This window comes from Vigna unguiculata, chromosome 7, assembly GCF_004118075.2.
Source record: "Vigna unguiculata cultivar IT97K-499-35 chromosome 7, ASM411807v1, whole genome shotgun sequence".
Taxonomy (NCBI): Eukaryota; Viridiplantae; Streptophyta; class Magnoliopsida; order Fabales; family Fabaceae; genus Vigna; species Vigna unguiculata.
Window position 1 is genome coordinate 8,318,078 of NC_040285.1, and position 72,089 is coordinate 8,390,166.

Sequence of the window (72,089 nt, forward strand, 5' to 3'; positions counted from 1 at the left end):
CAACATAAATATCACCTTCTAATCAACTCAAATCAATCCTCTCCCTCTCCCTCAAATCATCACCCACAAAAAAACAACCCTAAAACTTAAGAAGAAAAATCTTTTAAGTTATCGATAAATACATTTTCAATAAAAAACTATCATCTGATTTTCTAATATAAGATTGTACATGTAAAGATTTATAAATATCCTTAAAATATTATATGTACAAAATATACTCCATCAACATATTATCCAAACTTAATTTAATGTTAAAATATAAAATAATAGTCAATATTTAAAAAAATTGGTTGATTTGAATAATTAATCCAAACTTGCAAGTTAAAAAAACCAAGACAAATAAGTCACATTTGAAATGGATGAACATTTTTGTTGGTCTTAGCGTTAGTTTCATATGAAATGAATCCACATCAAATTCCAACTCACATCAAATTTTACGTACCATTTTCACAAATTTGAACACAGTTGTTAAAAAGTAGATTCCATTCAATGGTGTGCGTGAAAGAATTTCTTTACAAACACTTTTACGGGAAAAATAGAAAATGTATAAAAGAAGAAATGTGTGGTAGTAGTAGCTCTTTGAAATTCAGCTTTGTTTATTAATTGATTAAGAAGTTATTTTACATAATAATTATTCTTTTTCCAAAGTTTAAGCAATTATTTTCCTAAATTAGATTTTAGAAATCCGTTATACTCACCAACTCTTCTTCTTTCTTCATTCCATCAATAAATATCCAAAAAAATTAATCCCAACTGGATAAAAATAAAACAATAGAATGGCAACCTTATTCTGTTACACACTTTTTAGAAATTATTAATAACTCTCACCCTCTACTATCTTCTTTACCTTTTTTATCTTAAGAAAATGAAAAGTTTTCATTTTCTGATGATGGACACAGGACCTGATGGATAAATCTTAGAACAGCCTTAAATAGATATGGCGAGTCAGAAGATTTACTGAGAAGCCACGTGGAAGAAGATGATTCGCTGAAAGTACAACTACAGCTACAAGGATTTCAGCACCTACTAACCCACAAAGGAACTTTCCCCGTACCCATCACCATCACAAGCAAAAAAACAAAGAAACAAACACAAAACTACCAAATTTTTTCGAAGGAAAGTTTCACAAAACTTTCTTCTCTTTCCTCTTTCTGTATCACACTTGAAAAGGGCATCATCAAACATTAACAATATCAACAACAAAGACAACAACAACGTCAAAGAAAGAACCTTTTGGTGTTAGAGAGGGACAATGAAAATGATCCAAATAAGTGAAAGGTGAAAGCATGCTTTGTCGGCCATTAAAACTTCACCCCCAAAAAAAGGTTGATCCTTCACACTCATTCTTTCATTCCCTTGTGCCAAACCCCACCCAACAGAGAAAAGCCACAAATAGTGCCACCCCTGGAGGATGGATATTCATTCACTGATTCATTGAACCTTGAGTCTTGCTTCTTTCTCAGTCCCTCAAAACAAAAAGGGGTTTGGATTTTTCTCCTCGAAATCTTGGCCTTTTCTCTTTCAGATCGAAGATCCCCACTTTTCATGTCCAAAGGCCACGTGGGTCTATACTATTTTTGGCTAAAGCTTCATTAACTTCTTCATGGTTCTTCGCAATTTTCCTTCACAAGGAGTTGCTGATCCCAAGTGGTGGACCAGCTGCTTTTGTTAACTTCTCTTTTTTATGAGTGATGGCGGTCTTTGGATGAAAGGTGTGTTTTCTTCATGTGCTATTGTTTTGATCATTCTGAATTCTGTGTAATACACATGCGTGTCTTTGTTTTTTTTATTTTTTCCTTTGAACCTGGCAATGGTGATTTGGTATTGTGGAATATGATTTCAAGTTAATTGGACCTGCTCCAAGATTCAATTTTTTGGTCTTGTTAATTATACGAGTTACCACAAATTTTCTGGTTTGTACAAATCCAATGGGAGCAAGAATTTTCCAGAACATTTTGACTATTTCATTTCTGAGCAAAATAGCCTTTTTCAAATAGTGTTCAATTGATTACACCAATCAATAGTAGGGTTTTTTTTATTTTTTATTTTATCGGAGGTTATGACAAAAAAAAATCGTCTATGTTGTGAAAGTGATTGATTGATGGCTTGTTTGTGCAGGTTTTGAATAGTAAGATGGCTGGAGATATTAAGGAGAGAACTTTGGCAATAGGGTATTCTTTTCTTTTACTGCTATTGACTTTACTTCTCTGTAGCACTGAGGGTTTGAACACTGAGGGGCAAATCTTGCTAGAGCTTAAGAATGGATTTCATAATAAATCTAATGTTTTGGAAAGTTGGAAGCCTACTGATGAAACCCCATGCGGATGGAAAGGTGTAAATTGCAGTCATGATAGTGATAACAATCCAGTAGTTATGTCTCTTAATTTGACTTCAATGGATCTTTCTGGAACTCTGAATGCTGCTGGCATTGGGGGTCTGACCCATCTGACTTATCTCAATCTTGCCTACAATGGGTTGACTGGAAATATCCCAAAGGAGATTGGTGATTGCTTGAATTTGGAATATCTTTATTTGAACAATAATCAGTTTGAGGGCACAATTCCTGCTGAATTGGGTAAGCTATCTGTTTTGAGAAGTTTGAATATTTGCAACAACAAACTCTCTGGTGTGATTCCATATGAGTTTGGGAACTTGTCTTCAATGGTTGAGCTAGTGGCCTATAGCAACTTTCTTGAGGGACCCCTACCCAGTTCCATTGGAAATCTTAAGAATCTTGTAAATTTCAGAGCTGGGGCAAATAACATTACTGGTTACTTGCCAAAGGAAATTGGTGGATGTAAGAGCTTAATGCTTCTTGGTCTTGCACAAAACCAGATAGGAGGGGAGATACCAAGGGAGATTGGGATGCTTGCAAGCTTGAAAGAATTGGTTTTGTGGGGAAACCAGCTTTCAGGACCTATTCCTAAAGAGATTGGGAACTGTAGCAGTCTTGAGAAAATTGCTATATATGGGAATTATCTTATTGGACCTTTACCTAAGGAAATTGGGAACCTCAAATCCTTGAGGTGGCTGTATGTTTACAGAAACAAGTTGAATGGAACCATTCCAAGGGAAATTGGAAATCTTACTTTATGTTCAGACATTGATTTCTCAGAGAACTCTTTAGTAGGTAGTATCCCTTCAGAGTTTGGTAAAATAAATGGTCTAAGTCTGCTGTTTCTCTTTGAGAACCATCTAACTGGTGTTATACCAAATGAGCTTAGTGGCTTGAAGAACCTGTCAAAGCTAGACCTGTCAATAAATAACCTCACAGGTCCAATTCCATTTGGCTTCCAATATCTGACTAAAATGAACCAGTTGCAACTTTTTGACAACTCCCTTAGTGGTGTTATTCCCTCAGGGCTTGGATTTCATAGTCCCCTTTGGGTTGTTGACTTTTCTGACAACAACTTGACAGGAAGAATACCTCCTCATCTGTGCAGACATTCCCGTTTGATGTTGTTGAATCTTGCGGATAATCGTCTTTATGGAAATATACCAACAGGTATACTAAACTGTAAATCATTGGCACAGTTGTTGATACTTGGAAACATGCTTACTGGCAGCTTCCCTATAGAATTGTGTAAGCTGGAGAACATGACTGCCATTGATTTGAGTGAAAACAGGTTCAGTGGTACACTCCCTTCTGATATTGGCAACTGCCACAGATTGCAAAGGCTTCATCTTGCCAACAATTACTTCACATTGGAGTTGCCTAAGGAAATAGGCAATCTCTCTCAATTGGTGACCTTCAATGTTTCGTCAAATCTTTTCACTGGAACAATCCCACCTGAGTTTTTTTCTTGTCAAAGACTACAAAGGCTTGACCTCAGCCAGAATAACTTTTCTGGTTCATTGCCTGATGAGATTGGAACACTTCAGCACTTGGAGATTCTCAAGCTTTCAGACAATAGGCTGTCTGGATATATTCCTGCAGCACTAGGCAATCTGTCTCATTTGAACTGGTTGTTGATGGATGGTAACTATTTTTTCGGCGAAATACCTCCCCAGTTAGGATCTCTTTCAAGCTTGCAGATTGCAATGGATCTCAGTTACAATAACCTTTCTGGAAAAATACCAGTTCAGCTTGGCAGTCTCAACATGCTTGAATATCTCTATCTCAATAACAACAATTTGGATGGTGAAATTCCCAGCACATTTGAAGAGCTATCAAGCTTGTTGGGTTGCAATTTCTCATTCAATAACCTCCATGGACCTATTCCTTCCACTAAAATTTTCCAAAGTATGGCTGTAAGCAGCTATATTGGTGGTAAGAATGGCCTCTGTGGTGCACCTCTCGGTGACTGCAGCACCAATTCTGCTTCTCACTCTGATACACCAGGGAAAAGTTTTGATTCTCCTCGCGCTAAAATAGTGATGATCATTGCAGCTTCTGTTGGAGGTATTTCACTCATTTTCATCTTAGTTATTTTATATTTTATGAGACGTCCTAGAGAGTCAATTGATTCCTTTGGAAGCACTGAGGCTCCCTCCCCAGATTCAAATATATATTTCCCTCGAAAGGAAGGTTTGACATTCCATGATCTAGTTGAAGCTACAAAAAGATTTCATGAAAGCTATGTTATTGGTAAGGGAGCATGTGGAACCGTGTACAAGGCAGTGATGAAATCTGGTGAGACCATTGCTGTTAAGAAGTTAGCATCAAACAGGGAAGGGAACAACATTGAGAATAGCTTCAGAGCTGAAATATCAACTCTGGGAAGAATAAGGCATCGGAACATTGTGAAACTGTATGGCTTTTGCTACCACCAGGGTTCCAATCTCCTGCTATATGAGTACATGGAAAGAGGTAGCTTAGGTGAACTATTGCATGGTTCTGCAACTACTTTGGAATGGTCAACTCGGTTCATGATTGCACTTGGAGCTGCTGAGGGTCTTGCCTACTTGCATCATGACTGCAAACCAAAAATTATTCACCGCGATATAAAATCCAACAACATTCTACTGGATGAAAACTTTGAGGCTCATGTTGGTGATTTTGGTTTGGCAAAAGTCATTGACATGCCCCAGTCAAAATCAATGTCTGCTGTTGCTGGATCTTATGGCTATATTGCTCCTGGTAAGCTTCTTCATTTTGTATCTTGTTTTGACAAGGTAGATCATATTATATTACTGTGAGTATAGTGTCTTGTACCTTATTATGTGATTTGTTGTTTAACTCCATGCTCATAAACAATGTATACTTTTGACTAGTTATCAAATACTGTTTGGTGAACCATTTGTATCTGTGTGGCAGAATATGCATATACCATGAAGGTGACAGAAAAGTGTGACATCTACAGTTATGGTGTTGTGCTGTTGGAATTGCTCACTGGAAGAACACCAGTTCAGCCACTAGATCAAGGAGGAGATCTTGTCTCATGGGTGAGAAACCATATCAGAGATCATGACAACTCGCTGAAGCCGGAGATACTTGATACTCATGTTGATCTGGAAGACCAAACCACAGTGAATCACATGCTCACTGTTTTGAAGCTTGCTTTAGTATGCACAAGTGTGTCTCCTACAAAGAGGCCATCAATGAGGGAAGTTGTGAAGATGCTTATTGAGTCCAATGAGAGAGAAGGAAACTTAACACTCACTCAAACATACCTTGATCTTCCTTCCAAAGATGCCTTGTGAACAAAGTATGCAACAACATCTCTTTGACATTTTGTTAACAGAACATGAAATTTTTTTTCTGCTCATTTTTGCATTCCACAGGAGAAAATAGGAGATGATTCTTGTACATTGTTTCACTCCACTATGGCACTAGGCTTAACTGTTTTACCTTATAGCATTCTTTATTATTAATACATCGTCTCTGTATTTTCTTTTTGAATTCAGTGTATATGTTATATTAGTCACTGTATTGTACAGTTTTTAATTGCCATGGAATGTGCATCATCATCATGGAGGTTATATGGTCAAGGCAAGGATAGATAATAAATATTTGAGATGTTCATATAACATGCTGCAAGTTTCATGGAACTGATTGGTGAACGATTAAATTAATTTGCATTTTAACATATTTTAGTTCATCTTCTTTGATTGGATAGGGACCACTTACAGCAGTTTTAGATATTTGTTGAAAGCTATTGTTTTGATATTAATTGTTCTGATAGATCTTTGCATTTGAATTTTAAAACTGTTTGTCAACAAATTGCTATAATATATCATGAATACAAGCTGTTATTCACTATGACAGAAATTCTAATCTTCGAAGATATATTTTACTTAACATGTAGTTGGTAGAAGAGTATTGGATTTGGGTTTTTTAAACAAAGTTTTGAATTTGAGTTTTGTGAACAGAAGAAAACATGTGATTGAGAGAAAAAAAAAATTCTACTGAAGTTATCTAGCAAGTACCATGGTTATATAAAAAAGAGCATATATTTTAATGTAATTAGTGATTTATCCCCTCATAAGATGTGCACACTGATGTATCTTAATTAATGCTGTCTTACATATATAATGAGCTTAGATTTAAACAATTATAATATCAAGTCATAGATCTAATCATATAGTTGGTCAAAGGAATAGTTGCGTGGTCTTATTTATCATTTATTTTATGTCTTACAATATTTTACAATAAAATAAACATGAATATACACATAAATAAGTTAAACTTTTGATAGTTAATTTCAAACTATCCAAAAAGTTTTATTTTACAAAACATATGCATTATGAATGTATCGGTAAGAATAATCAATTAAATACATTTAAATTTTATTCAAATTAATGTTATATGAATTCTATAAATAAAGTCTTGGTCTCTTTCTTTTATATAATAACTAATACTATCGAGAAACATAAATATTTTAGATCATTTGAGTTATTTTAATTTGTTAAGAGTGCTTTCAATTTTTTAGAATAAAAAGATGTTGTGTTTTGAGCATAGAAAAATGTTAGTGTTGTGTTGATTGTACTTCTTTTTCCTTTTCCTTTTTGCTGGAAGTTTTTCGATGTATATCCTTTTATGTAACGAGAACCAATACGCTTTATATCTTCTTGGGATATTTCATGTGTTGAACATATTTTTTTAGTATGTTCAATCGAAAATATTGTTAGTTTCTTGTCTTGAAATTTTAATCTTCATTGTAAGTGTTTTGTACAAACTTTGAAAATAGTGAAATCTAATTATTCTAAGGTTGAATAATTAAGATTGAACATAAAATCATTTGTGATCTAAATTAGTATAAATTTCTTATGCAATCTTTATGTTTTTTATATCATTGTTATCCAATTTTTTTAATCTTGATTCCCAAATTAGTTTTAAAAGAACTTGAAGAAAGAAAAAATCTTATGAAAAAGTTTCAAAAACAAATTCACCGCACTCATAATTGGTTTTTGAAAGTTAATCAAAACAAAGGTCCATAAATTTTTTAAATGACTTTGTTAAATCTATTTTGAAGAGTTTGAAGCCATACCACCTTTGGTGAGTGGAGAAAACTTTTCAATTTGCACGATGATAAGTGAAGATGAAGCCATAAAAGGGTTCAAAAGGTTTTGGAGTGATAGAAAAATCACTCACAATGGGTCAGGGTTTCTTGTGTAAGATGAGTTCTAAATTTCAAAAGTGAAGGGTACAAATAATATCATAAATTAATTTATTTGGACTAATATTGTTGAGTTTAAATTGGAAGGTGAATTTTCTTCTTTAAAGCTTGAAAACTTCAATAAATTTTGTTTATTTGGATTTTTTGAGGAAGCCAACCTAGGTACCACCTTGAGGCACTTCAAAATGGGGGCTGCCCCTGCACCCCCAAACATTCTCATGTACCCCCAATAATTACTCTTTTGACCTTAATCAATCAATGTTTTCTTTTTTCCTGCACCCCCAATAATTTACTGCTTTCTTCTCTCACAAAGCCATCACTCTCACCACCCACCAACCCACCTACTCCTCCTCCATCGACAGAGCCTTCTTCATCTACCCCCTCCGTTTTCTTGACCCCCAAACCAACTCCACCGCCTCCTTCTCCTCCCGCTTCTCCTTCTCCATCCTCTCCTCTCCCTCCTGCCCCTCCGGCGAAGGTCTCGCCTTCCTCATCGCCTCCTCCACCCACTTCCCCGCTCTCTCCATGGGCCTCCCCCAACCCTCCCCCAGCTCAACCTCCTTCTTCGCCGTCGAGTTCGACACTACCTTCGACCCTTCCCTCAGCAACATCAACGACAACCACGTGGCCTTCGACGTCAACAACGCCTCCTCCTTCGTGTTCGTCGACGCCTTCTCCCGCGGCATTGACCTAAAGAGTGGCAAACTCATCAATGCATGGGTGGAGTCATGCAATCAAGATGGTATGTGTCTGCCTCGCTTATTCCTCCACCAGACCTTCCACTCCCATTCTTGTTTCCCAAGTAGACCTCTCTGAGACATTTGAAGACTTCATGCAATTTGGTTTCACGGCCTCCAATGGGGAGGGGTCAAGTGATTACACAGGTAAGCTTCAAAAACGAAATTCGTGATCCGTTTCAGAAAAATATGAAACAGATTCCGAAATCCGTTTCATAAATTTTCATGTTTTTTTATGAAACGGATTTTGGGATCCGTTTCATACTTTTCTGAAACGGATCACGATTCTGTTTCACAAATTTTAATTTTTTTTTCCAGAAACGAAATTTGTGATCCGTTTCAGAAAAGTATGAAACGGATTTCGAAATCTGATGAAGGATTAACTTGTTCCTTTTTAAGATGATTGAATATGGTGTGAGTTAATTAAGAAAGCTAAGCGAAATCCCCACTGGACATTAAGATAGCAAGCTATCTAGATGTGAAGGTTCCTTTTACAAGAGAAGAAGATGCTGGATTGATTCAAAACAAAAAGGAAATGGAAAGCACATAAACCATAGAAAACCAAGAACAATTAAAGGAAAAAGAAAACATAAAATGGAAAGGAAAGAAATGATAAAAATGTGAGAAGCACGCCACTACAAGGCTAGGCTAGAAGCCATGACAACCTTGAAGATGAGTGGATGTGTCCCGCCACTTGCTATGCAAGATAAGGCTTAAAAGTATTCACTCCCTAGGAAGGAAACTCTCACAAATGGTTGAGACACAAGAGTATTTTTACTTCAAAATGTTCAACCCTTTTACATGTCTAGGAGCACCCCTTATATAGAAGAGTTTAGGGGCCTCTAAGCAAATAAAAGATACCTAAGGATGTCTCTACAAAAACTTAACCCTAGCTTCTAGAAACTAGGTCAAATAAGGTTACAAAAATGAGAGACAAAAGAGCTAACTATGTGTGTGCAAGGCTAATTTCGTTCTAGCACAAAAGGAGACAAAGAATGTGTCTCATATGTCTCCAAAAAGTGGCCAAAGTGTGCTAAAAACAAAGGAGACCAAAGGTACATAGGTATACTTGCTTCATGCCTTTTACTTTATGCTTTATGCCTTTGCTTTACTCTCTCCTCCACATCATTTATGCTCCCTAATCACCATGCGCCACCTAGCATTGCTTTCTTACTCCTAATTAACCTACAAAGTAAAGAAACATAGATTAGCATGTTGGCTTAAGTCAAGTCAACTATAGTCAACAAGTCAAACCTAGTCAAAGGTCAATAAGTCAACTAAAGTTGATTCAACTAAGTCAACTTTGGGAATCAAAAATAACAAACACAAATGAAAGGGATGAAGGATTAGTGAACTTCCTTTCTAAACATGCTTAGTCTTCTTAAGCATGTGCCTCCATCCTTGGTTGGGGTCAATCCTTCATCATCCTCCCCTCCTTGGAGAGAATTTGATCACAAATTCTTTAAGCCTTTGTAGATGGAGCTTGACTTGATTTGGGGGAGGATTTGTGCCTTCCTTTTTTGAGCTCTTGTTCCATCCTTTCTAAGGATATTACCCTTAGCTTTGGTTAGGCCATCTTTATTTTCTAGAGTACTCTTCCTCTCTTGCTTGTGCTTTGGGCCTTCCTTTTTGGCTTGGGAAGAGAAGGAAGAGTGATGCACATCTTGCTTTGGAAGAATTTTTTTGTAGGCAAGTAACACCTTGGTGAAAGCTTGCCCCTTTTCTTTTTCTTCTTTATCTTTTCTTATTATATTTCTATCCTTATTAACTTCTTGAGGTGATAGAGGTAGTAAAGTGGTCTTTTTCCCATTTATGAAGAAAATGTATTGGTTAGTATGGCCATCATGTAAAGTTTGTTTATCAAATTGTCATGGCCTGGTCTTTTTCCCATTTATGAAGAAAATGTATTGGTTAGTATGGCCATCATGTAAAGTTTGTTTATCAAATTGTCATGGCCTACCTAGTAAGATATGTGTGACTTCCATGGGAACAACATCACATAGCCTTTTTTTTTATAGCTTGGGTTGTGACTCCAATAGGCAACAACCATCCCAAGGGAAGGTGAGAGAGATTGCGGGTTCAACTAGAAGTGGACCTATGAAGGCCCCAAAATTTTTATATCTACATAATTTAATTAATACATAATTTTAAATATGTATTTAAAAATTAATATTTTTAACATATTTAATATTATAAAATGTTTTATATATCTATATTTAATATATTTCTATTCTTTTTTTTCACATTTTCAATTTTACCTTTTTAATATTTTAAAAAATAAAATTAATTATTTTATTAATATTATCTTTCAAGTGATCACTTATTTAATTTAATCATTTTTTTTATTTGACTATTTTTATTTGAAACTTAACTATTATAAATGAAAATTAATTATAGTAAAATTATACAAATTATTTGTATTTATTTTATAATTATAATGATAACAATAATTATAATTTTATTATTTTTTATTATCTTAAAAAAAGTAAATACAATGTTTTTACCAATTTATATAAATATTTTAAAATTAATCTTTTAATTTTTATTTTCGTTCAAAAATATGAAATTAGTCCTCTAGTTTTTTTAGTCCCAATTTGATCTCAATTTTTGAAAAAATGATACAATTTGGTCATTTTTCATTAAATTTTCTGAATCAGATCAAGATTTTTTAATCAAAATTGAAGTTGTGAATAAAGATGATTTGTTTTGTTTGTGTAATTGACCTAATCTTAGAGTTAGTCATGATAAAAAATCATTGCTCCGCTTTAAGAAATTTAACGAAAATAATCAAATTGCATCAATTTTTTTAAAAATCGAACCAAATTGAGGCTAAAAAAAATAGAAGACCAACTTGACATTTTTTAACAAAAAATGGAACAAAATAGTAATTCAACCAAAATTTTGGCACCCTCAAAATATTGATCGAAGATCACTGGGTTCAACTCTCTCACTAACAAAAACTAACAACTTACATTTGGCAATAAAAAAAAAAAAAAACTATTTCAAACTATCAAAGGATGATATGCTACTCATTTATGCTTTGAAGAATGTCATTTAACTATATTGGCAAGCCATTATTTTTAAGGTAATGTTGAAGGTATAAAGGTTCCTTGTTTACCATCTCTTGTTTTGCAATTTTAAAACACTATAGTGTTGATTTAGAAGGGAAAAGAGCATTTGATGCTTCAATCTCATCTGGAGGAACAAGGACTTGTACCAAAAGAATAAAATGATTTTATGCATATTGACAAAGTATAAGCCAAAGAAAGGAAATAAAAGTTCTCTAACCTTTTGATGAAGCTTTTATTATCAAGCTAGATAAGGTATATAATTATTAGTTGAGAAAAGAAAAATAGCATAATGATACTTTGGAGAACATTCATCTTACTCCTGAAAGCATCAAGAGAAAATTTAAGAGACTAAAGCTGGAGAGTAGTGGTGAATCAAGTGAAAATGATGAACAGACTCTTTTCTGTCCTATTTTTTTCATTTAGTTCATGTTTTCTTATCTTTTTTGTAATATATTGATTAATAAAACTTGTAGTAATTTGACTCCTTTGATGAAATTTCATTTTTATTGATTGGTGTTTTATGTTTAGTGGTTATGTTTTAATTCGTTAAAATACATATTAATAGATTAGCCTGATCAATCAATGGCTTAAAGTTTCACATAATAAATTAAAATAATTTGAAACATACTAATTTTTCTATGTTCTAGGAAAAATAATTGATTATAAGTGATTTTAATCTATTATTCCAAAGTATTTTTTCAAGATAATTGATTACAAGTGGTGTTAATCGATTATTATAGAGACTTGTAATTTTTCGGAAGTCATTTGTGATCCATGATACTTAACTAATATAAATATTAATAAATTATTTCACATTCTTTTTTTTTCTCCGGTATATTTATATGGACAAAATTTGGAAGTATTCGGTTGAGTTGACCTCGACTCAAATTTGATTGCATTGGACTGAGTTGACCAAGTCAAAATTTGCCCGTATTCGGCCGAGACGACAGCAACCAAAATTTGACTATATTCAGCCTAGTTGGCTCCGGTCAAAATTCAATCGAATTCAATTGAGTTGGTCGCGATTGAGATTTGGCCGAGTCGGCCTTGACCTAAATTTGATCGTATTCGGCTGAGATGGCCTAGGATGAAATTTGACTGTATTCAAATGAGTCGGTCACGATCGAAATTTGGCCGTATTCAACCGAGTTGGCCACAACCGAAATTCGGCCGAATTCAGTTGGGTCAGCTCCGGTCAAAATTCGGTCATGTTGGCCTTGACCGAAATTTAGCCGATTGGTCCAGAGTCGATCGCGACCAAAATTTTGTCGTATTCAGGAGAGTCGGTCCCAACCTAAATTTGGCTGAATTCAGTCGAGTTGGCCATGACCAAAATTCGGTCAAGTCGGTCCTAGCCTAAATTTAGCCGTATTCGGTCAAGTCTCAAAGAAAATTTGATTATATTCAACTGAGTCGGTCGTGATCGAAAATTGACCATATTCAGCCGAGTGGGTCCCAACCAACGAATTTAGTGGAGTCAACCTTGACCGAAATTTGACTGATCAGGCCCTAGCCAAAATGTGGTCATATTTGGCCAAGTCGGCTCTAGCCAAAATTTGGTCGTATTAGGCAAAATCGGCCTTGGCCGAATCTAGTCAAGTTGATCTCAACTGAAATTTTACCGAGTCAGCTCTGGCCCAAATTTGGTCACGTCGTACCCGACAAAAAATCTGCCAAATTTTATGGTGTCGGCTTTATGGACACAAGTTATAGATAATTCAATTTAAATTTATTTTATGAAAAATAGATTTTGGATTTTGAACTTGATCCAAATATTTGGATATGGATTTTAAAAAAAATCCAATCTACTTTTTCTGAGAAAATGTAGTTGGATCGAAAATCTAATGTAATTATTTGGATCCAAAATGGATATGGATTGGATCATTAAAAATCCAATCCATGATCACTCATAAGGGAAAGTTTTTTGTTATGTGCTTTCACCAGTGTGATTGAAAGTTTAAGGAAAGTTTTATGGCACCATCTCCAACATGGAAGATTGGATGAAACCATACCACCTCTAATGAATTTATTTTGATGATGATTTTGGAAGATGAGGATAAAGATGTTTTGAGAGTGTTAAGTCTTTCACAAAAGACAATCACAAGGCTTTTAATTCAACACACTTAAAAAAAATGTTTTTGTAAAGTTAAAAATATGAAAAAAATGGATTAATTAATTGATTATGTTTTAAAATAATCGATTAAATTGTTCATAAAAGGTTTCTGAACAAGATAAACGATTATCAAGTCAATTAACTGATTAGACCAAAGAGCATTTGAGCTATTTTATTTGTTAAGAATGCTTTCAATTTTTGTGAATAAAAAAAGGTTGTGTTGTAATGATTGCAAAAGTCTCATGATTTTCTTTTGTTGTTATCCAGTTCCTTGTTGTTGGAAGTGTTTTAGTATATTTCATCTTGTGTAATCAAGATCTCTGATTTATATCATTTTAGAGTGTTTCAAAGGTTGAACATATCCTTTTGAGTGTGTTCAAGAGATGATATTTTTGTGTTTTATTGCCTTGTGTTTGTGATTGTCATTGTGAGTTCTTTGTACAAACATTGAAAATAGTGAAATCTAGTTATTCTAAGGTTGAATAACTATTATTGAATGTAGGATCATTTATGATCTAAACTAGTATAAATTTGTTGTGCAATACTTTATCGACCTTTATATTTTTCTTTTTATGTTGTTGTTACCTAATCAATTATTAATATTGATTTCTAAATTAGTTGTATTAAAATTTTCAAATTCAACTATTTTTAATAGAACTTGAATAAAGGAAAAATCTTTTGAGAAAGTTTCAAAACCAATTTAACCCCGTTACCCCCTCCCCGTTTCACGTCATTGGTTTAGTTGAGTCAGCTATTCTTTTCTAACAATAAATAACATGTAAAGAACTAAATATGATTCAAAACAACTTGTAAGATTTAAAAATCAAATTGCACTAACCTAGGTATTTGACCAAATAAAAAAAAAATAAGCAAAAACACTCAAGTAGAAGCATGTTATAGAATTCTAAACAACATATAGAATGATTTAAGAAAGAGGAACAAACGAATTGAACTAATCAACAATCACTATAACTTGGCACATATAAGGAAAGAAAATAAAGGACTCTAAGCAATTATGGACATTATAAGAAACAAGACAAGTAAAGAAAAATGTAAAGAAAAGAGAAAGAAAGAAAGCTTAGTTATTTTTCTCTTGATGATTGAGGACCAAAATTTTGATTAATGAATAATGACTTCTTTTTCAAGATTGGATTCATCCAAAAAAATTTGCAATTTGCCTAGTGGACCTAAAAGCAAGTAGAGAAAAAAATTAGAATATTCGCTTGTTCATTTTATCAAAAGAAATTGCCAACAAATTTGGAAGCATTTAAAGAATACAAATAGTAGTTTTATCATATTACATTGACATTACAAACCCCTTACCAAAGAACAACTATAATGAATAAATCCAACATATAACATATCTCGTCCTTAAAGTCATATTGAACACCACTATAAATACGAATACCTTACAAATGATGTTATGCTACTTATATGTAAAATTCATTTTTGTTTAATGAAACTCTTTACTATGCATTTAAATGGACTACTCAATATAATGCTTAAAATTTATTTCAAATCTAAAATTTATTTTTGTGATATTTCTTTCGTAACACTTTAAATGTTTATACTTTTATTTAACTAACTTTTATCATTGTATTTAAACATTTCATAATTATAAACTTTTGATTTTAGTATTATAGATTTACTTTATCTTCTATTAATTACATATATTAAATTGTTTTATTTTATTATTTGAAATGTTTTTATTTAGTTTATTATTTATAACTATTAAAACAAACCAAAAATAGAAGAATGAAGGATTAAATTATATTTTAAAGTTTTCCTAGATCTTTTCATAATGCTTCTTTTGACTAGAGTTAATAGACAAAGTTTATATTTAACCAACAATTTGTCAACCAATTTTCTTGAGAGTAGCATATAGTGAAGTGCAATCGCAAGTTTGAATTACACACTATAACTCTTTACTTTTTAATATTGTTTATGAAAAATCTCTCGTTATAAGGTTAATAACATACAATATAAAGGATAAAAGTGAAAAGATATTTACAAAAAAACATTGTTAAATTGGTTGGTTTGATAACTTATATTATACTCAATCTTTGAATAATACGATCAAGCACCACTAAACAAATTAACACTATGAAGATACAAGTGTGTATTGATTGGACCTTAGTCACTCTTGGTTGAAACAATCCTAGTATTATTTGCACATGCAGACAATCCTTGTCTGAAAACTCAATTATTATTTGGAACACGACTACTCTTGGCTAAAACCCTTAAGTATTTTGAAATTCAATCACTCATTCTCCAACCGAGTATTGTTTGGAAAACAATCTCTCAGGGATAACACTCAGTATTCTTCAGAATTGTAGCTACTCCTTACTAAACCTGGGTATTATTTGCAAAAAAAAAAAAACACTCATGGCTAAACGATAAGAGATACAATGAAAGTAATATAAAATATCACGAGGTTTCTCATTAGAAAAAAGGTTACGTCTTACAATAGACACAAATATTACACATTCTTCAAGATATCTAATGAAAACAAACAATGTTCTTCCTCAAAACTACAAGGTTAAGGATAGCTAAAGGAAATAAGAGCTTGTGCACATTCTTGTTAAAAGAGTTTCATCAACCTTCCTTCTTATAAATTCATCTAATTGTTTTTAGAAACACTTTAAGAAATGACAAAGTTTCACAAGTCTAGGTACCACCTAAACATAAAAATCCAAAGATAAAAGTAAAATTCCATAGCCGGGAATGAAACTCGGATCTCCTGGGTGAAAGCCAGATATCCTAACCGCTGGACGACAATGAAAATGTTAATAATAAATTGTAAAACTTGGGTATTATTTGCAAAAACACCATTCATGGCTAAACTATACGAGATACAAAGAAAGTAATATAAAATATCATGAGGTTTATCGTTAGAAAAAAAGGTTACGTCTTATAATAGACACAAAGATTACACACTCTTCTAGATAGCTAATGAACAATAATAATGTTTTTCCTCAAAACTACAAGGTTAAGGATAGCTAAAGGAAACAAGAGCATGTGCATATTCATGTTAAAAGAGTTTCATCAACCTTCCTTCTTCATAAAGATCTTCTTTATATAGATATAAGAAGAAAATAACTTTTGCACATTGTTTAAATCCATTAAGGGTCTTTTTTAGCTATGAACATTTATAAGTTTGACGTGCACTATGAAGAAAAGTTAAAAAAGAAATCCAAAGATAGTAGTAAAATTCCATTGCCGGAAATCAAACCCGGATCTCCTGGGTGAAAACCAGATATCCTAACCGCTGGACAACAATGAAAATGTTAATAATAAATTGTAAAACTTGGGTATTATTTCCAAAAACACCATTCATGCCTAAACTATATGAGATACAAAGAAAGTAATATAAAATATCATGAGGTTTATCGTTAGAAAAAAAGGTTACGTCTTACAATAGACACAAAGATTACACACTCTTCTAGATAGCTAATGAACAATAATAATGTTTTTCCTCAAAACTACAAGGTTAAGGATAGCTAAAGGAAACAAGAGCATGTGCACATTCATGTTAAAAGAGTTTCATCAACCTTCCTTCTTCATAAAGATCTTCTTTATATAGATCTAAGAAGAAAATAACTTTTGCATTGTTTAAATCCATTAAGGGTCTTCTTTAGCTATGAACATTTATAAGTTTGACGTGCACTATGAGGAAAAGTTAAAAAAGAGGAAAAGTTAAAAAAGAGGAAAAGTTAAAAAAGAAATCCAAAAATAGTAAAATTCCATTAGCAGGAATTGAACACGAGTCTCTTAAGTGAAAGCCAAATATCCTAATCGCTGGACGACAATGGAAATGTTGATAATAAATTGTAAAACTTGGGTATTATTTGCCAAAACTCCATACATGGCTAAAGATAGTAGTAAAATTCCATTGCCGGGAATTGAACCCGGGTCTCCTGGGTGAAAGCCAGATATCCTAACCGCTGGACGACAATGAATATGTTGACAATAAATTGTAAAACTTGGGTATTATTTGCAAAAACACCATTCATGCCTAAACTATATGAGATACAAAGAAAGTAATATAACATATCATGAGGTTTATCGTTAGAAAAAAAAGGTTACGTCTTACAATAGACACAAAGATTACACACTCTTCTAGATAGCTAATGAACAATAATAATGTTTTTCCTCAAAACTACAAGGTTAAGGATAGCTAAAGGAAACAAGAGCATGTGCACATTCATGTTAAAAGAGTTTCATCAACCTTCCTTCTTCATAAAGATCTTCTTTATATAGATCTATGAAGAAAATAACTTTTGCATTGTTTAAATCCATTAAGGCTCTTCTTTAGCTATGAACATTTATAAGTTTGACGTGCACTATGAGGAAAAGTTAAAAAAGTGGAAAAGTTAAAAAAGAAATCCAAAAATAGTAAAATTCCATTAGCAAGAATCGAACCCCAGTCCCGCTGAACGGCAATAGAAATGTTGATAATAAATTGTAAAACTTGGGTATTATTTGCAAAAACTCCATTCATGGCTAAAGATAGTAGTAAAATTCCATTGCCGGGAATCGAACCCGGGACTCCTGGGTGAAAGCCAGATATGCTAACCGCTGGACGACAATGAATATGTTGATAATAAATTGTAAAACTTGGGTATTATTTGCAAAAACACCATTCATGCCTAAACTATATGAGATACAAAGAAAGTATTATAAAATATCATGAGGATTATCGTTAGAAAAAAAGGTTACGTCTTACAATAGACACAAAGATTACACACTCTTCTAGATAGCTAATGAACAATAATAATGTTTTTCCTCAAAACTACAAGGTTAAGGATAGCTAAAGGAAACAAGAGCATGTGCACATTCATGTTAAAAGAGTTTCATCAACCTTCCTTCTTCATAAAGATCTTCTTTATATAGATCTAAGAAGAAAATAACTTTTGCATTGTTTAAATCCATTAAGGCTCTTCTTTAGCTATGAACATTTATAAGTTTGACGTGCACAATGAGGAAAAGTTAAAAAAGTGGAACAGGTAAAAAAGAAATTCAAAAATAGTAAAATTCCATTAGCAAGAATCGAACCCCAGTCCCGCTGAACGACAATAGAAATGTTGATAATAAATTGTAAAACTTGGGTATTATTTGCAAAAACTCCATTCATGGCTAAATATAGTAGAAAAATTCCATTGCCGGGAATCGAACCCGGGTCTCCTGGCTGAAAGCCAGATATCCTAACCGCTGGACGACAATGGAAATATTGATAATAAATTGTAAAACTTGGGTATTATTTGCAAAAACACCATTCATGCCTAAACTATATGAGATACAAAGAAAGTAATATAAAATATCATGAGGATTATCGTTAGAAAAAAAGGTTACGTCTTACAATAGACACAAAGATTACACACTCTTCTAGATAGCTAATGAACAAAAATAATATTTTTCCTCAAAACTACAAGGTTAAGGATAGCTAAAGGAAACACGAGCATGTGCACATTCATGTTAAAAAAGAAATCCAAAAATAGTAAAATTCCATTAGCAGGAATTGAAGAGTCTCCTAAGTGAAAGCAAAATATCCTAACCGCTGGACAACAATAGAAATGTTGATAATAAATTGTAAAACTTGGGTATTATTTGCAAAAACACCATTCATGGCTGAAGATAGTAGTAAAATTACATTGCCGGGAATCGAAGCCGGGTCTCCTTAGTGAAAGCCAAATATCCTAACCACTGGACAACAATGAAAATATTGATAATAAATTGTAAAACTTGGGTATTATTTGCAAAAACACCATTCATGCCTAAACTATATGAGATACAAAGAAAGTAATATAAAATATCATGAGGATTATCGTTAGAAAAAAAGGTTACGTCTTACAATAGACACAAAGATTACACACTCTTCTAGATAGCTAATGAACAATAATAATGTTTTTCCTCAAAACTACAAGGTTAAGGATAGCTAAAGGAAACAAGAGCATGTGCACATTCATGTTAAAAGAGTTTCATCAACCTTCCTTCTTCATAAAGATCTTCTTTATATAGATCTAAGAAGAAAATAACTTTTGCATTGTTTAAATCCATTAAGGGTCTTCTTTAGCTATGAACATTTATAAGTTTGACGTGAATTATGAGGAAAAGTTAAAAAAGAGGAAGTTAAAAAAGAAATCTAAAAATAGTAAAATTCCATTAGCAGGAATCGAACCCGAGTCTGTTAAGTGAAAGCAAAATATCCTAACCGCTGGACAACAATGGAAATGTTAATACGACAATGGAAATGTTAATATTAAATTGTAAAACTTGGGTATTATTTGCAAAAACACCATTTATGGCTGAAGATAGTAGTAAAATTACATTGCCGGGAATCGAAGCCGGGTCTCCTTAGTGAAAGCCAAATATCCTAACCCCTGGACAACAATGAAAATATTGATAATAAATTGTAAAACTTGGGTATTATTTGCAAAAACACCATTCATGCCTAAACTATATGAGATACAAAGAAAGTAATATAAAATATCATGAGGATTATCGTTAGAAAAAAAGGTTACGTCTTACAATAGACACAAAGATTACACACTCTTCTAGATAGCTAATGAACAATAATAATGTTTTTCCTCAAAACTACAAGGTTAAGGATAGCTAAAGGAAACAAGAGCATGTGCACATTCATGTTAAAAGAGTTTCATCAACCTTCCTTCTTCATAAAGATCTTCTTTATATAGATCTAAGAAGAAAATAACTTTTGCATTGTTTAAATCCATTAAGGGTCTTCTTTAGCTATGAACATTTATAAGTTTGACGTGCATTATGAGGAAAAGTTAAAAAAGAAATCTAAAAATAGTAAAATTCCATTACCAGGAATCGAACCCGAGTCTGTTAAGTGAAAGCAAAATATCCTAACCGCTGGACAACAATGGAAATGTTAATACGACAATGGAAATGTTAATATTAAATTGTAAAACTTGGGTATTATTTGCAAAAACACCATATATGGCTGAAGATAGTAGTAAAATTCCATTGCCGGGAATCGAACCCGAGTCTCCTGGGTGAAAGCTAAATATCCTAACCGTTGGACGACAATAGAAATGTTAATAATAAATTGTAAAACTTGGGTATTATTTGCAAAAACACCATTCATGCCTAAACTATATGAGATACAAAGAAAGTAATATAAAATATCATGAGGTTTATCGTTAGAAAAAAAAGGTTACGTCTTACAATAGACACAAAGATTACACACTCTTCTAGATAGCTAATGAACAATAATAATGTTTTTCCTCAAAACTACAAGGTTAAGGATAGCTAAAGGAAACAAAAGCATGTGCACATTCATGTAAAAAGAGTTTCATCAACCTTCCTTCTTCATAAAGATCTTCTTTATATAGATCTAAGAAGAAAATAACTTTTGCATTGTTTAAATCCATTAAGGGTCTTCTTTAGCTATGAACATTTATAAGTTTGACGTGCACTATGAGGAAAAGTTAAAAAAGTGGAAAAGTTAAAAAAGAAATCCAAAAATAGTAAAATTCCATTAGCAAGAATCGAACCCCAGTCCCGCTGAACGACAATAGAAATGTTGATAATAAATTGTAAAACTTGGGTATTATTTGCAAAAACTCCATTCATGGCTAAAGATAGTAGTAAAATTCCATTGTCGGGAATCGAACCCGGGTCTCCTGGGTGAAAGCCAGAGATCCTAACCACTGGACGACAATAGAAATATTGATAATAAATTGTAAAACTTGGGTATTATTTGCAAAAACACCATTCATGCCTAAACTATATAAGATACAAAGAAAGTAATATAAAATATCATGAGGATTATCGTTAGAAAAAGATGTTACGTCTTACAATAGACACAAAGATTACACACTCTTCTAGATAGCTAATGAACAAAAATAATGTTTTTCCTCAAAACTACAAGGTTAAGGATAGCTAAAGGAAACAAGAGCATGTGCACATTCATGTTAAAAAAGAAATCCAAAAATAGTAAAATTCCATTAGCAGGTATTGAACACGAGTCTCCTAAGTGAAAGCCAAATATCCTAACCGCTGGACAACAATAGAAATGTTGATAATAAATTGTAAAACTTGGTATTATTTGCAAAAACTCCATTCATGGCTAAAGATAGTAGTAAAATTCCATTGCCGGAAATCAAACCCGGGTCTCCTGGGAGAAAGCCAAATATCCTAACCGCTGGACGACAATAGAAATATTGATAATAAATTGTAAAACTTGGGTATTATTTGCAAAAACACCATTCATGCCTAAACTATATGAGATACAAAGAAAGTAATATAAAATATCATGAGGATTATCGTTAGAAAAAAAGGTTACGTCTTACAATAGACACAAAGATTACACACTCTTCTAGATAGCTAATGAACAATAATAATGTTTTTCCTCAAAACTATTAGGTTAAGGATAGCTAAAGGAAACAAGAACATGTGCACATTCATGTTAAAAGAGTTTCATCAACCTTCCTTCTTCATAAAGATCTTCTTTATATAGATCTAAGAAGAAAATAACTTTTGCATTGTTTAAATCCATTAAGGGTCTTCTTTAGCTATGAACATTTATAAGTTTGACGTGCACTATGAGGAAAAGTTAAAAAAGTGGAAAAGTTAAAAAAGAAATCCAAAAATAGTAAAATTCCATTAGCAAGAATCGAACCCCAGTCCCGCTGAACGACAATAGAAATGTTGATAATAAATTGTAAAACTTGGGTATTATTTGCAAAAACTCCACATGGCTAAAGATAGTAGTAAAATTCCATTGCCAGGAATCGAACCCGGGTCTCCTGGGTGAAAGTCAGATATCCTAACCGCTGGACAACAATAGAAATATTGATAATAAATTGTAAAACTTGGGTATTATTTGCAAAAACACCATTCATGCCTAAACTATATGAGATACAAAGAAAGTAATATAAAATATTATCGTTAGAAAAAGATGTTACGTCTTACAATAGACACAAAGATTACACACTCTTCTAGATAGCTAATGAACAAAAATAATGTTTTTCCTCAAAACTACAAGGTTAAGGATAGCTAAAGGAAACAAGAGCATGTGCACATTCATGTTAAAAAAGAAATCCAAAAATAGTAAAATTCCATTAGCAGGAATTGAACACAAGTCTCCTAAGTGAAAGCCAAATATCCTAACCGCTGGACAACAATAGAAATGTTGATAATAAATTGTAAAACTTGGGTATTATTTGCAAAAACACCATTCATGGCTGAAGATAGTAGTAAAATTCCATTGCCAGGAATCGAACCCGGGTCTCCTGGGTGAAAGCCAAATATCCTAACCGCTGGACGACAATGGAAATATTGATAATAAATTTTAAAACTTGGGTATTATTTGCAAAAACACCATTCATGCCTAAACTATATGAGATACAAAGAAAGTAATATAAAATATCATGAGGATTATCGTTAGAAAAAAAGGTTACGTCTTACAATAGACACAAAGATTACACACTCTTCTAGATAGCTAATGAACAATAATAATGTTTTTCCTCAAAACTACAAGGTTAAGGATAGCTAAAGGAAACAAGAGCATGTGCACATTCATGTTAAAAGAGTTTCATCAACCTTCCTTCTTCATAAAGATCTTCTTTATATAGATCTAAGAAGAAAATAACTTTTGCATTGTTTAAATCCATTAAGAGTCTTCTTTAGCTATGAACATTTATAAGTTTGACGTGCATTATGAGGAAAATTTAAAAAAGAGGAAAAGTTAAAAAAGAAATCTAAAAATAGTAAAATTCCATTACCAGGAATCGAACCCGAGTCTATTAAGTGAAAGCAAAATATCCTAACCGCTGGACGACAATGGAAATGTTAATACGACAATGGAAATGTTAATATTAAATTGTAAAACTTGGGTATTATTTGCAAAAACACCATTTATGGCTGAAGATAGTAGTAAAATTCCATTGCCGGGAATCGAACCCGGGTCTCCTGAGTGAAAGCCAAATATCCTAACCGTTGGACGACAATGGAAATGTTAATAATAAATTGTAAAACTTGGGTATTATTTGCAAAAACACCATTCATGCCTAAACTATATGAGATACAAAGAAAGTAATATAAAATATCATGAGGTTTATCGTTAGAAAAAAAAGGTTACGTCTTACAATAGACACAAAGATTACACACTCTTCTAGTTAGCTAATGAACACAAATAATGTTTTTCCTCAAAACTACAAGGTTAAGGATAGCTAAAGGAAACAAGAGCATGTGCACATTCATGTTAAAAGAGTTAAGTTAAAAAAGAAATCCAAAAATAGTAAAATTCCATTAGCAGGAATCGAACCCGAGTCTCGAGAGTGAAAACCAAATATCCTCACCGCTGGACGACAATGAAAATGTTGATAATAAACTGTAAAACTTGGGTATTATTTGCAAAAACACCATTCATGGCTAAAGATAGTAGTAAAATTCCATTGCCAGGAATCTAACCTGGGTCTCCTGGGTGAAAGCCAGATATCCTAATTGCTGGACGACAATGGAAATGTTGATAATAAATTGTAAAACTTGGGTATTATTTGCAAAAACACCATTCATGCCTAAACTATATGAGATACAAAGAAAGTAATATAAAATATCATGAGGTTTATCGTTAGAAAAAAAAGGTTACGTCTTACAATAGACACAAAGATTACACACTCTTCTAGTTAGCTAATGAACACAAATAATGTTTTTCCTCAAAACTACAAGGTTAAGGATAGCTAAAGGAAACAAGAGCATGTGTATATTGATGTTAAAAGAGTTTTTTATAAGTTTGACGTGCACTATGAGAAAAAGTTAAAAAAGAAAGATTACACACTCTTCTAGTTAGCTAATGAACACAAATAATGTTTTTCCTCAAAACTACAAGGTTAAGGATAGCTAAAGGAAACAAGAGCATGTGTATATTGATGTTAAAAGAGTTTTTTATAAGTTTGACGTGCACTATGAGAAAAAGTTAAAAAAGAAATTCAAAGATAGTAGTAAAATTCCATTGCCGGGAATCAAACCCGAGTCTCTTAGATGAAAGCCAAATATCCTAACCGCTAGACGACAATGGAAATGTTGATATTGATTTGTAGGTAATTCATATCAAATGCTCAAGGTTTGTGTCTGTTAAACAATGTATATTTATTGTATATCCAAACAAAAAGATTATCAAAGAAAGCATATTTGTTTGCATATGTTCAAGAAAAAACTTATTATATGAAGAGCACACACAACACTTTCATTTGTTAAACAGAGTGCACAACAAACAACTCTTACATTTTTTTAGTCACACAACTTACGTCTCTTACGCAAAACTAGACATTTATTTGATACTCATAAAAATATTTGTAATACTTAACTTGCTTAAGTAAAAATCAAAACCATGATCTTTTGAACTTTGATATAACAACACTTTTTACATTTAAATGTTTGGCCCTAAAATAATATTTTATATATTTTAAAATTATTTTTTTATATTACTCCAATCACTTACAAATGTAATTTAGTATATAAATATGTAATTATCCATTCACAATAATATATTAAAACTACACCAATTCATATTTATTCATTATAAATCTAATGTTATTTTACATGAACAAAAAATTGGATATTAGAAAAAAAATACTAATTGTATTTTTTATTTGATGTCTATAATAATATTTTTCAACTTAATTAACAAAAATTATACATATGTATAACACATTATAATGTAGTCAAAATAATTTCTATATTTTTATTTTTTGTTAAAATTTTATATCATTCATTTTTAGTAATCTAACTTCTTTTTTATCAAAAATAAAATTTAAACAAGAGAATTAATATTAAATTATTTACATTTTATTATTTAAATTAATTCTAATAAAATTGATTTTTTAAAATCTAAATAAAATACTACAATATTGTACATTTATCATTATTTATTTTTATTTAACATTTTTATTTCTTTTAATTTTTCCTCCTTTACTGTGAAAGGAATAAAAAACTAAGGTTGGAATTCGATTTTTACATAGTTAAATTCTAAAATAGGACCATTATTTTGTGTTCAAATTTTGATATTTTGTAACTGTATAGTTTTAAGCACAAGAAAATCATTAAATAATGCATTGTATGAGTTGGTCGCTCAATCGATTGCTGACCATGTGAGATTACTTTGAAGAAGGTATGTGGCCATATGGCCAACAACGACCAATTGACGATTGGATCTTCGCCCAATGTCAGTAATTGCATTGTCCTTAGGATTTCACCATGTGTACTGCATGGGCCTGTTGATCGACCGAACGTCAATCAAATGAGATTACTTCGAAGAAGGTCTGTAGTCATGTGGTCAACAACAAACGGTTGATGATCGGACCTTCGCCTAGTGGCAAGAATTAGATTGTCCCCAAAATTCCATCCTGGATCCATTTATGCAAGTTATATGCAATAACTACCAACTAGTCAATGTTAGGCAGATGGTAGGCGTCCTTTAGGCATGCATTGTTGAGGTCAGTGAAGTCAGTACACATCTACCACTGGTCGTTGGATTTCTTCATCAACACCACATTGGCAAGCCACATGGTGTACTTTATCTCCCGGATAAACCCAACTTCCATAAGCTTTTGAACCTCTACTACACTCGCCTTTTGTCTCTCCTTTCTGAGTCGACGCTTCTTCTAAGCCATCGATCGGACCTCTTTGAAGATTGTTAGCCTATGCGACATCACACCCAGGTGAATGCTCGACATGTTCGCTAATGGCTCCAAAATAATTGTCGGTGTTGGTTCGAGAGTCCAGGTTTGCCATGGACACTTCCAAGGGGTGCATCTTGCGTGAAAGGTAGTAAAGGGTACTCTTCAATCCAACAACATAATATTCCTGTGTGATTTGTTGATCGGCATGCACGATGCATATCCCTCCCTTATGTACAAGGAATTTCATGATCAGGTGCGGGGTTGAGATGATGGCATTGAACGCGTTAAGACACAGTCGACCTATCAAAACATTACAAGGTGTTAGCTTCTACCAAAAAAGAGTGAACCCTTACCTCACGATCGCTCTTCTTCGAGTCGATGCGAATTCTCAGGTCTAGGTACGCTCGTGTATCCACTAGTTTTCCAAAAAAACCCACAATCTGTTTATTATAGGGGACGATCTAATCCTCAGAGATATCCATCTTTTGAAACGTGTTCCAATACAAGATATTAACTGAGTTGCCTTGATCAACCAATACTTTGTTGATGTCGTAGTTGGCCAACTCAATTGATATGACCATGGGGTCATCTTGATCGGGATTGGGAGCTTTATAGTCTTCATCCGTAAAGGTGATCAAAGACATGCTTTGAATCTTCTTCTACACTAGGTGCACAGACTTGAGCACCCAGATATGCCTCTTTTGGGTGGAAGAGGTGGACCCATTGCCTGTGAAGCCACCCGAAACGGTATTGATGTATTCTTTGAGGGGACAATCCTGACTCCTGCTTCTGGCGATCGGATTGATAAAAACACTTTGGGGATCTTACAGGACACCTCCTTTAAGGAGGATTGCGTTCCACTCGATCCTTTTGTATGTATTACTTTAGTTGGCCAGCTCTAATGAGCTCCTTTATCTTGCCTGAGAGGGTGTGACATTGTTATGTCATATGACAATACTGTGTTGGAAGAGATAGTGCTTACTCCCATCAACATCAGGTGGTGAGGGTTTCTTCCCGGGAGGGTGCAGGGTATTGGCGTTGAAGACTTCCTACAAAATCTTGGCCTTTGAGATATTGAGGGGTTGCAGTTGTTGAACTTTGGTCTTTTTGGCCGCTCAAGGCCTTTACTATTGGGGGTTTGCCGACCTGATTTGAGTCTCTCTTCTCTAAGACAGATAGTTCAGCACAGACCTACTTTTGAAGGTCCCTTATGTCCTCCATTTGCATAAATTTGGTCGTTCTTTCCCTCGGTTCCTTAATGGTCTTTGGAGGCTTCCTACTGATGTTATTAGAAAAAACACTATTTTGTAGGTCGGTGGTGAAGTGATGTTTGGCCATCTCGTCACTCAGATTCTTCATATTCACAAACATTTTGTTGAAGTGATCCACGAAGCTTCCCAAAGCTTCATCTTTGCCCGGTTGAACGTTGACTAGGGTTATAAGGGTCAGAGCTGCCGACTAAAGGGCAACGAACTACGTGCCGAATCGCACCTTCAATGTCACGAAACTGTCAATATTAGTCAGTGGGAGCTTAGAAAACCACTCCAATACTTTTCCCCATAGGGAGGACGAGAAGACCTACACCAGAAAGGGTCATTGATTGCGTGGAACATCATTTGGTTCGAAAAGATGTGCAAATGATGATTGGGATTTGTCGTTCCATCATACTTCTCAAAGTTAGGCACCTTCCATCATTCAGGCAAGTAGGATTTCTAAGATCACAGGTATGAAGGGGAACAACCCCTCAACGTGGACTATTGTGGTGGACAGATTAAAACTTGTGCTGGTTCTTGTACTCTCTTGGACAATGCGAGTACACTCTTCCTAGTTCGAGTGATAGGCTCTACTCGAGAAGGTTGTGGTTGTTCCTCTCTTTCCTTGGTGGGTTCCACCTGAGTGCTTGATAGGCCATGGTATGGGTTCCTTCCCTTACTCAAAATTTTGATCTTTGCCTGTAATTCTATTGCATCTCATCCATGCGTTGTTGCATTCTTATTAACATTTCCCTTGTATCCATTTGGTCATCAAAGGCATCTTCCACTACTACGTTGCTCGTCATGTTTATTGTGGCCACCATGTAAGAATATAGGTAAACAAAGGCTTAGCCCCACAGTGGATGTCAAAATGTTTCAGGTGTAGGGGCTAAGCGTCTACTCAAACAATTTGTCAAGTCTTGTGATTAAGGTTGGACTAATCAGGATCCAAATGCTTTTTAAACCTGATTATTAACCTTTTTATGCTAATTTCGGCATTAGTTACCCACTCTGATGTCGTTCGGCAGCCGAACGGCTAATCATTGTTACACATAACTTATATAAACGAACCCCAAGGAGGAATCCTGTAGCAGTGAAACTACTAACACTACAGGGGCACCGTTTGGCTACCGAGCAGCTGGTTGTTATTGAACATAACTTGCATAAATGAACCCCAGGATGAAATTCTGTGGGTAGTCCAATTACTGGCATTGCGAAGGCACTGCTATGCTACTGAGCGGTTGATCATTATTGCACATAACTTGCATAAATGGACCCTAGAGTGGAATCTTAGGGACAGTTCAATTGCTGGCACTGAGCGAAGGTTCGATCGTGTCAATCGAATCACTACTAAAAATAACTCATATTTCCTGCCAATTTTGTTTTGAAATTTTTTTCGTAAAAAATACTTACAAATTTTGTTGTGAAAAAAAAAATTGCAAGGAACTGCTACCAATTTTCTTGCAAAATATTTTGTATAAAACACTTTGTGCAACAAATTTTGTAAAAAATACTTACAAATTTTATAATTTTGTAGGAAATGATTACCCACACAGGAATCACCTACCAATTAAAATTCTTAGAAAAAATAGCAGAAAAAAGTGTTTTCTTACAATTTTTTTAACAAATTTGCAAGAAAAATTCCATGTAATATGAAAATTTCTAGTAGTAAATGTTGTCTGGCTGGCTGTCGACCTATGCAATACAAAATAATAATGAAGGAGGTAAAAATAATTAATCATTATATTGATGAGTTAAACAAAATTTTATAATTAAAAATTATTAATATCTAAAATAATATATATTATTAATAAAAAATTATAATTAATTTATAAATTCAAATTCAAATTAGTCTCTTATTTGCTTGCAAAATTTTAACTACTTCCAATATTTAGATTCTAAATTAATCTAGAGACTAATTTATTAATATAAAAGATACATACTTGTCACGTAAATATACAGAAATATATTTAATAATAAAATAAATATAAATGGTGTACAACACAAATTACATTGCACGATTTGGATATATTATTTCTTAAAGATATATTTAACCGTATAATAAAATAAAATCTAAAGAAATCATATTATTCTATATAATTCAGTTTAGCATGTTTAACACATGTGATTATTTCTTTGAATTTAATTTATTTATATTTTATATTATTATGCCGAAAAATATATTTTTTATATATCTAGAAAACGATATATTTAAATTATACAAGACAAGATAATTTGATTTGTTCAAATTTTATATTATTATATTGTTAAATACGGATAGATAGATAATTCAGTTAAATGTTGATGGATTTTAAAGTGTCAGAAGATATTAAAATTCATATTGTTGTCTAACATGACATTATTTGAATAATTCAACCAAATGAAGAGAAAATTTGTATTAAATTTTATATATATATATATATATATATATATATATATATATATATATATATATATATATATATATATATTTATATATATTTGCATTGATATGTATGTACTTGGTTGCCATATTATAGAATTCCAGTGTAAGTTAAGTTTTGTGCATGTGGGTGTCCTTTATTCAATAATACTTAATTTTCGGAGGCTTTATATTTATTTAGATACTTTGTTTTATGTGTTCTAGTCAATATACGATTGATTCAAGCAAAAGCAAACTTATCTTAACCAAAACTTTGTGGACCACTTTCATTACAACAATTCAAACCAAAAACTTTTAATATTTTATAGCGTAAATATATTAACCTCTTAACCAAATAATCGTATAAATAGTTTAGTCTTTTTTGTCTTTTTGGCTGAATAAAAATAATTTCTTGCTTTGACTAAAATTGAAAGTTTAACTGTTTTTATTTTACTAATGTTATTATATGTTTTATTTTGCTATCATAGTTTTATTTTCCACACAACATTAATTTGTTTAATGTCTAACATTGGTGCTGACTTGCCCTGAAAATTTAAAAAAAAAAATATAATAAAATAACTTGACTTTGTAAAATGATGTGGTCGTTGTTTTTTACTTGGCACCAGACAGTTACATATTAACTCATGGATGAAATATGTAAGATTACAAAATATGACAGTAAAATTTATATATATATAAAAAAAAACTTAAATGATAAAATATGTAAAAGTATAATACCTTATTCTTTATGTATTAAAACCAAGAACCATAGGTTTGTATTATCACTTATATATGAAACCAAATTTAATTAATTTAGACAGAACTTCATGACGACCACTTTACGTTTGAAAAAAAAAAGATTTGAATAATGGGTGACATTAACATTAAGTAGATGCTATGTGTTTTATATTTTAATGTATAGAGATAATGTGTGTGTGTGGGATGCTAACAAGAAAATATTCTTAGTTGAATTTTAAGCAATAATATATGAAATTTTAAAATAAATAAAATAGAATATGTGCTTGCCAAGCATCCACGTAAGGTGAAGGATGCTTAAAACCTAACCTAGTGTGAAAATTAATGCGCTATCATTTACTTAATTATTGTTTTTATGTTAATTTCTTTTGTAATAACTTGTCAACTTTATAGATTTCGAATTCTTATTCTTTTAACTATTAATTAACATTTTTTTTTTCAAATATGATTTCGTCCAGTTAACCTAGGTAACTTACAGCCTCAAGATTTAACTCCCTTCTTTTATTTACCAAGATACTCGGATATTGAATTTAGAATCTATTTCAATCAACATATTGAAACTAAATATAATTATTTGTTATTCAAAGTGTTGAATAGTTTTTTTTTTTTTAATCACCAAACGTTAGTATTTTTTTTTGTTAGTGATCCAGTCCTAATAATAAAAAAATGATAATTTATTATTATTTAATAAACTTATATATGTTTTTGTGATCTAGTTTGGTTATTATACTAAAAAAAAAACTATGAATATATATAAAATTTAAAGGAAAAGCTCATTCAAATATATATTTATTATTATTATTATTATTATTTTAAAATTTTACTAGCATGCGGTTAGGGAGTCATTCTAAAATAATTTCTAATAAATATATTTTAGAATGTTTATTTTGGAATATATTTTCATATCCAGCAATATATTTCAAATTGAAACTACCCACCCTTACCAGTGACACCATAGACGACATGAAATCGAAAATAAAACCCATGTTTTTATTCAATTGGTGTTAAAGAGCTTCAATGGTGATCTAAGGCAATGAAGAAAGGCTCAACAATGGCTGAACGAATGAAGATGAAGAAAGGTTTGGGTGGAGGCGTAGAAGGAAGAAGATGAAGTGAAGACTTATCCTATTTTATTTTAGATTTCTAAGGGTTAAACAGACATTCCATAATTTAGGTGGTGCATGAATGAAAAATGGGGGCGCAGGAAGATAAGTACTATAATTACGAAGGTGTAGGAAAAAATTGTCAAACATCAAATAGATACCCACTATGTAAAGTGGGCTTTATTGGGAGAATTTTTATATTTTACGTTTACCGAAGAAAAAAATTTGGTTTTATAGCTCAAAACTAGTTCCATAATATGTTTTCTGCATTTATTTTCTCTTACTAAAACATGCCAAACACTGTTATTACACTTATTTATTGGATATGTATTTTTTTCATTATTAGTTGCAAATTTTGAGTACTAATACCTCATCTATAACTTGGATTAAAAATATAAATAAGCTTAAATTACTCTATTAAAGTCAACGTAACAGATATTCAAACACAGCGACAACGTGATTGTATTAAAAAATTAAGTTATCAAATCTCTGAATTTAATAATAAAACTCATTAGTGAACTGAAAGATTAAAGTTAGAATGTATTATGTTGAGTTCAACCTAAATAACAACATTTGAAAGAAGATATTTTTGTTGGTTTGAATTCATGAACACTTCTGAGTTGTATACACAAAAATTAAAATACTCAATTATGTAAGAAAAGAAACTATTACATCAGACATTTGTTTGGGGCAAACTGTCAAAATCTTACACATAGAACGTAGAAGGAATATTATTAAGGATTTAAACCAAAAGTAAAACAAATGTACATATAAAAGTTGTGCCCTTAACAATGAATTGACTGAAAAATATTAAAGTCCTAAGTTTAAAACATTATCACATAATATTCTCAGATTCATCTATTAAAGAAGATATCCATATATTAATGACAATCATGATATTCTCGGCAATTTGATCACATCCTAATACTAAATACTAATAAGAGCACCTTGATATTCAATGTCCAAGTACAAGAGCACTTCAACGTTCCAACGCTCGAGTACAGTAACAACTCGATATTCTAATACCTGGGTACAAAAAGAATTTATTGAACTCAACGCTCCAATTTCCAATACAAGAGCATTTCGGTGTTCAAATACTTGAGTATAGAAGCAAGAATAACTCAAAATTCCAATATCAAAATACAGTAGAGTGATAATATCCACTTTCACCTCTTTTTATGTGTTTATTGTCAGGAATAAATCAACTATTTCCTAACTTTTATTTTGTTATATTCTCAAGTTTAGTGTGTTTTGTATTATTTTTTGTTTTAACTATTTTATGCTTATTTTACCTCTAATCTCTCTTTTAAATGTGTAAATAAATGAATATAGAGCAATCCCAAGGGAGCATGTTTCGGAAAACAAAAGTTTGATTTTGAGCCAAATACCCGTGTTGGACGCCATTGGAATCATGCCCAATACTTCAAATATAGAATGTTGTCAAATTGTCTAAGGCTGAGCGGTGGAAAACTAGGGCTGAGCGCCATAAGGTTGAGTGGTGGAAAGTGGGATTGAGCGTCATTCCATTCATAAAACATGGCGCTAAGAATTGTTGAGACAAGGCTAAGCGGTGGCGTCAAAAAATGGGTTTTTAATCTTGTTTCTCACAAGGGTTTGGACCATTCCTCATTTTTTATGATAAAGAAACACTTTTGGGTGCTTGGAGAGCCTCTTGGAGGTTGTTAGGAGTGTTGGGAATCTCTCCCACTCCTCCTTTGGTCTTCTCCTTCATTCATATGGTGGTTTTTCCCCCTTTTTAGGATTGGAGAGGAAGATGGGTTGCGAATTGGAGATGGAGACGTGAATAAGAGGCGCAATTGGAACATGGAGCAGTTGCCAAGAACCTTGGAAGAGAGCTTGCATCTTCTCTTTCGTTTCCATTTTTTTCCTATCTCTTCAATTTGTAAAACCTAGGTTCCCCACCATAGAGAGTTAAGCCTATTTGTTGAGATTAGATGTAATGAACTAAATTCTTGTGTATTGTGTGATGTTAATCCATATGCTTTTTTCATTTCTATGTTAGTATTTGATTTCCATGCTTAATGCTTGCTTTGGTTTGGCCACACATGCATGATTTGTGGTTCTTGAGGTGTTGGAAAATGTTTTTTGAACCTAGAACTGAAATTGAATGCCTAATGGAGCTTGTATATAGGGATAAAACATAATTTATTAGTAATCTTAAGACTCTTGAACTTAATGCATGATTTCACTTATTGAGGATTCAAGAAATTGGAACTTGATGAATTATCATAGACTCAAAGTCTCTAGGAATAGGATTTGAGTATTCTTGTGAGTTGATTTTAACTTGAAATTGGAATTGAGATGTTTGTGAATGCATGAGAATAAAGTGAATGAAATCTAGTCTTGACAATTCTATATAATCTATGTTAAATTTCTATTGCACACCAATTGTTTGATAAAATACCAAAAAGAGTTTCTTTGTGGTTTTGTGAGCTTTGTTGTCTATTTAAGTTGTGAATTGTGAGATTTGTCATGTGTTGCACAAGTCCCTATGGAGAGAACGGTGTATTTATTACTTGTTATGTACGACCGGTGCACTTGTTGTTTTTCACTTAATAAGTTTTTGTGGTGTCTGAGCCCAGATATTTAGGGTGAAAGCTGCTTAGTGCCAGGTTTTACGAATGGAATGACGCTCAGCCCCATTTTCCATCGCTCAGCCTTGTGGCGCTCAGCCCTAGTTTTCCACCGCTCAGTCTTTGGCAGTTTGACAACATTCTGTATTTGAAGTACTGGACGTGATTCCGGTGGCATCCAACACGAGTATTTGGCTCAAAATCAAACTTTTGTTTTCCAAAACATGTTCTCTTGGGTTCTTGCTTGTTTTCTTCCACTAGGATTACTTCATATTCATTTATTTACACGCTTAAAAGAGAGATTAGAGGTAAAATACAAAATAATACAAAACACACTAAACTTGAGAATATAATAAGATAAAAGCTAAGAAAGAGTTTATTTATTTGTGACAATAAACACTAAAAAAAGAGGTGAAAATGGGCGTTATTATAGAGCTCGACAAGAAGATCCTTGAGTTAACAATCAACATCAGGAAAATAATAGCCAAACAAAGGACAACCCAATGAACTCGAAAAAATTGTCAAGACATCAAACTTGGTGACATAGTCAAAGCAGTGTCTAAGTAGATAGCAAACCCGGTGTTATAATACACAAATTCAAGCAATAACATTTCATAAGGAAGACTTAGTTCAAAGAAGTTCGACAACGCTCAAGACTTCAAAGAAGAAGGAAAGCTAGAAGAACTCAATGGAAAGCTAATAACCAAGGTCGTCCCCAAACAAACCTAAAAAAGAAAAAGTAACCATGAAGAAAGAAATCCAAAGAAAAGAAAGTTGAAGGACGAAAAGACTTACAAGAGCAAAAAATACAGGTAGTGCAAGGGAGGTCCTTCCCTAAGCTCCTCTTGGAGACGTGCAAGGACAAACATCCACAATTAGCAAGTTTGTCTAAGATGGCAACACATAAGCCTAACTAAGTCAATAGAACAAGTTAAAGCCTCTTCCGACAACATATATAAAGATGTATTAAAACCTCTTTCGGTGGACATTGAATGCAACCTATTTAAAGATGTATTGTTGCTAAGGTACGAGGATGTGTGTACTCTTTTTCCTTCACTTGGATTTTGTCCGCAAGTTGGCTTTTGTCAGGCAAGATTTTAACGAGACACACTTTACTTTCTCATAAAAATCCTCTTTTCCATTCATATTTGCATTATTTTTTTATCTCATGTTGATTAAAAAGCCCTTCAAAATTAGGCACTTAATCATAAAGCCCTTCAGAGAGAGACACCAAATTACTTGAACTAGTAACATTAAGCCCTCTAGAGTGAGGCACCTTAAATATAAAGCCTTCAAGAGAGAGGCACCGGGTTACTTGAAATAGTAACATTAAACCCTCTAGAGTGAGACATTTTAATCGAAAATCCCTCCGAAGAAAGGCACCTTAATCATAAAGTTCTATAGAGCGAGACACCTTAAGAAAAAAAACCCTCCAGAATGAGACACTTTAGTCAAAAAGCCCTCCAAAATGAGGCATCTTAATCATAAAGCCCTCTAAAGAGAGACATTGAGTTACTTAAACTAATAACCTTAAGCCATACAAAGTGAGGCACTTTAATCAAAAAGCCTCCCAGAGTACGACACTTTAATCAAAAAGTCCTCCAAAGTAAGGCACCTTAATCATAAAGCCCTTTAGAGAGACGTACCGAGTTACTTAAACTAGTAACATTAAGCCTTCCAAATTGAGGTGCTTTAATAAAAAATCCTTCTAAAGTGAGACACCTTAATCATAAATAAAGCCCTCCAAAGCGAGACACTAGGTTACTTAAACTAGTAACGATGACCATTAAGTCCCCCGGAGTGAGGCACCGAGTTACTTAGACAATAACAAAAGCCCACAAACATGACAAACGTTACCTAGATGAAATCATAAGCCCACAAACGTGACACCCGAGTTACCTAGACGATAACACAAATTAAGCCCAACTCAGTAGCACATACCAAAGCCTGTCCAATTTGGCAGCACGTACTAAAGCCTGCCATGGTCGACAACATGTCCTAAAGTTTGTCCAAATTGATAGCATATGATAGATTATGCTCAACTCCATAGTTCACTTGAAATTTGTCCAGTCTGATAGAACGAAATTCATTTGACAAGATGACAGTACACCCAATGCAAGGCAACAACCTAGATCGGGTAATCCACCTGCATGATCAAGAACAACCTAACATAACTCAACCTCGAGGCCAGTCCCTTTGCAACAAAACGTTATAAGTCATTCACAGCTCGGCTAAAGCGAGCGCAATACATACACTAATCAAACTCCCAAGACTTGAAGGCTTATATACCTACCCGACCCAATAACTGCGTAGCACAATAAGGCTCAATCAGCCTTATGATTACATAATAATGTCATATTCACCTATTGAAAAAGATATTCATTTATTAATGGCAATCATAATAATCTCGAAAATTTAGTCATGTTCTAATACTAAATATTAACATATTGCATCCTAGTATTCCGTTATACTAATATTAACAAAATATTTAGTATATCAGGTAATATATAACTTTATTATACTTATTTCAAGTAATATATCATAACTGTTATTATACTTATTTGAGGTAAGCATTTATATTGTTAATATTACTCTCTTATCATATGGATTCAAGGTCCAAAAAGGCTCTATAAATACACATAATATACTTCATGGAATAGACACTCTCTAAGATTCACTCATATAAATTCAAACTCTTTTATTGAGTTAAGAAAAAGTCTTTTATAAATGATCCCGATAAGAACCATTACTTTTTCTAATAATTATCAAAATCATCATATTACTATTTTATTAGTCATAATAAAAAACAAAAAAACAAAAACGCAACCAAAAAAAATGAAGCATTATTTCATTCTTTCCTCTTGATTTCATTTCTAGCGCCCTATTTGTTTGGTTAAAAATTTAGATTCTAAAGTTATACAATAACTGAACAAATTTTTTTACACCATTATTTCAGAGAATCTAAATAATAATAACTACCTTATATATTAAATTTTGACCAAGACTACAATAAATCAAATCGATTTAATTAAAGACATCATAGGTGGAACAACAAAACTTTCCCAACAAAAAAGAAGTTATCAGCTTACTTTGGGTCAGTCTAATTTTTTCTTTACAAGACAATTATTATTTCCTGACTAAGATCTAACAGCTATAACTGTTATCTGTCACGCTCTCTCGCTTTTCCAACTTTTATATTTAAAGAATTATGTTAAATTCGAAAAACTGTTGCTGTAAGTTTCCCTATCAATAACGAAAGCTCTTTACACGTAATCTAGTATAACGCAATCATACGAACAAAATCTGCATTTTTCTTTGATTCTTTGCTACCTTTGAAAAGCTGTTGAAGGTTCAATCAATCAAATATGGAAGTACCATAATTTCAAGGCTTCACATAATTAAGAGTGAAGCCAAAGGCAACGAATCCATTGAGATAGAGTACCATTCCTATTACAACATATCCAAAAGGAAGTCTGTTTCCTTCAGTTCAAGAATATCCAAATATATGTACAGAATGATATACGTTAAACTAAAGTAGAATGAATATGTTGTTTATTTATCCTTCGTTTCCTCAGGCAAAGCAGAAGCTTTGCAGATAGGACATACTTTCTTCATAGATAACCACTTTCTAATGCAACTCACATGGTAATCATGCCCACAAGCTTTCAGCGTTCCAACATCGTCCACGTTCTTGTATTCTTCCTGCGATTTTCAACATGGACATTTAAATTTCAAAAGTGGTCATCAACTAAATTTATTTAGTGTCACTATATTATTCTATTCTGAATGGAACAAGGAACATACCAGGCAGATTGCACAAGCTTCTTCTTCTTGACTTGGCTCGGATGAACAGTATATCGTTTCTGTCAAATACTTGGAAATCAAATCCTCAGACAATCCGGTGCTCACATGGCCTATTCTCTCTCCGAGTGCAAGGAGTTCCTGGTCGAGCCAAACATCCAAATGATTAACAATTTTTTCTACAGTACATGATATTAATTGTAAGAAGCGAAACAACAATAATTACCTCATAACTCATGTTGTCTATGTCCATCCTCATGTCTCTATGCTGATCAATCATATTCCTACCATACAGTGAAGTGCGATCAACAATCATGAAACCCTGTAAGAACAATAAAACCAAACTTGAGTCATACACCCTCAATGAAAGAACAAATTTGAGTCTCCCAGCGGAACTAAAGCCCAAAACTACAGTCTTGCTAATACTAAGTTAATAACTAGTCCACTTCACGAAGGATTTATTGAAACCAACATGCCAATGAAGTTTGCTAGCTCACCACATATCTCAATCAAGGTTATATAGCAATAATGGAGGCAGGGTAAAAAAATAAACATGGCATGTGCGTTTCCAATCATTACTCACAAGAACAAAGCTCTTGAGAGAAGATGCCATAGATACCTCAAAGTTAAATTGATCATTGAGACCAACCTCATCAGCCAATGCTCGATATCTATCACTATGTATTCTTGACCTTCCATTTCTATCATTGCTGTGCCAGCCAATGGTGGTCAATGGCCTTGGATGTCTAGAAGAGTAACTTTCAGCCACCATATGCAATCCATCATCAGAAGGTGCCATGCGACCCAAGCGCAAGCTGGAAGAAGCCCTAAAAGTTGGAGTGGATCTTTGAGAGTAGTTACTGCGAACTCCTCTAGCAGGCTGAGCCGGACAATTATTATGAAAACTTTGTGGAGCAGTAGGATTTCTGCTAGTTCCAAATTCATTATGAAAACCTCCAACATCTACAGGAGCATTACTAGAACCACTTCCAACAAGGAAATGACTTGCCTCATGATTAAAAGCATTTGCATCTGCATTTTAATAAAAAAGGTCACTTCAGATATAAAGTAGAGGCGATTAGAATGCCTTCTGTTGGTACTAAATTACAAACTAACCTGATGATGGCACCCTTCCATGAGCAGGACACACACTCATTTGGCTCCAATCCCTTGTCAAAGATCCAGAAGTTTGAGTAGAAAGATCTACCATGCTAGAATGGTCCATTTGGGGACCGGTAGAGAATGAGTTGTGTGAATGAGTATTCGATAAATGGGTCCGAGCCAAGTTTGATTCCAAATCAAGTGTAGAACGACTCCTCACATTCCTTAAAGAACTCTCACCCCGTATTGAAAGGCCTCTACCTCTAAATGACGGTGTCATATTCACATGATCAGGTGTCATATTAACATGATCCCAAGGCATATATAGTGAATCCATAGTGGGCTTCTCAGGCCGCAATTCTGAAGATGTAGGACGATCAGCTGCATTTGCACTTGCAGCATTAAAACATCTGCTTGTACTTCCTCTCTCACAGACGGAAGGAACTCCAGGGCTCTTCCGCTTGTGAGGCCCAGGCCCTCGCCCATTTCCCATTGTGAGATCAATAAAACCCCCATCAGCAACGGGAAATGATTGTCTGTCATAATTGGAACTAGAAGGCTGGTGTACATAATTTTCAGACACCGCATAAAACATTCCACCACTTGATGGATGCAGAAAATGATCATGAGAAGTGCCTGATATATCTGTTTGATGAGAGGGTGCTTCAATGTTGAGACTTGTGGAGGTATACCCATTTGACCTTGGAGCAGTGTTCCAATGAGATGGAAAAGAGATGCCATCTATTGACATATTTTCCATAGGATAAATAAAAGAGCCATTGTCGGAAGTGGTATTCCTACCTGCAATAGAGATCCAATATAATTGATATGACTATGACAATTTACACTGGCCTACAAATTGTGCCACAAAAAAGGCCAATAAACCAAAATAAAAACAAAAACTAAGCCATTTCAAGTAACACTACCAAGGTTCACATATTGTTGATCAGTATGCATATGATTCCAGTTCTGGTCAGGTTCACCATCAAACATTGGAGATGAGCTATATAAATGTCTATGCCCCATGACTCGCTAGCAATCTCAGGAGGCAAAATAGATAGTATGGCTAAGTTAGACCAGCAAATAACTCAACCTGCAAGAAAAAAAGGCATGTGAATATATCAGTAACAAAATACAAAGTTCAAAACAATCAAGCAACACCATTCCAAAGTTACAATGTATGTGCAAGAAAAGATTCATCCATGACAGAAACATGTGAAATTAACACAAAACAAATAACCATTTATATTTATCAAATTTATTCCATTTCAAACACACCGACTTGAAACTGGAGAGCTTTATCATACATACATAATCTTTTAACAAGATCCAGGTAAAACACTTTGAAAGAAAATCAGTGTGTATTCTAAAGAGTTGTTTGGATCTTAAATTCAATTTAAACACCCAGGGTGACAATCCCGCATTGCATGCAGAACTTCAACATATTCACAACATGTAGAGTAAAGACTCAAGAAAAGTGAATCATTTACGGGTTAATTGGACTTATTTGCAAGGGACAATTGAGAAAGAAGACAACAAATATTTATATGCAAACTCAAGTGAAATGAAATAGTCAGAAATAGAAAGTCATATGTCCATGGTGTAACCTTCTTCCTGAAAAAGGTAATTACTATCATAATAATAAATTAGTATTAACACGGAGCTGATTCCAAGGGATAATTCAGATAATCTTGCAAGGCAAGGGAGCATATAATCTATAAATCATAATTTAAAATTTAGTATAAATACAGTCTTAGTATATTACAAAAAAAGTAGTCCTACAATTAAATCTAGCCTGACCTTCCTCTTCCACTTACAGCATATACAAGCACCACTGGCACTTCCACATGTCTAGTCAATAGAAAAATTCCTTAGATTATCGATATATTATTCATCAGTTTACATCATTTGTCATTCAATCCTTTACAAGCAAAAGGATCTAGGCCTACAGAAGACCACCTAGCTTGAAGCTTCAGGTCCAGCTGCCAAGAATACCAAAGAAAATATCGAAGGGGTAAATAAGAAGTAACTAACTGATATAGGAGCTCAATGGATATCAAGATGATGTGTTTAATCAGCCAAAAGGACATACTCACAGCATGAACTATACTATCTATGTTAGTGTTCCAATTAACCAGCGAAATTGCATGATAGGTGTAGGCTACAGCCCTGTGAATTAGAACGCCATCAACAGGCATGCACAAAAAGAGAAGCATGACTACCAGCCACACAATTTGGCCGAGTGAGGAGAATCACCACTGGCAATTATTTCTGGAGAGGAGGAAATATATGCTTCTGATCATCAAGGCTTGGGAATTCAGCATAAACTGACAGAAACTAGCCTGTAAAATACTAAACAGGTGCCACTCATATACTCCTTAACCGTAACAAATACCAAGAGTCCCAGTATTCCAATCACTTGAAGCCAAACTAATGGGATGTCTCTTCATTGACAAGAAAATATAAATGAGGGAAAAGGGACATAGTTGAGATTTAAATTAGACGGATAATGGTTCCTCACTCTAGCTTATTATGAGTAACAGCATATGACTTAAAAAGAGGAGTGATTGGAAGTAGGATGACTCAAGCAACAGACTTACCTGGCAAGGTTTACAAACGACCACTCAGCAAATGTTAGCATTCCTATTATTTTCCTGCACTTGAAAAATGATAATCAACTATGTGCTCAACCAGGCACAAGACTCCTGAATTTTCCGGATAATAAGTATCAGCAGGCAAGACAAGACCAACTAAACACAAATAATTTATGCAAATACAGTGTATAAACTGAAAAACAAAGTATTTGAACTACAATGGTAATTTGTTATTCGAGGGGGGAAATGGAATAACAAGAAGGAATAAGGTTTAATAAAACAATTTATATATCTCGCAAAAATTAAGAGATGAATGCAAAGTCAAAACGAAAACAATTTCACCCAGATTATCTTAATGAAAACACCAGAGTCCGGGGAAAAAAATATTATCAAAACTAGACTACAGTTTTTACTACAAGGAAACGGATATTTCTCATATAAGAACCAGAACCATCTACTTCCAATACCACCATCTAATAATCTCCAAATCACAGAAATTATAACATAGTTAGAGAGTATAGGAGAGCAGAAAGATCCCTTCATCAACATAATGTACAGATGGTTGCAATCAGGCCAGCACAACAGTCAAGAAAATAGAAGTTACATTATCCTAGATGTTACAATTTAAAGCCAAAATAAGAGGGATGAGGCAGGCATATCCTCGGGGAGTTAAATTTGGTTCATTCATTTCATTTTAGAGAGGAAAGAAACAGATTAAAACCATTCAAGAATGTTAAAATCATTAATTATCAATATGAAACCAAATCAGCACAGTACAAAGACCATGCCTCTGACCATCTACATTTTACATGTCTCCAGATATTGGCAACGTCGGAAGTGTACACAGTTAAAAGAAGTCACTGTGCATGCAGATTGCTTTCAAAAATGTTACAAGGCAATTTTTTAAGAAAATGGGTGAATAACATAACAAAGTACAAAAAGTCTCAATGGCCACAACAATCCATTAGAAGCTGGTATTGGCATTAGCAGAACCAAAACATAAAATTAAAAATATATTAAATAATTACAACCGGTAATTATCAGAGAAAAAAAAAACAGATTTAACTTGGTTTTCAATTATCAGTAAACATAAAGTTTTAGGTTTACTTTCAGATTTCACTATAATCAAAATACTAATAATAGATATCAAGACAGACATAAAGCTGAATAAATCCATGATGCTTATGATTTCAAAACATAGGCATCCGGCGTTAAATTAAATCTAGCTGTAAATAATATTGCATTTTTTTATGAAATATATTTCTAAATCTAGTTATATCTGAATTAACTGGAATAAGAAAATAAAATAAAAAGGACTTAATTAAATTTTAAATTCCTCGATCTTTCTTAAGTTTCTTTTATTGATTGAATACTCAATCTTTATATTTTTCAATTGAATCAGTACCGTTTAATTTTTCCATTAATTGAGTGGCATGATTGTTATATTACTCTTACTTATTTCACATGTTAAAAAGTGTTAAAAAAATGAGTTCTTTTTGTTGATATAAAATGATATTGCAGTTAATGTAAAACGATAAGTAACTTTTATTACTTTCATTGAAAACTGTCGGATAACAGGAATGATCTTACCAATGGTACAGGGCCAGTTCCTTGGTTGTTGTAGGTGATGACATGGAAGTGGGCGAGAAGTATGATAACCTCATTATCCAACACATTTTCTATGAAAACAATAAAAGTCACTTCTTATTTTTTACATAAACCGCAATATCATTTTTATATTAACCATAGAATCTCACCTTTTTTAATACACACATGGAAACAAGTAGACAAGATGATAAAAGTAATATACAATCACATTACTGAGTTAACAAAAAATTAAACAAGAACTCAAATGAAAAATATAAAAATTTGAGTGCTTAATAGACAAATAAAAATCAATAGAGTTAACTGAAAATACCCAAATTTAGGAGGAATTTGAAATTTAATTAAGCCAATAAAAAACTTTAAATTCAATGCAATGAATATATTTCCGTATAAAAAAATTTGCATTCTTCCATAATAGCAGAGCAATCAAAGCACATGCCAACATTCAACTGTAATAACCTCTCTTCACAAACCAGAGGGACAAAGTACAAAAACTGAATGAGGCCTGCCTTAACAATGTCCACTGTCCCCAATAAGGGATGACAATTTAAAAAATTAGGACGAATAAGTTTAAACTAAGAAGAATTTTTTCAGTCCTCAAACTAGCTAATACAAAAGGCAGAAAGTCCAGGATTATGGCTATGTTATCAAACACTCTTGACACTAGTTTCCATCCATTCCTCAACATTTAGGAACATGAGTGAAGATAAATTTGTGGTGATCAAACAGCTTCTCTGTCAGTAAACCCAAGGTTCATATCCAAATAAAGAATCATCCAGCTCTACACCAAATCCAACAATGAGTAGGTTGAGCTAATGGAGGAATCAACTTATGGCAGAATAATAACAAGGATAACCAGCATAAACGGAAGTTCATATCAATTCAGGGCAAATGAATAGTAGTCTCCATCATCAAATGCGCTATTGGTCCAACATTGAAGCCTATATAGTGCACACCAATGTGCAGTGAATTCTTTATCAATGCTGTCACTGGTATGCTCATTATACATCCCCACAAGCAACACCACCACAACAGGAAGCCTAATGTCAAATTCAAAACAAGAAGAATTTGACAAAGGCATATAGAAGTCACTGGGTCAAAAAGAGTATCAAGGTTTGCAAACATCTCATCTCAGCACCCCAGACCCACTAATAGAACTATAAAAATAAAATATGAAAAGTGTCACATCACTCCCTACATTGCCCGTTGCACTACAAACCAACATCTTGCCTCACCAAACATTGGAATGCGACAGAGCTATTGCCACAAGATACTCAGCGGCCATTTCATACCAGAAAAACACCCAGTCCCTGAAGATGGACGAGCTTCATCTAAAAGGCCACATTCTAGTTGAATAAAGCCTATGCAATTCTTCCAATTAACAGAGGATCTTTGGTGTAATATTCGTTCTGTTTCCTATATGAAAGTCGGCATATAACAATGCATAACGGCAACAATATGCTACTAAATCTTGACACAAAGGTTCGTCATGCCAAAGTCATCATTTCTACAGTCATCCCTTTAACCCAAGACTTAAGAATCCCTGCTACATCATATGCGATTCAGACAACGTAATTGAGAAACCAAATGGAGAAATTCATTCACTTCCATAACCTGTACAGTACAAATGCCAAGGCAAACAAAACCAGCTCTCGCCAATAATAATAGTAATATATTACTGTAATATGAACGCCAAAGGTAAAGTGATAATATACCAAAAAACTGCTTGAAAAGATCCATGAAGGGTAAATTGCTAAAGAAAAGTGGGGAACAGAGACAATTAAGGAGAAATTCCAATGCAAGCACATCTCACCAGCGCATGCAGATGTAAGCATGTATAATACACCAGCAGCACCAAGAAACCTGCATAATAAAACAATCATCTAAACCTAATGGATTCTAAGAATATCTAAACAAAACCAGGACCAACAATATATGCCAGAGCAGCCAATATTAAAAACCACAATGCATGATAAACAATTAGTGTTCAAGACTTCAACTACAAAGCCATATATGCCAATAATATACAACATACAACGACAGGAGGGTGAGCCTAGGCACAACTATAAGGTTGCTGCCTTGTGACTTCGTAGTTTCAAATCCTGGGGACAACCTTTTCACTTGTGCACGTGATATAGTGCGCGTACTACCGTTACTCCCCCAAACCCTTTTAGCATACATAAAGACAGCAGAAGTTGATAAAAGGTCATAACAACACTGATCAGGAAAAGATTTATCCTTCTTTTACAAAGTCAGGGAAGAGATCTGAATAAGATGTTAGGATAAAAAGTATATGCTTAAAACTCTGCATATTCTCAAATATTAACAATAAGAAGTTTGACTGTAGTTCATTTTTTTCACTTCAGCAATAAAAAAGACACTAAGCAAGAAAGTACTCTGTGATGTCTTTCCATCAAGCATAAAATTAGATAAACTTTATATATGACTTGTCATAATACTTGAAAAAACTAAATGTACTTCCCAGGAAAATATACGACGATAACAACATCATGCTATCCATCATCACAGAACAAAAGGGGATGAAATGAAAAATATAATTTCACTAAATCTAAGACCTTATACGGAATCCAAATTCACATAATTTCTAAAAGCAAGGAGAATAGAGAAGTACTCAACACAGAAGGGGGATACGTCTATAAAACACAACATCAAGCAAAACATATTCGACCGATGTATAGATTTTCATTTCCCCTGCTTTAATAATTACTTATTTTTTTTAAAATGCATGCGGTTGAGCTAACACAAACAGCGTGATTCGATGGCGGCTTTGCCACAACTACAGAACAAGAGAACAAAAACGAAGAAAATCGAACACCAAACTCATAAACAGCATAATTTCGGAGGGGAAATTTAAAATCCCGCACCAAACAAACATCTGAAAAGCAGAGAGTGGTGATAAAGAAACAAAAAGCATAAAGAACGGACAATATTCTCTTCTCTGAAGAGAAAGGGAAAAAAAATCACAGACGCGCCTCGGAGAGGGCGATGACACGTTGGAAATAAGCAACGAGAAGATCGGAAGCGAGGAAAGTCGAAGCGATCAAGCGAGGGATTGTGGATTTGCAGAAGTCAAAGAAATGAACGCATATACAGTTGGATCATGGTGATCATGCATGAAAAAATTGCAAGCACGTGTGTTGAGAGAACATAAGGTGGAATCGGTAGGATAAACGTGCCTTGAAAATCAGTTACGGTGGTGCTGCGACGGCGGAGCTCCGATCTTTGAGAAACGGAAAGAGGAAGATAGAAGAGAGAGAGAGAAGAAAGAAGGGGAAGAAGATGTGAAATTGTCGTGAGAAGGAGACAATGAAATAAAGCGGTTGTACGCAGAAATAAGAAACAAGAGGAGGAGAAATTCGCTGCACTGCCCAATCTTACCGGTTACCTATACCATCAGTATTTACTTCTTCCATTAATTATTACTAAACACATCAACAACCTTTTTCTTTTATTATTTAATTTAATTTTACTTTACTTTACCCTATGCATTTCACCTTTGCTTCAATTTTTTTTTTATTTGAGGTTTATTTTTTACCTAAAGATTATCTAGCTATATTTTCCTTTCTTTCAATGAAAACTAATAATATTATTGAAAAAGAAAACTATGTAATTCATCGATTATATTGATGTTTCAACTCTTTCATTTTGCATTAGTTAGATCTGATAACATGTTATTAGGACATTTTTAAATTCTTTTCTCGGCTAAATCTCTTAAAAATTGGAATAATACATTTCTTATTTTATATATTTTAATAGATCTTAATTAATGTAAAATTAAAATGCGGTAGAAACAATATGTTAAAAATGTGCTGCTAACAACACTCTTCTCTATCATAAATATTAACAGAGTTTTGAATTAATTATACAAATAATAATTTAATTTTATGCATAAGTTAGAAAGATAAGTTAAGAGTTTAAAATTATGCTAACTTTATAATATATATTTCAAAAGAAATCTCTTGCTTCTTGCTTGCACATGAAATATTATGAATATGCTTGTTTTTTAGTAAACAATAAAAATTATCAATAATGAGAATAAATATTTTATATTAGAAACTGTTTTTGGAAAAAATAACAAAATCAACTGAATTAAATATTTTTATTGGTACATATGATTATGTTATAGATGTCTTATATCAAAAAGTAGAAAGGAAATATTATAATTGTAAATTTCTCACTTCATTCTTTTAAGGGTTGAATTTTAAAAAAAAATATCTTTATTTATTTATGATTTATAAAATTTAATATTCCATTAATCACAACATTAGTAGTTATATTTCATAAATCCGTTAATACTTAAATAATTTATCCATGAGTAGAATTTATTGTATTTTTTATTTGTGTAAAATAATTTAAAGGACATAGGAAGCGAAAGAGTGTATTTAATGTGTGGCATTTTTTTTATGTTTTGTTTCGGGATGGGTGCATCTTTACCTCTTTAGTGCTTCATTTTGTTACTGTTGAATCAAAATGCCATTTGTTACTGTCAGAACGTTTTGGGTTTTGCGGATGCGTGTTGACTAGAATCAGCAAGTTTGAGTGACAGAAGCAAGTTGTATGGGTGGGATTAACTCGGTTATACAAACGTAACACGTGACTTCACCCAACATGTTTTTCGAATGTATTTTTCACATTCTTATTTTTTTCGAAAACAAAAATTCTACTACTACTACTTTTACCCTTTGAAGGGTCGAAAATTTAACTCTATGGTTTGCAGAATCGAATATGCAACAGAAAAGACTTAGTAATATGAGATTTATTTCACATATATTGTGAAGTTAAATCTAGTTTATGCACGCGTCCTCAAGTTGAAGACATCAAGTGTGCTTGGTAAGATGTTATTTATTTTACTTGTATAATATAAATCAATATTTAATGTGAGATTTTTAATGTATATAAAATAAAATTCAACATGGACAACCAAAAAATAAACCATGAAGAAGAATTGTGACAAAATTTTGAATGTTAAATGTAAATTTTTTTCTAAAGGTGCACTCTTTAGTTTGAAATTTGAAAAAACAAACATAAGTGTCACATATTGTTAATTAAAGGATTAAGAAAACAGTTAATTATTGAAAGTCATTTAGTGCTTTGAAATCCCTTTTTTTCAATTATGCTATTGATGTAACATCATCCTTTCAAAAAAAAATGATGAGTTGTATCAAATTTAATGCCTTTTTTTTCTTGTAACTGAGGCGTCAAAATAATCTCCTCTCATGTGCTTATCATTCAACCAAGACACAGAGAATGGACTAGATGGAAATTTTAATGCTGGAGGACGATAATTATGTACTCATGCATTATGAAGTTTTTACATGTTATCATTACAAACATGCATATAATACGTGTTACATATATACTACCTTATTCTACAAGGTATATTATTCTTGCAACACTAATACGCGAAATATTTTGAACATTTTTTAGGTACGATGTTATTGTAGGATATATAAATTTATAATATTCAATGTAAATTTACATCGAATTATATATACTGAGTTCAACATAAATGTATAATACCAGATTCGATATAAATGTATCAATTTACGTTGAATACAGTCAAGTTTGGCGTGAAAAAGTCCACCACCAATTAAAAAAAACTACAATAAAATTAGTATTTATTTTAGTTTGTTTTAGTTTAACATGTTGCATATCAAACGAAGGATTTTGATAAAGTTGAGTAAGAGTTGGTGAATAGAGAAGTCAAACTTAGGAAGGAGACTACACGGAAAGAAGATTAAGACGTACAGGTTCAAGGGTATCCTACAACTTAATCTTCACTTTGAGTGGCTCAACCTTTGTCCTAAGTTTGACTTCTATATTCACTACCTCTTCTTAACTTATTAAAAATCTTCATTTAATACACATGCGCAATACCACAAACTGAAACAAGTTCAAACTTACTCATTTCATGTAGTGTTTTTTATTGGTGGTAGAAATAAATCCATATGAAAACCAATGTTCGATTTTGATTTTATATGTTATGAAAGTAAAAAAAAAAAAAAAAAATCATACCTTTTTACCACTTCAACGTATTTTTACAATGACAAACATAATAAGAGGACATTGATGCAAAGTCATGATTCATTAATAAAGAGTCATGATCATAAGTAAAAGGAAAATGATTTTTTAACTACTAAATTTTGACAACTTTCTCTTACATCCTTAGGTGGCATCTTCTAAGTGGTTTTCCATTTTTTCATCTTCTCATTCTTAATATTCTAAAGCCACTTAGAAGATGACACCTCATGTTGTAAGAGAAAGTCGTCAAAATTTAGTAGTCAAAATATGATTGTCCTAAGTAAAAATGCAAAGTTTAGCAAACAAACCTTAATAGCGAAGCAAAACCAACAATGATCCATAAATAAATCCCCAAGCAAGCTCCATTTGTATAGGAGAACAAATCCTAACTCGCAAGAGTGTTTTCGGTGTATTTTCGTACAGTGAGAAATGAGAAGAACCCTTGATCTAATATATAAGAAAAAGTTACGTCAAATTTTTTATTGTCCAACATAAAACAAATAATTTACATCAGATTATGTAGTGTTCGACGTAAATGATATGCTATATGTCGATCAATAAGAAGTTCAATATAAATCATTTATACTTATTTACAAAAATATCACATTACTTTTCTTTTTTTTCTTTACGTATATTTTTCGTTGTTAAACATAAATTAGGTGACATAAATGACTATATTTGTATTAGTGCAAATACAGTTTGTTTAGAACTTATAAATTTAACAAATGATCATTATTACAAAAAATTTATTGGACATGGAATGTTTTAGTTCATCATAGAAATTTTTTAAAAAAGGTTCTTTTTATCAAGAACAATTAAATATGATAGAAATTGAATCATATATTTTAAACAATACGTATATTTAAACTTTTAAATGTTATATGTTCCTACAACATACCCAATAGTTTCACACTTAGAAGTTGAAACCCAAGATGGTTTAAATACTCTTTCTTCTTTCACCTTCCGAAGTACTTTTTAAAGACCAAATCATGACGGAGTTTACGCTCTAAAGCAGACTAATTCTATCATCAAACTTGGAATCGGTCTATAATAAAAACATTATATTTCTAATAAAGATTTGTTACTTTGCTAATTATATATATATATATATATATATATATATATATATATATATATATTAGTAAAAGTGAAGAAGAATTAAAAGTGTGTATTATACATGTGGATAATACAAGGTATTATATATCTAACACAAAAAATATAAATAGAAATGAAAATATATAATTAGATTTAAAGTAAGGAATTACTTTTATTATATCAATTTAAATAACAGAAAATATTATAAATATGGGAAAGGGAGTGATCCCTGAAGCAGAGGTCTTTCTTTGGGGTGAGAAACAAGAAATGAGACACTGACATGTCTTGTCGCGGTTTGAAATTTAACCTAGCAAAGTGAAGACTTTTCTTCTTCTTTTCCTTATATATTCTCTTGCCCCTTCCCTTTTAGTTAATTAATGAAGCAATTATCATGATGAAAAGAAAGAAGAAAATGCACAAAACTTGAGTTGAAGATAGGGATAAAAGAAAAACCCCTGGAATGGTGAACTATATACAATGCACTGAGAGGAAAAGTGAGAGTGGACCCAACTCACCAAAAAGGTTCATCCAAAGGAACATGTGCACACGCATTTGGTTAATTAGGGTTACCAAATACCCTTCAAATTAACCAATTTTTTTATTTTTTTTATAAGCACCGCTAGTGCCCTCGCAGGTCCCCACTTTCTTCACTTTGCTTTGTTTTCACACCCACGGTTCCACCTTTACCCTATTCTTTTTTGGCACCAAAGTGGATAAATTTTTTAGACTAAATCAATATTCATTATTTTTCAATTGGGTCTTTAAATTTCTATTTATCTTTTCGTTGGATTTTTTTTATCTAATTATCTTGCAAATAAAATAATTATGTAATTAATTGGTATCTGCATCCAATATTGTCACGTATGCACACTTTTAATCAAATTTCTCACCTCTCTCGAGGTCGTTGTTCTCTTTCAATATTTTTGAATGAGATATTTCCACTTCTAACTCATCAAATATATTCTTCTACAAGTCTAAAGGTTTTATTCCATGATAATTTTACCGCAAACTCACACAATTTACTTGGAAAATTGGTTTTTCTAAAAAATAACTAATTAGGTGGAATACTTAATTAAAACCCGAACATTAATTCAATGATAATTAAAAATAATAATTAGAAATATAATGAAGAAGGTCAAACAATTCATAAACTTACACAATTTTACTTATTTACTATGATAAACATTATTTAAGTGAAATATCGTTATTATGTGCAATGAAAATTTGTCTTTAAATATTTAATGCAAATTTATATAAATTAATTTTAAAATATTGGCTAAACTAAATAAAATAATATATATTAATTTATTCACATTAATATTGGTTCTTATGCTAATTTTAAGTTCACTAAAATAAAATTGTTATAATTAATTACTATTCTTGAGTTATGTTCTCTTTTGAAATTTAATGATTGTGTCATATTTTTTTTTTTTTTTTTGGTTTAAAATATGTATCTTTGTGTGTACCGGAACAAACTATCGAGTTGAGAGTTAGAAATGTTCACATTTTAAGCTTTCTTCACAAATGACATTAATATTTTAATTTCAAATTTGTTAAGATAATATTGTTATATTCAATCATCATATTCAATATATTGTTCACTTTGAAACTAATCTATTGTTATAATTTTGTTCTAAATAGGTTCTTGATGGTTTAAAAGATGATATTTTTATAAAATAACAACGATTTTAACTCTTCAGCGATATAGTTTTAGACGAATTGGAATAAGTTCCCCAATTAGGTTGTTGATGTGGATTGACATTCTTGCATTTGACTCGTAAAAAATGAATAGGGATGAGTTAACCATAATTGATGTACAGGTTAATAGTTTTAGCTCACCACACATAATTACGAGTTTGTGAGCTTGTAAGGAAACTTACATAAAGTTAACAAAAATGTTAAAAAAGAAAAACAAAGTCTTTAGTAACATTTTATTCCCAAATTTAAGTATATCATAAAACACAAGGATTTACCACAAGTATAACAATTACTAGAAAAAAAATAAAAGATTAATAATTTGTTATTTACTAAAAAGTAAATAAGGAAGTATACTTTGAAAAAAATATAAAGTAAACCATAAAATAAAATCTAGATGTCCACTTATAAATATATGTGATATTGATGAAATAATAAATAAAAATATTTAGTCATATTCAACACACAAACACCACTATATAGCAATAAAAGACGAAAAAGAAAAAAAATTGTTATAAATTACAAGATAGGGGTAAATGGAATCACACTTAGGATCGCATGGACCGTAGGTTATATGGGACGAGCCTATTTGAGTTAATAAGCTTAAAATATCAAGTTAACCACGTACTATTTTTATAGTGGGTTGTGGCTCGACTTGCATGACTCATTCCACATTGTCATCTCTACCCTTTTCCTCAATTACGGACTATGGTATAAGAGTCCCACTTTTGGAGATCTTATTTTCTTTCCCACATATACAATTCAATATTTTGACATTATTAAGCCCACAAGATAACATTAGTAGGGTCAATCACCTCATTGCATCATGAGTATTTTTCTTTCCATTTAATATTAAAACATATAATTTCTTTTTGCAATTTAAATTTTTGCAGGTTATACATGTCGGCCCACTCCCACCCTGTTGTTGGCTCATACGAGCAAAAGAGTTATGTGAGGTGGGCTATGGATTATGTAGGACAAGTCAAAATTAGCCAACAAGCTCAAAAACTCAATCTACCTTACACAATCTCCCTTATATTGTCATTCCTAAGGAAAATATGACTACAACTTATATTTACTAAGACCATTTTCATCGTAAGAGTCCTTACATAAGGCCTTAATTTATTTTGTGTGGATTTTGTTGTGTTATATTATTTTTAGGACTTCTTTTCGGTTCTTGCTCTGATGGGTGTTACTTTAATTAAGGGTTAAATATGTTTGTAATTCCTAATTTTGAACACAAAATTGGAATTCGTCCATGTATTAAATTTTGATACATTTTAGTTCCCAAACTTTTAAAATGAATTTATATAATCCTCTTAACCTAACAACGTTATTTTTTTTACGTGTTAAACGACATTTCAAACTCGCATGTGAGGCAGAACATGTCAAACAATGTAAAAAACTCAAATATTAGCTTGAAACGCCATTTGACATGTAAAAAAAAAATAATGCAATTAGGTTGGGAAGACTATATCTATTAATTTTTAAAGTTTGAAAACCAAATTATATCAAAGTTTAACAATAATGAATTCCAATTGTTCATAAAAGTTTAGAGACTAAAAATCATATTTAACCCTTTAATTAATGTTTTATTTCATTGCAAGTATAAATATATATATTTTTAAGATGAAAATATTTTTTTTTTATTTTTTTACTCAAGATGTTATTTAAGATATCTAATTTCTTATATTTTATATCATATATAATCCAAAAAAGAAGCACTATGTCTTAAACTTATAACCTTATGTACTATATGTACCATTGATATGCCGTAAAAATGACTCATTGACTTGGTTGCCAAAAGTTCTTTAATTATTTGAAAAATGTACAAGTACATACGTTGCACTTATGACACGTTTACAAAATAAGTATGCATTAGCATTTGGATAATAATTTGCTAAGCTTTTGTTTTAGTGGCGTAAAAATTGTTAAAGGTATGTTAGTAAACTTCTTCCTAAATATTTATTAGAGATGAAAAGAAAGGGTGAAATAAATTTATCCATTAGTTAAAACTAATTATGTACATGTTAAAATTTAATTTTGAAAATAATAATATGAAAAAGTTCTCAAATAAATTTATTTTCTTTTCTTTCTCTAATAGTCTTTGTGAAAAAGTTATTCATGTTTCTTCTTGAGTTTTAATGGCGAAAAACTAGGGTTTATTCTTCTTTATCTTTGGTATACATAATATTAAGTGTGCCCTCTTCACATGACTTATTGTTACCCAGTTGGCGTAGTTAATTAATTTACGTTTTTAAACATACTATGCATGCACATATTGTGGGACAAACAACTTTGAATAATTCAACTGAGATGTCAGAATAGAAATGCAACGCTTTGAATTCTTATCGTGGAAGTAAGAACAACGTCATGTGCATGCACCGGCACAAGTCACAAAGTTAAGTATATGCTAGCACCATTTTTGAAAGCACAAAAATTCAGAAGTGGTATTCTGAACCACTAATTAAACCAGAGAGACAAGTTGATAAGTACTAAATCCATGTTGGGAGAAAAATGAGTAAGTTAAACGTAACTGCCATTTTATTTAAAAGCAACATAAATGTTGAAATTTCGTGTGTAAATATGTTCAAATAAGGTTTTATTTTTAAGAATAAAATAATTTTCTTTATTATACTTGGGCTTAATTGAGTTTTAAAACTCATAAATTTAAATATTTTCGGTTAAATCTCTGTCAATTTTTTTAGTATACTAAGTAATCCAAATTTTTAAATTTTCAACTGAGTTTCTCTATTTTTTTTTTCATTAACTAGAGTAATGTGTATTATGTTTTCATGTTATTTTACTCATTTATTTTTTACTCAATTGACAATATATTTTAAATAAAGTCAATATGGTCTCTTTCGTAGATCATGTAAAATCCTTTTAAAATGCAAACTGTTTCTTTTTCTAAAACACATAATCTCTTCTTCACCAAAATGTATCCCTACAATCTCAATCTTCTTCCTATAGTTTCTCACTTAAAGTTCATCTTCTTCATAATCACGTATACTCGATCAACATTTGTGTACATAAATTTTCGGTCTCTTTTTGATATCCAATTTGTACTTGTCTTGCATGTGACTTTTTATGAGTTGTATGTGTTTCTAGAGTTCTTGATGTAACTCTCTTCTGATCGGTGGTTCTTTTGGTTCGGTTTGATCACTTTTATGTTATCTCTATGGATGACAAAAATACTTACGCATGTGGGTATCTATGGATAAAATCCGCGACGGATAGTTAGTACTTGTGGGTATTTATTATCCGAGGGTAGCAGGTATTTCAATACCCGCTTATAAATGGGTCGGGTGTAGGTATCATACTGCCCATACCTGCATGTATCCGTTACTCACAAAAAAAATTAAATTAAAATTTAATTGATATTTTATGAAGTTAAATTTAATTAAAATTAAACTTAAATTTATATTTTATTAGGTTAGATTTAATTAAAATTAAATTTTAATTTATATTTATATTTAATTTTTTTATAATTCCATTTAAACTTTATTTAAAAATAATAATAATAATAATAATATATATTTGTTTTAAATATTCACGGGTACGTGGGTATCCACGGGTACCCACATTTTTTTTTAAATTTCGCAGGTATTTTTTAAATGGGTACCCGACGGGTAAACGGACAGGTAACGGGTCGGGTTGGGGGTAGGCACTATCCATGCGCAACCCGACCCGTTGTCATCCCTAGTTATCTTTAGGTTGAGAATGGGCATTTGTGGGTCAAAAGACTTTCTGATTTCTAGAGCTACTTTGCGATTGTCCTATAAGATGAGAGAAGTTAAATTTGAGTCAAATTCAAGTTAAATGTGATTGGAATCATCTGTTTGTGTTTGAGAAGTTTTAAGATGTGTTTTGTAAATTTAAATTGCTTGAATTTCTTGCTGTGATGGTTATGTTGAGATGCATGAACCCTAAATGTGATATCGTTAATTGTCTATTGTAAATTGGGGGTTTTCTAAGAGTTGCGTTGTAAATGGATTTGAATGATTATAAGATGAACCGAAAATTTTATATTCATTTAGGGAAATTATGTGAATTGGAATATTTTGGAATGAGAGATACTAATTGTTGCAATTGGTCAATTTGGGTATCATTTATGAAACATTTGAAATGAGCTTGAGTTGAGAAAAATGTAAGATACCTAAATTATGTGAATTGGAATATTTTGGAATGAGAGATACTAATTGTTGCAATTGGTCAATTTGGGTATCATTTATGAAACATTTGAAATGAGCTTGAGTTGAGAAAAATGTAAGATACCAAACAGTGCAATAGAACAAGCCAAAATATCACATTCAAAAACATTTGGTATGACACTAAGTGGCAGTCTGAGGGCGTAGAATGCTAGCTCTGAAATCTCAAAAAACAATGGCATTTTCGTGACAGGACATTGAGTACACTAAAGTAAGAGAGCTTGATGGGGGTAAACTTGGGTTGAGATTTTATATCTATAGAGCTTAAGCCCCCCAAATCCCCAACATCACACAATATCAAGTTTTAAAAGATTTATTCAGCTTTGTGACCTATTGGCAAATGCACCAAGTCATTTGTTGTACAACCAAATGGGGGATATCATACCCACATGAATTTAACAAGCATATTGGTAGTTTATTTTTGTATTTGGAAAATATTGATAGTAGTATATACTTGTTGGGAAATCACGCACTAAAAATAATAATCTCTTCAAGCGGAAGCACACCCACAAATAAAAGCAGAAAAATAAATAAAAGCACACAGGAAATTTAACGTGGTTCGGCACCTCAAGGTCTACATCCACAACCACTCAACAAGAAGTATATTATCACCCAAGTGCAATTTTTCTGGCAAAAATTGCAAACCTTCATACAATTTTTTATGGACCAAAACTGCAAACCCTTCATAGTACAATTTTTGTGGACCAAAATTGCAAACCCTTCATAGTGCAATTTTTGTGGACCAAAATTGCAAACCCTTCATAGTGCAATTTTTGTGGACCAAAATTGCAAACCCTTCATAGTGCAATTTTTCTAGCAAAAATTGCAAACCTTCCAATCACACACAACTACCCAAGCCCCTCATACACCCAAGAGACCTATTGAGTTGTGGTGACAACTCTAAAACCAACTCTTTACTTTTATAGTATTTTTCTGCTACTCTCTTCTTCATATTACTCGATGTGAGACTTTGGTGAATACCCACTTGAGAACCAACATATCCTTCCTTCACCAAACGTCTCACATGCTATGGAACAAACATTTGACACACCACCAACAGATATGCTTGAACCACTCTTGCTATTAGTGATCCAACAGATTTGCTTGAACCACTCTTGTCACTGGTGATCTGCACGGACTCACTGACGATGACAATCTTTCCCCATCATCGACCATCACTGCCTTGCACATCAGACTCGTTGTCGGTAACTTTCACATCATTGTCACTAACAATTCACTAATACTCAAGGGGAATCCATCATAACGCCACCTTGGTCAAGCCACGACACTGCCACAACACAACGACACAACCCTGTTGACGAAGCATCGCGTGAGTCATGCAAAACACCACCATTGAACATTTCGAGCTCCACACTCACCATGCAGATCCAACATTATCAAACATCGCAATCTACTAGACACAACAACGCAGATTTGTAAGTCGTAGAGCACTTTCTCCACGCACATGTCGCAAACCATGACTCACACGGATCAGATCTCCATGGTACATCACTTATTAGGCCATATGAGCACCATTTGCAACCTCCTTCGTAGATCTGGGAGCATCTCACCACACATGAACTTCACTCTCTTCAAAGGACGTTGATACTGGTCAGTATGTCAAACTGCTCCTCTTCCTCCCTTGATTAGAAACCCTTGGTCAGAACCTCAACTCTGATACCACTATTGGGAAATCACGCACTAAAAATAATAATCTCTTCAAGCGGAAGCACACCCACAAATAAAAGCAGAAAAATAAATAAAAGCACACAGGAAATTTAACGTGGTTCGGCACCTCAAGGCCTACATCCACAACCACTCAACAAGAAGTATATTATCACCCAAGTGCAATTTTTCTAGCAAAAATTGCAAACCTTCATACAATTTTTTATAGACCAAAACTGCAAACCCTTCATAGTACAATTTTTGTGGACCAAAATTGCAAACCCTTCATAGTGCAATTTTTGTGGACCAAAATTGCAAACCCTTCATAGTGCAATTTTTCTGGCAAAAATTGTAAACCTTCCAATCACACACAACTACCCAAGCCCCTCATACACCCAAGAGACCTATTGAGTTGTGGTGACAACTCTAAAACCAACTCTTTACTTTTATAACATTTTTCTGCTACTCTCTTCTTCATATTACTCGATGTGGGACTTTGGTGAATACCCACTTGAGAACCAACAATACTATATAGATTGAGTGGAGTAAAGGCTATGAGTGGATCTCATCTCATCCTCTTCCTCAACACCACTGTTGATCTTGTATATGTACTTACATAAATCATTCATTGTCCTTGAAGTGCTATTTAAATGTAACTCTAGGTCCATTCCTAGCACCTAGAGCCTAAGATCATCAAACTTCAATATAATTCCTCAGTGACTACTTAAATGAATCACTTGCATTAGAATCAAGACTCTATAACCAAGTAGAGCCTTAGATTTATTCCTAGCATCTAAAAGCAGGAGGATAATTAGTTGGACCACAACATGGAACTAGTTCCCACTCAATCCCTAGCTAGTAGAATAAGACAAGTGATCAGTTCATCTAACAATAAGCACAAACTAATTCACAAACATATTGAATGAAAGCATAGATAAATATATAAGAAGTAGAAATACAAAGAATAAGAATTGATTACATCCAACCTCACGAGAGAGTCCAACTACTCATAGAATATTGCAATGCAACAATTCCTACAACATCTAGACATATAATGAAAACATCTCTCTCAAGCCTCTAAAAATGTATACATATTTAAGTTTCTACTCAATTTCACTCAATATGTGTCTCCACTTAGTGCCTAAAATAAGGACATGAGGTTTGTAGTTATAAACTGTCCAGGGCAGTGCTCAACTTCAACTTTGGCGCTTAAGCCACAAATGTTTTATTCCAGATCTTTCCAAACTGCATTTCTTAAGGCCTAAACTGCACATTTTGGGTTTGAGCTGTAAAGGTTACATTCCAAATCTTTCCAAAGGTGGGTGCTTGAGGTTTCCTCCTCATGCGGATTTCCTTAACCACCTTTGTATTGTTCAACACCATTTCTACTACTCAGTCGCATCAATCACCATTTTCCTAGAATTGCATGATTCTAAGCCAATTTTTATTTTTCCACTTTAACTCTCTTTTTATGCTTAAAACTACAAAACAAACTAAACAGGAGTGAATTAAGCAAAATCTAAACAAAATTAGTTTAAACAAAATGGTTCAAAACAATTCTTTCATCGATTGGACTAAAATCTCATATCAAATATCAAAGCATTGCTCACAATATTAAATGGTGTCCATTCAAAATATGAACATACAAATGAAAAATCATTACACATTTTTGAATTAACACAATATCTCTCATCAAAATTCTCATTTAAGTGTAAGAGACTTTCCTCCCTAGCTGAGTGTTTCACTCAGGGCAAGCTTGCAAGCTTCCACTTAGTTTTGTATTTTTGTTCTCAATCTATGTACACACAATTAACATGGATCACTAAGGTCTATGAAGGGTTGTGATGTAATTGGCTTGTCAAGAAAATATGGTTTTTCAAGATAAATAAAACTCATTGATAAAAGAATCTTAACAATATGCACATGACATGAGTTTCTTTCTTTCTTTTCCAACCTTGTTTAGTATTTGTGTAAAAAATAGAGTACACTCACTCCTTTATATTAGGTTATTGTTAATGTACTAAATATTAATGTTCACTCTATTTTTTTTAATTATTTAATTCACAGTGAAGATATGTCTTCGTTTTTTAGTTGTTAGTATTTTGTTAGTGGGGAAAATTGAACCTACAACCTCTCTCACCCATCCATTCCAAATTGGCCAAACCAACTTTATAACTCCCAATTGTTACCGGGGGAGTTGAACCCACAAACTCTTTCACCCTCTCTTCTAGCTTTATCACTAAGTCATCTTATAACTCATGAACATATGTCAATTGAATTCATCGCTTTATTTCTTTCTCAACAAATTAAGGAATGGGAAATTAGAATGTTTAAAACTTAATTAAAAATAGAAACAATAAACTGAAAGCATTAAAGTGCAAAATTAACAACTAAAAACTATAATTAAAAATCGAGATTAAAATACAATGGAATGAATTTTAAATGCAAAATTTAAAAGAGCAGTACACAAGATCACTAAATGAGAACATTAACTACTACATGATATCACTAGAGTATACACTCATTTAAGTTCACACTCTTTTAAATCTGCATTCGTTCTAAATTCATATTTTAAAAGAAATAACTATCGGATCAAGTTTCAAATGAACTTTGCATCAACTATGTTATTTTTGAGCAATACTTCGCATAGACTGCAATTTGGATTGCTCCAACAAAGTAATAATCTCTTGGCTCGGACTATCATTCATACGTAGATCTTGACCTTCGCGTTTCGTGTCTCCCTGACTGTTCCTATTTCACAATGAAGTGAATTATTTTTTTAGTAAATATAAGGTTTATTATATGACTCCTCGTATTCCATAAATATATAACCTCTAATATTTCATAATTATATGATCCATAATATTTTATAAGTCCGCCTCCCAATTAAGTTCGCACCAAAATTTGCAGATAAAAGTACGGATTTAAGTGAGTATACACGTAAATGACAACCATAAAATTTGTTGTATTTTCTAAATGTTTCATTTAAAATTGAATTTGAATGCTTTATTTTAGTGAACTCATTCATAAAATATTATTTAAAATAATTATATACAATAAATTTTATTAAAATTATATATATATATATAACTTAAATATATTCTATAAAATACTAATATTAAATTGTAATTATATTTTTATAAACTTAAATTAATATAATAAATCTATTATAATTTTTAAAAATCCGCGGGTTTAAAACAAAACCAACGACTATTATACATTAATAGAAAGAGGGAAAGATTTGCCCATTTTTGTTTTAGACAAAAACCATGATATGAGTGTTCTTTTAGAATGAGAATATCAAACTATTCTTGCTTCAACCCTACCCAATTCCTTCATAGCCATATGGACCAATAAAATAGTAATTAAATAATGTAGACATCTAAGGCACTTCTATTATTTTATTTCCTTTAACCTATATTGAAGGTGTTGTTTAAATAAAGTGTTCTTTACATTCTAAAACATGATGGCGTCAAAGCACAAACCTGTGATGCTTAACTACAAGAAAAGAAAAGGTAGTTTGATAGTAAGTTATTTTCACAATGTTAACTTCAAACAAACAAAAAAAGCTTTTATAGTCTCACGCTAAAGAAAATAAGTTGGTGCTTTCGATTTTGTAATCTTTGTTTTAAAGCCGAAACTAGAAGAATATGTCTTTGGATAGTTATTTATCTCATTCGATTCTAATTATTGTTAACCTTTTTAGTGATACAAAATGATAAGAAACTTCATCACGGAACTTTTGAATGGACGTAGATCATTTTATAATATACGAAGATAAGATTAATTAGAAAAGCAACAAATGAAGATTGTACGCATTCCACTACGACCAAAAGCAAGTTTAAATTATTATGTTATTATATGTCCGATCAAATTCCAGTTTACGACCATATACATATACTATTCAACACTCCTTTTCTCTTATTTTAAAATATACATGTTTTCCCTCTAAGATTATCTATTAGAAGTGTTTTCATATTGGTTGGGTTGGGTTGGGTAGGATTTAAATGAATTTATTACTAAATCCACTAAAAAAAATCATAATCACATTAGGTTGGGTTTTGTAATTTTTTTTTTATGTTAAATTCACTATGAACCCCTATCATGCATGTATTAGCTTTACTAATGATTTATTTTAATGAGTAAGTTTTTTAATTCTAAGGATCTTTCTCTTAAAATTATTTTTGACATGGTTAACAATTAATTTTAAGGACTATCTATTTTTTTTTTTTAACTTTAAAAGGTAACATTAAGATTTTAGATGAAATTCTAGACCTAATTGTAGGAGCGTGAAAAGCTTCATTCCACATTCTATAAAGTTATTACAAGAATAATAGAATATTTAAAATTAACTGCTCAAGTAGTTGAAAGAGGTGAAAAAAAAAAGGGGCATTACATAATTGTTCACTGTAATTAAGATTTTCGTGAACATTGTTAAAACACGTATATTGTAATTTATCTCTACAGAAAAACAAATGCATATGTTAAAGTAAGAGATTAAAAAATACAGCATAATTTAAACATGGCTCATAAAAAAAAAGCATTTTAATCTTCAAATTAATAGTATACCAAAAAAAAAACGAAAACCATTGTTATATCTAAACAATAAAATAGATACAGGTTTCCCTGCACACGTTACTCTTACCATTAAATAGTATTGTTATTATGAAATAGCTTCTAACATATTATTTACCTTTGGGGTGTTGTAAGCAAAGCAATATTATACAAAAAAAAAAAAAAAAAAAAAAAAGAAGAGAAGAAGTTGGTCATTCTCAAAGATATATTTTCAAATATTTATTTTATTCCCTTTATAAGATATCTAGCTATCATGTTTTTATATATAATAATTTCTTTCAAAAATATCCTTAACCACAATGAATAATAAATGACATGAATGATCAATTTCTTCAGTTCTCTCTTTCATAGAACATCATCCGTAAGAACTGAATTCGAAATAAATTAATTAAATAAAAATTAAAAAGTCCCAATAATTTTAAAGCAATCCTAGAAAACCATACAAATTAATAAATTTAGAACTACTAGCTAAATTAATTATAAATTTTTAAAAGCAGTTGGAGGAGTTAACTTTTCTGTTTATTGAACCCTTATAGTATGTTTGGATGAGGCAATTCAAGAGGGTAATTCATTTATTTGGAGTATTTGAAATTTTTTGCAATGAAATGCTTTGTTTGGATAAAAAAATTAAAAAGTATTTAAAATACATGAATTTTTTTGAAGTATTTCAATTAGCTAAATTAGAAGAAATTTAAATACCCTGAAAAAAGGTGGAATTTGAAATTCTTCTCACTCAACCTCACACTCTAGACTCAACCTCAAACGGACCTGACAAACTCGACAACCATGATAGGTTGGGCTGGCTAGACGATCCAGACATATCAGACCGACCTGACGACACAAACGGGTCGAGCGGGCCCGACGATCCAGATGGATCAGGTGAGCCCGATGACCCAAACGGACGGGATGACTTGATGACACATATGGGTCGGACGAACTTGACAACTCAAATAGGTCGGTCAAGCCCGACAACCCACACCGCCCAAGTAGGCTTGACGACCCAGACATGTCAAGCATGCTCAACGACCTAGACGGACTCGTTGACCTAACAAACCTGACTGACCCGTTTTCAAATTTATCATGAACTCAAAGCATAATTAAGCCTAAAATAAATATTGATAAAATGAAATTTTGTCTCACAAAAAATTCAATTATTTTATCCAAACAAGAAATTGAAATGTAAGATATTTAAATTTCTTTATCCAAACAAGTTATTTAGAAAATGAAGGGAATTAATTGCAAGCAATTCAAATACAATGCATTTCAATTTCTCAGCATTGTTGAAATGCTTCATCCAAACACAAGGTTAGAGTGTGTTTGGATAGAGTATTTTAATGAAGCAATTCATTTTTTTGAAGAATTTAGATTTCTTTGTAATAAATGTTTTGTTTGGATACTGAAATTAAAAAGCATTTCAAATGCAAACATTTTTTTGAAGGATTTTAATTAGTTAAATTAGTAGAAATTCAACTACCCACAAAATAGGTGGAATTTGAAATTCTTCTCATTCAACCTCACATTCTAGACTTTATGGTAGAGTTGTGAAACGGGTATGACGACCCAGACGAGACGGGCAGGCTCGACGATAGAGACGGATCAGGCGGGTTCAACGACCACAACGGGTCAGGCGGGCCGAACGACCAAGACGGGACAAGCGGGCCTGATGACCCAACCAGGTCGGGTGGACTTGACGATCCACACGGGTCGGGCAGACTAGACGACCTAGATGTGCGAGCAGACTCAATGGCCGTGAACGACTTAGTCATGCCCCACCCAAATGACTTACGCATGCACGACCGACCCAAAGACCTAGCTGGGTTAGGCCAACCCAATGACACAAGCTGGTAGGGCAGGCCCGACGACACAAACGGGGTCGACGATCCAAACGGGTCCGACGACCTGAAAGGGCTCGATGATCCAGATGATCCCAATAACCCAAACAGGCCCGACGATCCAGACGTGTCTAACGACCCGAATGGGCTCGACGATCCAAATGTGCTCGACAACCCGGACGGGTCCGTCGACCCAGACGTGTTCAACGACCTGGACGGGCCTTACGATCAGAACGAACCCAACAACCCGAAATGCTCGACGACTCGGACGAGGCAGACTATTCGGACAAGACCAATGCTCCGGCGGGCCCGACAATCCAGACGGGTCCGACGAACGGAATGGACCCGATGATCCAGACATGCTCGACGACCCGGACGAGACCGACGATCCGGACGAGCGCTACTATACGGACTAGCCCGACGACCTAGACGGGCCCGAACCAGACCTTCCAAACTGTTAGGCCTAACAACCTGGACAAACGACCCGGACAGGTCCGACGACCTGAATGGGCCTAACATCCTGGACGGGCCCGACGACTCGGACAAGTCAAACTATCCAGATAGGCCCGACGACCCGAACGGGCCCGACGACACAGACGGGCCTAACGACTCGGACTGATCTAAATATCTAAACGGGCCAAACGACTCGGACAGGCTCGATGACCCGAACAGGCCCGCCTATCCGAATGTGACTAACAACCCGGACGGGGCCGACGATACGGACGGGCCCGATAACCTGAATGGGCCTGACGTCCTGGACGGGCCCGACGACACAGATGGTCCCGACAACACGGACATACCCGACGACTCAGACGAGTCAAACTATCCAGACTGACCCAACAACCCGAACGAACCCGACGGTTTGGAAAGCTCGTCTGGGTCGTCGGGCCCATTCAGGTCGTTGGACTCGTCCGGGTCGACGGGCCCGTTCGTGTCGTCGGGCCCTTCTTGATCGTCAGGTTTACAAATTTATCATGAACTCAAAACATAATGAAGCCTAAAATAAATATTGTTAAAATTAAATTTTATCTCACAATAAATTCAATTTTTTTTTTCCAAACAAGAAATAATGTAAGGTATTTTAATTTCCTTATTCAAACAAGTTATTTGGAAAATGAAGGGAATTTAATTACAAACAATTCAAATGTAAAACATTTCAATTTTTAAATTTTGTTGAGATGTTCCATCCAAATACAAGGTTACGTAAATAGTTTCTGAGATGATTCGATTAAATTTTATCGAGACTGTGTTGAATGAGGTTAACGACGCCCTTACGATAACTTGCTGTCAATAAATTACTTTAGAAATTAGACCTATAATCTTTCGCTATGTACCAAAATATCAACATTAATGTTTTGGTCAACCTCATTCGTTAAGTAGTTTCTCTCGTTTATATCAAGATGTTCGAATTTCATTTTTTTGAAAAAACTTCTTTTCAAAAGTATTCCAAAACTAAATCTATATGCCAAATTAATTACAGAACCTCCTTTACTTCTAAGAAGACCAAATTCATGTATGGAAAATCAAATTTTAAACTTTATAATTACCACTTCCGTCCCAAAATCAATTCAGATTTAACTTTTGAAAGAACAAACTTTAATTTTTTTTTTAAGAACAACGATAAATATATTTGTTTACCGAGTGAGGATTTAATTATTTAAATAGTAAATAAAATAAATTACTCTGAATTTCAATTTTTTATTTTATATTAATAATTTAGATTAATGAGTTATAAGTCATACATGCAAATTTTTCATATGAAGAAATATATCAAATGTGTTTAAATAATTAGATTTAATATAACTATTGATCTCTATATTATTAATATTAATTCAATATTTAATATATTTTACAATAATATCATTTAAAGGACGATGTTTTCACATATTGAAATATATTCTGGAATGTACACGGATAGAAATGGCAAATAAATCTGTCTTTGTGGGTATTGCCCGAACCCGTTCCCGTTTTGACGGAGAATCTCCGCATTGACTGGATATGAGTGTGGGTATGGGGAATCCCCGACTTTTTCAATTGGGTATGAGGATGGATACGGGGATGTACATATCTCCGCCATAAAACCCGTCCCCGTTTAAATTATTAAAATATTCACAATTAATTAAGTAACCATATATATATATATATATATATATATATATAATTTTTTATTTCTTTTAATTATTTGGTTTGTCATGAAACTCATTCGCATCTCAAATATATTTATCATCTTATCATAACATTTATGTAATCATGTTAAAAAAATGTTGTCAATTAAAAAAATTTTATGTCTCACATTTGAATATTTCTATTATTTTTTCATATTTTTATTTAGGTATAATTACTAATTTGGTACCCAAACTTTTTCGTTAAGTTCAATTTGGTACCCAAATTTTTGGTTTATTCAATTTAGTACCCCAATTTTTAAAGAGATTCAATTTGGTCATCTGCATTAAGTTGGAGTTAACACCGTGTCCGTACAGGACACGTGTCAAGCCATAAAATTTTTAATTTTTTAATTTTTTTTTTAAAATTATTTTTTTTTCAAAAAAATTAAAAACTACCACGTGTCAGTTTATTATCGTGTCACATGGCAGCTTACAATCATGACACGTGACAGTGGTAATAGTTGTTTTCAATTTAGTACCCCAATTTAAATTTTTGGTTCAATTTAGTACCCAAATTTTTTAAAATGATCTAATTTCGTCCTCTTCAATTTGAGACCAAATTAGTAAATAAGCTTAATTACAACTTATATATACATGTTACAATAACTTACTCTAATATATACATCAAATCATCTCACCTAAATACTTAAATTATTTTATTTTTTACATTTTAACCTTTGTAATTTTTTACACATGAAATTTTTTACACTTGTAAAAAATAAAATAATTTAAATATTTAGGTGTAGTGATTTGAAGTATAAATTCAAAAAAAATTATTTTAACATGTATATATAAGTTATAATTAAACTTAGTTACTAATTTGGTCTCAAATTGGAAAGGACGAAATTATATCATTTTAAAAAATTGGGGTACTAAATTGAACCAAAAATTTAAATTGGGGTACTAAATTGAAAACAACTATTACCATTGCCACGTGTCATGATTGTAAGCTGCCACGTGGCAGTTTTTTAAATTTTTTGAAAAAAAAAAAATTTCATGGCTTGACACGTGTTCTATACGGACACGGTGTTAACTCCAACTTACCGAAGAGGACCAAATTGAATCTCTTTAGAAAATTGGGGTACTAAATTGAACAAACAAAAAATTTGGGTACCAAAGTGAACTTAACGAAAAAGTTTGGGTACCAAATCAGTAATTATACCTTTTATTTATTGTATATTTTCCTTTCACATGAGAATGATTAATACTCTCAATTTAAGTATTTAATAGCACAAACCTTTCATTTAATAGGTAATATAAAAAAAAACTTTTACTTATTATTATTAGTTTTTGTTTCATTGAAGAACTCTTGTTTTACTAAAACAATTTTTGTTATTTCTCAACTATTGAATATATATGTTAATATTTGAAAAGTTTTCTTAAATCTCTAAGATATTTTTCAACTTATCATACCTTTAATTATACATTTGTTTTCCTTTGTGCGATTTCTTTCAATAGTCTCCCAAATTGTTTGTAAACATTTGTTAATTTTTAAATATTTTTATTTGTTGTTTATTTTCATTATATAGAATACTATTTCGATATATTTTATCTAATTATTTTTTATTTTCTATCTCATTATTAATCATATTGTAATTTTTTTCACTATAATTGTATAAATAACTTTTATTTACTACAACATAAAAATTTAATGTAATTGTCATGAATATTTTTTTATCACCATCCAACATAATTGAAGTTCAAAAGATACAAGATCTATGTTAAAATTTTATTATTATGATTATTATTTGTTCTTTGTATTATTTTGATCAAGTAATGTATTATAACTTTAATTAGTGTATAAAAAAGAGATTAATTAGAATTTAAAAGATTGAAGTAAACAAACATTTAAAATATATTTTAATTTGAATATTTGTTTTCCTTTTATATTTTTAAAAAAATATTTTTAGATTTTATTAACTAAATTTCATTAATGTTTGCAAATTTAATAAATGTGTTGGTTCTCATTAAATTTTATTTGGTATTATAATCTAAAATGTAAACAATTATAATTTACTTTAAACTTTTATTGTGATATTTTTGTTCTTTGTATCATTTTGATCCAGTGATGTATTATAACTTTTATTAGTGTATAAAAAGAGATTTATTAGAATTTAAAAGATTGAAGTAAACAAACATTTAAAATATATTTTAATTTGAATATTTGTTTTCCTTTTATATTTTTTAAAAAATATTTTTAAATTTTATAAACTATGTTTCGTTAATATTTGCAAATTTAATAATTGTTTTGGTTCTCATGAAATTTTATTTGGTATTATAATCTAAAACGTAAACAATTATAATTTATTTTAAAGTATTTCATATCGAAGGAACAACCATCCTTCTAATATTGAATATTTGATAATATTATGTTTCCTTTACCATAATTTTTTATTACTTTATAAAATTAATTAAAATTAATATTGAAGTAGTAAGAAAATGAGTATGGGTATGGGTACAAGATTATACTCATTACCCGATAGGGATGGGGATGAGACAAAAGTTTGATACCCGTTGGGTTTGGGTACGGGGATGGGGATGGGGATGGATTTTTTTTCAGAGGATGGGTATGGGATAGCGAAACTCGTACCTGCCCCGCCCCGTTGCCATGCATGCCTATGCATGGATTATATCGTTTAAGTTGCATAAAAAGGGTAAGATAAACATCTACTTGTTCTCAAAAGTATGAAGTTGATAAAAGAGTGACTATAGATTTTAAAAAGCTGTTGACAGTCTCAAAATCATAATTTCACAACTTCATCCACACATATTAAGTTATCATTATTATGTTAAGAAGTAAAGTGACAAAGTAAAAACTCACCATTTGATTAGGAACTAGAGCTTACCCTATTAAATTCATTCAATTGCATCACCATTTGCAATATTAACTACAAGAAAAAACTGATATTATCGACTGTCAAAATCCGTCGGTAAGGGTCAAAATCCATCACTAAATTAGAATTAACGACGAATTATCGACAATAAAAAATTTGTCGATAAAATTTTACTAACGAAAATCATGTTTTGTCAGTAATTACCGATGGAAAGATTCGTTGATAAAATTTGTCGATAATTACCGACAGAAAAATATGTCGTTAAAATATGTCGATGGTTACCGATAGAAAAATCTGTCGGTAATTATCAACCAAAAAATTCGTCGGTAACTACAAAAAAATATGTCGGTAAATAACGCGTATTATTAATTTTCTTCCTCTCGGATGAAAAATCCATTAGTAATTACCCATCGAAAAATCCGTCGGTTATTACAAAAAATATGTCGGTAAATAACTCTTCTTCTTCTTTTAATCATAATTTTTTGAATTAAAATTTTCTTCTTCTTCTTCTTCCATAAAAGTTCACCCATGTGGCAAACAACGCTCCACCCAAGTGGCATACAACGCTCCACTTAAGCTACCACATGTTTAATCATAATTTTTTGAATTAAAATTAATATATTTTTTTTATAAAATCCAACACTATATTTTAACCTTTAAATTAAACGTTACTTTGTTTCTTCTCCACCCATTGTTTCCACCACTAACATTTTTATCTTCTTCTTCCACCCTCTTTCGCGACCTCCACCCTCTTCTTTTGATTCCTCTTTCTTCTTCTTCTTCCACAAAAGTTCACCCATGTGGCAAACAACGCTACACCCATGTGGCAAACAACGCTCCACTTAAGCTACCACATGTTTAATCATAATTTTTTGAATTAAAATTAATCTTTATTTTTATAAAATCCAACACTATATTTTAACCTTTAAATTAAACATTTTTTTATCCAGGGTTTCTTTGTTTCTTCTCTACCCATTATTTCCACCACCAACATTTTCATCTTCTTCTTTCACCCTCTTTCGCGACCTCCACCCTCTTCTTTCAATTTCTCTTTCTCATGCAAAATTACCTCCAACTCTTGGCCATAATGTTATGCGTTAAGCATCTAAGCAAAGTCGTTGTTGCATGTAAGACTCGCGAAAATTAATTAATTAAATAATTAATTAATGAATAAATGCGGGTAGAAAGAGCCTTTATGGCATTAAAGATGGTTTGATGTGATGTGGAAAAGTACTAGTTCAAGTGGTTGAGAGTACTTTGATTGTGTGAGAAGACTTGGGTTCGAGTCCTATGTATGTCTGTTGTATGTTATTTGATTTATTATCATTTTGTTAATATATTTGTGAATAGGGAGTGATATCATAATTATAGAATAATAGTTATCACTAAATGTGAATTGGCATAGTGGTGGTGCTTTGGCCTTATTGATGGACGGAAATTAACCTTTATTGATTTTGATGACTTTATGCCATGAAATTCGGGCTATGTATGATGGAGATTAGGGGTTTGGGTGCTGTGACAATTGCTTTAACAAATTTCTCAATCAATTGGATGAATGTGAGGTTTACTACACTGTACATATGGTTGTGGTTCAACTTGGGTTTTTGGGAACTAAATTGTGCCCTGTGCATTTTTTCTCAATTGAATGGTATGAATTGTTGTGCAAATTGGGCAAGGTTGGGCGAATTATGTGCGTGAACAGAGTCAAAACCCTGCAAGTCTCGCCCAAGGGAGTCCATCTCGTCTAAGCGAGAGTTGTAGAGTCTCGTTTTTGGTTATGGTTCGCGTTTCTCGCTTAGGCGACCAGGGACAAGGTTGAGCGACTTGGTCTCTCGCTCAGGCAAGAGACACTCGCCCAAGCGAGGTCGCGAGGAAACCTGAACGTTTTGAGCGTGACTTCTCGCCCAGACGAGAGGTTTTAGGGTGTTGAGTGACAGGTATGCTCGCTTAGGCGAGAATGACTCACCTAAGCGAGGTCGCGATGAGACTTAGTGTTTTTTTCTTGCTGAATCCTTGTCCAAGCGAGGAGTTTTAGGTGTTGAACGACTTAAGGTCTCGCTCAGGCGAGAAGAGCTCGCCTAAGCGAGATGAAGTGGTACATCCACTGTTTCTCGCTCGCTCAGGCGAGGTGGATTGGCTTTAGTGAGGATGATGGACTAGCCTAGGCGTAGACCTTTGGCTTAGGCGAAAATGTGGTGAATTCATGCTTGTGTGTGCATTGTTTGAACTATTTTGCTTGGTATGTCCCTAGCTATAGGAATCATATGCTTGTATTTGTGGTGTTTGGGCTTGAAGGACTAAGTCCAATAATGGTCTAGGATATGCATGATGGTATTTTTAGGATGCTAGAAATTGGAGATTGGGTATGTATATTTGCCCCTATTTGCTTTAGTTTAATGTGATAAGGGAAGGGGAAAGGAAAGGCGTGAATTGTAGTGATGAAAGTCTTGATAAATGGTGTGTTTGTGGTTGGAGCGTGAATGAAACTTTTGGAGGTGAAAAAGATGGGGGAAAGATGAATGAGTTGGGTGATTTTTTTGACGATGACCGAGTGATGAGTAAAAAATAAAGATGATGGACACTAGAGGCAATGTGTGGTGGAGTGAATAGGACATGGAGAATGATCGATGGAAGATG

General features: G+C 32.6%; 2 protein-coding genes and 6 non-coding genes across 19 annotated transcripts; 1 reads left to right on the top strand and 7 right to left on the bottom strand.

Moving 5' to 3' along the window:
* Nucleotides 1-1,089: 1,089 nt before the first annotated feature.
* LOC114191032 (probable leucine-rich repeat receptor-like protein kinase At2g33170) lies at nt 1,090-5,970 on the top strand. The gene is made up of 3 exons (XM_028080176.1): nt 1,090-1,712; nt 2,119-5,080; nt 5,258-5,970. The coding sequence occupies exons 2-3, from the start codon at nt 2,134-2,136 to the stop codon at nt 5,641-5,643; spliced, it is 3,333 nt and encodes a 1,110-aa protein (XP_027935977.1). The 5' UTR covers nt 1,090-1,712; nt 2,119-2,133; the 3' UTR covers nt 5,644-5,970.
* An 11,397-nt stretch (nt 5,971-17,367) lies between these two features.
* Nucleotides 17,368-17,439, bottom strand: TRNAE-UUC. Its single transcript has one exon. It is a non-coding gene; the product is annotated as a tRNA-Glu (tRNA).
* A 562-nt stretch (nt 17,440-18,001) lies between these two features.
* On the bottom strand, nt 18,002-18,073 carry TRNAE-UUC. Its single transcript has one exon. It is a non-coding gene; the product is annotated as a tRNA-Glu (tRNA).
* Nucleotides 18,074-18,634: 561 nt separating this feature from the next.
* On the bottom strand, nt 18,635-18,706 carry TRNAE-UUC. Its single transcript has one exon. It is a non-coding gene; the product is annotated as a tRNA-Glu (tRNA).
* Nucleotides 18,707-21,099: 2,393 nt separating this feature from the next.
* TRNAE-UUC lies at nt 21,100-21,171 on the bottom strand. The gene has a single exon. It is a non-coding gene; the product is annotated as a tRNA-Glu (tRNA).
* Nucleotides 21,172-22,710: 1,539 nt separating this feature from the next.
* Nucleotides 22,711-22,782, bottom strand: TRNAE-UUC. Its single transcript has one exon. It is a non-coding gene; the product is annotated as a tRNA-Glu (tRNA).
* A 607-nt stretch (nt 22,783-23,389) lies between these two features.
* On the bottom strand, nt 23,390-23,461 carry TRNAE-UUC. The gene has a single exon. It is a non-coding gene; the product is annotated as a tRNA-Glu (tRNA).
* Nucleotides 23,462-37,587: 14,126 nt separating this feature from the next.
* On the bottom strand, nt 37,588-46,702 carry LOC114189831 (probable E3 ubiquitin-protein ligase ZFP1). 12 transcript variants are annotated; one of them, XM_028078537.1, is made up of 10 exons: nt 45,152-46,300; nt 41,740-41,793; nt 41,236-41,410; nt 40,940-41,121; nt 40,066-40,232; nt 39,155-39,940; nt 38,622-39,070; nt 38,265-38,360; nt 38,042-38,179; nt 37,588-37,939 (listed from the first exon to the last, which is right to left on the bottom strand). In XM_028078537.1, exons 5-10 carry the CDS (start codon nt 40,163-40,165, stop codon nt 37,790-37,792), a joined length of 1,719 nt encoding a protein of 572 aa, XP_027934338.1. In that variant the 5' UTR covers nt 40,166-40,232; nt 40,940-41,121; nt 41,236-41,410; nt 41,740-41,793; nt 45,152-46,300; the 3' UTR covers nt 37,588-37,789. The 12 variants fall into 12 exon arrangements, with proteins under 12 accessions (XP_027934338.1, XP_027934337.1, XP_027934336.1 ...); XM_028078536.1 differs by having other exon boundaries at nt 41,236-41,481; XM_028078535.1 differs by lacking the exon at nt 45,152-46,300 and having other exon boundaries at nt 41,232-41,410; nt 41,740-43,575.
* Nucleotides 46,703-72,089: the final 25,387 nt, after the last annotated feature.

What these genes read in the sequence shown, in the direction of transcription:
- LOC114191032 (XM_028080176.1), top strand. Translation starts at nt 2,134, where the DNA reads ATGGCTGGAGATATTAAGGAGAGAACTTTGGCAATAGGGTATTCTTTT. An exon ending in TTATGGCTATATTGCTCCTG is followed by an intron (nt 5,081 to 5,257) that starts GTAAGCTTCTTC and finishes TCTGTGTGGCAG; the next exon opens with AATATGCATATACCATGAAG.
- LOC114189831 (XM_028078538.1), bottom strand. Translation starts at nt 40,165, where the DNA reads ATGGGGCATAGACATTTATATAGCTCATCTCCAATGTTTGATGGTGAA. An exon ending in TCAACAATATGTGAACCTTG is followed by an intron (nt 39,941 to 40,065) that starts GTAGTGTTACTT and finishes TCTCTATTGCAG; the next exon opens with GTAGGAATACCACTTCCGAC. An exon ending in AAGCTTGTGCAATCTGCCTG is followed by an intron (nt 37,940 to 38,041) that starts GTATGTTCCTTG and finishes TGAAAATCGCAG; the next exon opens with GAAGAATACAAGAACGTGGA.